We start from the raw sequence: 72,089 nt of genomic DNA on the forward strand, positions 1-72,089 counted from the left end.
CAAACTACGCACTCCCAGTCTCATCACCAAACTACACACTCCCAGTCCCATTACCAAACTGCACACTCCCAGTCCCCTCACCAAACTGCACACTCCCAGTCCCCTCACCAAACTACACACTCCCAGTCCCTTCACCAAACTACACACTCCCAGTCCCATCACCAAACTGCACACTCCCAGTCCCCTCACCAAACTACACACTGCCAGTCCCATCACCAAACCACACTCCCAGTCCCATCACCAAACTGCACACTCCCAGTCCCCTCACCAAACTGCACACTCCCAGTCCCCTCACCAAACTACACACTCCCAGTCCCCTCACCAAACTACACACTCCCTGTCCCTTCACCAAACTACACACTCCCAGTCCCATCTCCAAACTATACACTCTCAGTCCCATTACCAAACTACACACTCCCAGTCCCTTCACCAAACTACACACTCCCAGTCCCATCTCCAAACTATACACTCTCAGTCCCATTACCAAACTACACGCTCCCAGTCGCATCACCAAACTACACGCTCCCAGTCCCATCACCAAACTACACACTCCCAGTCCCTTCACCAAACTACACACTCCCTGTCCCATCACCAAACTACACACTCCCAGTCCCATCACCACACTACACACTCCCTTCACATCACCAAACTACACTTTCCCATTCCTTTATAAAATTGCGCACTCCCAGTCCTTTCACTATAATACACACTCCCAGCCCTTTCACCAAAATACACACTCCCAGTCCTTTCACCAAAATACACACTCCCAGTCCCATCACCAAACTGCATACTCCCAGTCGCATCAGAAAAAACTACACACTCCCAGTCCCATCACCAAACTACACACTCCCAGTCCCATCACCAAACTACACACTCCCAGTCCCATTACCAAACTACTCACTCCCAGTCCCATCACCAAACTGCACACTCCCAGTCCCCTCACCAAACTACACACTCCCAGTCCCTTCACCAAACTACACACTCCCAGTCCCATCTCCAAACTATACACTCTCAGTCCCATCACCAAACTACGCACTCCCAGTCCCATCACCAAACCACACTCCCAGTCCCATCACCAAACTTCCCACTCCCAGTCGCATCACCAAACTACACGCTCCCAGTCTCATTGACAAACTACACACTCCCAGTCCCATCACCAAACTGCACACTCCCAGTCCCATCACCAAACTACACACTCCCAGTCCCATCACCAAACTACACACTCCATTTGCATCACCAAACTACACTTCCCCATTCCTTTATAAAAATTGCGCACTCCCAGTCCTTTCACCATAATACACACTCCCAGCCCTTTCACCGAAATACACACTCCCAGCCCTTTCACCAAAATACACACTCCCAGTCCTTTCACCAAAATACACTCTCCCAGTCGCATCAGAAAAAACTGCACACTCCCAGTCCCATCACCAAACTACACACTCCCAGTCCCATCACCAAACTACACACTCCCAGTCCCATCACCAAACTACACACTCCCAGTCTCATCAAAAATCTACACACTCCCAGTCCCATCACCAATCTACACACTCCCAGTCCCATCACCAAACTACACACTCCCAGTCCCATCACCAAACTACACACTCCCAGTCTCAGCACAAAACTACACACTCCCAGTCCCTTCACCAAACTACACACTCCCAGTCCCATCTCCAAACTATACACTCTCAGTCCCATCACCAAACTACGCACTCCCAGTCTCATCACCAAACTACACACTCCCAGTCCCATTACCAAACTGCACACTCCCAGTCCCCTCACCAAACTGCACACTCCCAGTCCCCTCACCAAACTACACACTCCCAGTCCCTTCACCAAACTACACACTCCCAGTCCCATCACCAAACTGCACACTCCCAGTCCCCTCACCAAACTACACACTGCCAGTCCCATCACCAAACCACACTCCCAGTCCCATCACCAAACTGCACACTCCCAGTCCCCTCACCAAACTGCACACTCCCAGTCCCCTCACCAAACTACACACTCCCAGTCCCCTCACCAAACTACACACTCCCAGTCCCTTCACCAAACTACACACTCCCAGTCCCATCTCCAAACTATACACTCTCAGTCCCATTACCAAACTACACACTCCCAGTCCCTTCACCAAACTACACACTCCCAGTCCCATCTCCAAACTATACACTCTCAGTCCCATTACCAAACTACACGCTCCCAGTCGCATCACCAAACTACACGCTCCCAGTCCCATCACCAAACTACACACTCCCAGTCCCTTCACCAAACTACACACTCCCTGTCCCATCACCAAACTACACACTCCCAGTCCCATCACCACACTACACACTCCCTTCACATCACCAAACTACACTTTCCCATTCCTTTATAAAATTGCGCACTCCCAGTCCTTTCACTATAATACACACTCCCAGCCCTTTCACCGAAATACACACTCCCAGCCCTTTCACCGAAATACACACTCCCAGCCCTTTCACCAAAATACACACTCCCAGTCCTTTCACCAAACTACACACTCCCAGTCCCATCACCAAACTGCATACTCCCAGTCCCATCACCAAACTACACACTCCCAGTCCCATCACCAAACTACACACTCCCAGTCCCATCACCAAACTACACACTCCCAGTCCCATTACCAAACTACTCACTCCCAGTCCCATCACTAAACTGCACACTCCCAGTCCCCTCACCAAACTACACACTCCCAGTCCCTTCACCAAACTACACACTCCCAGTCCCATCTCCAAACTATACACTCTCAGTCCCATCACCAAACTGCACACTCCCAGTCCCCTCACCAAACTACACACTCCCAGTCCCTTCACCAAACTACACACTCCCAGTCCCATCTCCAAACTATACACTCTCAGTCCCCTCACCAAACTACACACTCCCAGTCCCTTCACCAAACTACACACTCCCAGTCCCATCTCCAAACTATACACTCTCAGTCCCACCACCAAACTACACACTCCCAGTCCCATCACCAAACCACACTCCCAGTCCCATCACCAAACTTCCCACTCCCAGTCGCATCACCAAACTACACGCTCCCAGTCTCATTGACAAACTACACACTCCCAGTCCCATCGACAAACTACACACTCCCAGTCCCATCACCAAACTACACACTCCCAGTCCCATCACCAAACTACACACTCCCTTTGCATCACCAAACTACACTTTCCCATTCCTTTATAAAAATTGCGCACTCCCAGTCCTTTCACCATAATACACACTCCCAGCCCTTTCACCGAAATACACACTCCCAGCCCTTTCACCAAAATACACACTCCCAGTCCTTTCACCAAAATACACTCTCCCAGTCGCATCAGAAAAAACTACACACTCCAAGTCCATTCACCAAACTACACACTCCCAGTCCCATCACCAAACTACATACTCCCAGTCCCATCACCAAACTACACACTCCCAGTCCCATCACCAAACTACACACTCCCAGTCCCATCACCAAACTACACACTCCCAGTCTCATCACAAATCTGCATACTCCAAGTCCCATCACCAGTCTACACACTCCCAGTCCCATCACCAAACAACACACTCCCAGTCCCACACCAAACTACTCACTCCCAGTCCCATCACCAAATTAGACACTCCCAGTCCCATCTCCAAACTACACACTCCCAGTCCCATCACCAAACTACACACTCCCAGTCCCATCACCAAACTACACACTCCCAGTCTAATCACAAAACTACACGCTCCCAGTCCCATCACCAAACTACGCTCTCCCAGTCCCATCACCAAACTACACACTCCCAGACTCATCATAAAACTGCACACTCCTATTCCCATCACCAAACAACACACTCCCAGTCCCACACCAAACTACTCACTCCCAGTCCCATCACCAAATTAGACACTCCCAGTCCCATCTCCAAACTACGCACTCCCAGTCCCATCACCAATCTACACACTCCCAGTCTCATCATCAAACTACACAATCCCAGTCCCATCACCAAACTACACACTCCCAGTCCCATCATCAAACTACACAATCCCAGTCCCATCACCAAACTACACACTCCCAGTCCCATCACCATACTACACACTCCCTGTCCTATCACCAAACTACACAAACCCAGTCCCATCACCAAACTACGCACTCCCAGTCCCAACACAAAATTAAACACTCCCAGTCCCATCACCAAACTACACACTCCCAGTCCTGTCACCAAACTACACACTCCCAGTCCCATCACCAAACTACACACTCCCAGTCCCATCACCAAACTACTCACTCCCAGTCCCATCACCAAACTGCACACTCCCAGTCCCCTCACCAAACTACACACTCCCAGTCCCTTCACCAAACTACTCACTCCCAGTCCCATCTCCAAACTATACACTCTCAGTCCCATCACCAAACTACGCACTTCCACTCCCATCACCAAACTACACACTCCCAGTCCCATCACCAAACTTCCCACTCCCAGTCGCATCACCAAACTACACACTCCCAGTCCCATCACCAAACTACTCACTCCCAGTCCCATCACCAAACTGCACACTCCCAGTCCCCTCACCAAACTACACACTCCCAGTCCCTTCACCAAACTACTCACTCCCAGTCCCATCTCCAAACTATACACTCTCAGTCCCATCACCAAACTACGCACTTCCACTCCCATCACCAAACTACACACTCCCAGTCCCATCACCAAACTTCCCACTCCCAGTCGCATCACCAAACTACACGCTCCCAGTCTCATTGACAAACTACACACTCCCAGTCCCATCGACAAACTACACACTCCCAGTCCCATCACCAAACTACACACTCCCTTCCCATCACCAAACTACACTTTCCCATTCCTTTATAAAAATTGCGCACTCCCAGTGCTTTCACCTCACTTGAAGCACCGAGTCCTTTCACCAAAATACACACTCCCAGTCCTTTCACCAAAATACACACTCCCAGCCCTTTCACCGAAATACACACTCCCAGCCCTTTCACCAAAATACACACTCTCAGTCCTTTCACCAAAATACACACTCCCAGTCCCATCACCAAACTACATACTCCCAGTCCCATCACCAAACTACACACTCCCAGTCCCATCACCAAACTACACACTCCCAGTCCCATCACCAAACTACAAACTCCCAGTCTTTTTTTCAATCAAACTACACACTCCCAGCCCCATCCCCAAAATACATGTTCACAGGGCTAGAATCTCCACTTTTTTTGACTGCTTAATGCTCACTTAACGCCCATTTTCCCGCTGAAATGACATATAATGGCACAAAATGGAAACTGTCAGGCATTTTTAGAAACTTATCGCAGATTGTTACTTTTCCCATGTGATTAACGCCGGGAAAAAATATTACCGCCCGCCCACTTTTTTTGGGCGGTATCAGCAGAATGGGCGAATTGAACCATATATCGCCCAGCGTTACTTTCCGCACGGAAATAACGCCAAGATTCAATATTAACGCCCAGTGACTGTTTTTTGTCATAAAGAGCATATTTACCCAAACTAGCGGGCATGTAGATCGCCCATCGTCAATTTCACCATCTCACACACATATCGCCCACAATATTGCTCGTTCAAAAAACCGCCTACAAGAAGTGGAACTAACGGGAACGAATCACAGCGTTATGGACCTCATGTTTTAGATCACATGTCGCTTCCTTTAAAAGGCTGCTGTGCTTCAACCTCGGCGGAGTTCGGAGGTACGCTGCAGGTCGTTGGAGTTGATGTGAATATCTCTAAAAACATCTTGACCACACTGTGACCTATTGGAATTGAAGAGGTGTGCTCGTAGGGACATTCCTTGTTTATGTGCAATCAGTGGAAAACAGATAGCTACTACAATGGGATCTGTCCTTTCTCACCCTCCCTTGGTCACCAAATACATGCAGCAGACTCGACATCACCGAAGGAACGCTGCACTGCATTATGTGTCCAATGTATGAAGTGACAGACAGATGAGGAGGACCAGACTTTACATCCCCTGCAAGTACAAGGAGAAGCATTCTTACCTCGACTTGCCCAACGCCACCTGCCTTCGGAGACTGCGTTTCCACAAAGAGGTTATCACTGAGGTATGCCAGTTGATAAGGGCAGACCTGCAACCTGCCAGCATCATCAGAACTGCACTGTCCGTCGAGGTCAAAGTCACCGCGGCACTGTCGTTCTATGCCTCGGATTCTTTTCAGGCCACAGCTTGCAACATTTGCGGACGTTCTCAGCCTGCCACACATCGCTGCATTAGACAGGTCACTGAAGCCCTGTACGCACGCAGGAGGGACTTGATCAGCTACCCTATGACAAGGTGGGCACAGAGTGAGAGGGCTCAAGGTTTCTCCAGAATTGCAAACTTCCCCAAGGTGCAGGGAGCAATAAACTGTACGCACATCACGATGCAGGCACCTTTTCAGGATGCTGAGGTTTTCAGGAACTGCAAGGGATTCCACTCCCTGAATGTCCAATTGTTTGTTGGCCACCAGCAAGTTATTACTGGCTGTGAATGTTCAATTTCCAGGCAGCACCCATGATGCGCGCATCCTGCGTGAGATCACTGTATCTGACTTAACAATGAGCCACAAGGTCAATGCTGGATGCTTAGGGACAAAGGATATGGCTTCACCACCTTGCTGATGACCCCCTCGCCCTGCGTGACAGCCACACCGAGGCTGAGAGGCGATACAAGTAGAGCCACAGAACAACTCGCAATGTCGTGGAGAAAACCATTGGAGTGCTGAAGCAGCTCTTTAGATGCCTGGACCAGTCAGGGGGTGAGCTCCAATACCACCCTGAACAGGTAGCTCAATTCGTGGTGGTCTGCTCCATGCTACACAACTTGGCTATCAGCAGGGGACAAGATTTGCCTGATGAGTCGGACAGTCCACCTCACCAGAGAGAGGAAGAGGAGGATGAGGAGGCAGATGCTGACATCGGGCCAGACAATCAGGCCGATGCTGAAGCCATGCCCCCCCCCCCCCCCCACTTTAATGTTAAGGAATCACTAGGGTGTAATGGTTCATCTATCTGAGCCAATGTCCTGCAAGGTTTTGTTAAATAAAAAACTTTTAAACCGAACATTAGTCAGAAATCATCAGTATTTCTGTACAAACCAACCCTTTCCCCCCCACCCCCCCGCATTGCTTTTGCGCCTCACCTCTACCCCTTCCCCTTACCCTCCTGACTCCAAGCTGGCTGGCCAAGGAGGTCTTCAGGCGATGCTTCATCGGGGAGGGTGGGGCGGGGTTGACAGCCGAAGCACTGCTTGGACGGATACGGGAGAGGACGATCCCGAGGTGGGACCGTGCTCCGAGCCATAAGCAAGATGTTGCCGCTGGCTCTCATGTGTGGTTGGCAATGTGGGTGCGTCACCTTGGGGTGCATGCGATGCTCCAGGACCACTGTGACCCTCTGTCACCAGTGTTCCTGGCTACCAGCTCCAGGGCCTCCTCCATCCCTTCCATTTTATCTGTTATTTGTTGGACAAAAACTCGATGCCAACTATGTTCTTGGTGCTTAGTGGGCTTTTTGCTGCTGGTGAATCTTCATCGTTCCTCCCACAACAGCCAAACAAGCACACATCACACCCACACACAACTTCAGTCCCTCTGAGCCCCCTCTCTCTCTGTCTCCTCTTTTGGGCATGTCATGATGAACCTCGACCTCCTGAATCGCAGGAATCGAGTGTTGCCATGCCGTTGCTAAGGACGGCCACACTTTACAGTCGAAGGTCAGAAACATTTAACGCTACCGCCCATTTGATATCACTCGCGGTAACGTCCATTTTCAAAAATGTAAACTAGGTGATTTGAGAAGCCGGCGATCTGAAAATCATTTTTTAACGCCCACGCCGAAAATAACACCCATTTTTGGGTGATAAGCTCAAAAGTGGAGACTTTAGCCCCCGTCTTATCACCAAAATATACACTCCCAGTCCCATTACCAAACTACACACTCCCAGTCCCATCACCAAACTACACATTCCCAGTCACATCATCAAACTACACAGTCCCAGGCCCATCACCAAACTGCACACTCCCAGTCCCATCACCAAACGACACACTCCCAGTCCCATCACCAAACGACACACTCCCAGTCCCATCACCAAACTACACACTCCCAGTCCCATCACCAAACTACACACTCCCAGTCCCATCACCAAACTACACATTCCCAGTCACATCATCAAACTACACAGTCCCAGGCCCATCACCAAACTGCACACTCCCAGTCCCATCACCAAACTACACACTCCCAGTCCCCTCACCAAACTACACACTCCCAGTCCCATCACCTAAATTACACACTCCCAGTCCCATCACCAAACTACACATTCCCAGTCACATCATCAAACTACACAATCCCAGGCCCATCACCAAATTACACACTCAAAGGGCTAGATTTTTCACTTTTTTTGCATGCATAACGCCCACTTAACATCCATTTTAGCGCTGGAATGTGGTCCAGAAAACAATGACTGTGCTTAAGCAGTGCTTTAGATGCCTGGAGCACTCAGGAGGGGAGCTACAATACAACCCTGAGCAAGTAGTTCAATTCGTGGTCGTGAGCTCCATGCTGCACATCCTGGCTATCAGGAAGTGACAAGAATTGCCACTAGGGACTGATGGTCCACCTCAGGAGAGAGAGGAAGAGGAGGACGAGAGGCTCAATGCTGACCTAGGGCCATACAATCAGGCTGGCTATGCAACCATGCCCATGACCCCCTCCAGACTGCAGGAAAGGGCCCGTGGTGGCTACATAGCTGCAAGACTCTTACATCAGGAGCTGATAACTGAATGATTTGCCTGAAAGAACATTGCTGTGAGTGACAGTGCTGACACACTGCTGTGTGTGTGCAGCTCAGACATCAATGGTGCCCATCACCTTGGTGCCAGTTAAAATTTACATTGACTGAAGTTAAATTGTATTTAAGGAATCAGCAGTGTGTAGTGGTGCAGCTATCTGAGACAATGTGCAACAAGGTCATGATCAATAAAAAAAAAATTATACATACATTGGTCTGAAATCATAGGTATCACAGCCAATAACACCCAACCCCCGCCTACACCTCACTTTTTCAACCATTGACATCAATCAAATAGTCAACATGTCCAGCAATGCAGAATACAAATGCAAAGCAGCAGGGTAGCTCCCTCCCCCATACATTACAACAAATTGCATACACCCAGATGGAGATATAACACAGCCATCACCTGCGGACATGCACCTCACTTTCCTTCCCCCCTCCCCTTCTTCTCCCCATCTCTATCCCTTCCCCTCCTCGCTCCACACTGCCTGGCTGAGGAGCTCCTCAGGCAGTGCCTCATTGGGGGGGGATGAAGGCAGAGGTGGTAGTTGCACGGGTATGGGAGCGGGGGCTACCGAGGGGGCAACATTCTCTGATGCAGAAGCAGGATCTTGGTCCTGCCTCTCATCTGTCATTTGCAGTGGTGGTGCAGAACCTATGGGAGGGGTGCCGCGCTCTGGGAATACTGGGAGGCCTGTGCCAGTAGTGTTCCTGGCTATCGCCTCTAGGGCCTCCGCTATCCGAGGAATGTACTGTCATGGTGGTCAACTGTTGAGATATGCTCCCCAATGCTTCGATGAGCTGGTCACCAATATCTATAGTCCTCCTGGACAACTGTACCATCTCTCTGCTCTCATGTGGCGCTCGTGGACCAGACCTGCCACGTCCACGAAACCTCCGCGGGGTCGGCGCCATCCTGGTGACAAATGGGGTGCCCTGTGGCGAGGTGCTTGGACCCGGTACCTCCAGAGTGGAGGCGGGAATGATCGGAGGAGCACGAGATGGTCTTGGGTTGGAATAGCTTCTGGAGCGTGGCGATGCAGGTTGCTCGAAGTCCGCACTCTCATCCGTAGACAACAGACCCAGCGGATTGACAGGCGACAATCGGAGCTCCTCAGCACCAGCTGTAGGATCGTCAGCGAGTCCGGCCCCACTCCCCCACCTTCTGGCCTCTGTGGCCTTGCCTGGGGCCGTGCTGCTGACTGAGCTGCAAAACACAAATGAGGTTATTGGAGGAGAAGGGGGTGCTAGGGTCACAAGGTGAGTCCAGCGCTACACACAGCATATGCACGACAAAAGCACCACCGCTCTCAAAATCATTGCAGACATCACATTTCATGACCATCAACACATTCTGCATTGCAATGATTTTCATTCGGCCAGCATTATTTATAGAACAATTTTAGAAATCATCTATCATCTATGATTGTTCGGATATGAGTGGATGTGGCATCTATTGATTTTACATCACGCAATGGTGTAAACTTTACTCACGTCGCATCACTTCAAGGTCTGCAGATGCTTCCATGGCTATCCGGGGGTGCTTTCCCACGAGAGTGAGCACACGCTCCTTCATCTCAGTGTTGTCGCTGGGAAATAGTGGCCCCCCACCGTTCGCCTCTGCATGGACCTCATCGTCAATAGCTTCTTCTGTAAAAGGTGACAGGACGACATGGCATGAGATCATTGCATGATATCCTTGCTAGGTACTGTCACAGAGACTGATACAGCACATAACCGACAGATGTAATCATAATTATTATGATAATTATCATTCTTTAGCTAAAGATGTGCACCGTGACCGCAGGCTTTGACTACAACATTCCCAAAAGTGAAAGACCTCACATCTGCTGATAGTCACTCATGACTGTTACAAATCAAATTATATAAATACAAAAGTACATGTAAATAAATGTAATACTTACTCTTGCGGATCCCACAAGGTTGTTCCGTCGTTTGCAGCATTGGTTGCCCTCTTGCACCTCGTTGGTCGCCGACGAGACCACCTCTGCTATCTCAGCCCATATCTTCTGGTAGGCCTTTGGGGTGGGCTTCCCACGCTCTCCCTGTGTCAAATCACCCCAGTGTGATTCGACCTTCTGCAGGAGGGAGGCATTTGCCTCTTCCGAGAACCTCCTCGCTCTTTTGCACCCTCCAATGTGCTCCTCTCCCAGTTCACTGCACTCGCCAGCATCAGTCTCCACAACGTGCTGTGATGCCTCCTCCTCTCCCTCCATTATAGGCACCAAATTCGGGCAAATATCTGGCTGGTGACAGCTAATTTTCTTTTCCCAATTTGCTTCAAACTTTACCTCCTTCCTCCCAAAGCAGCCATACCACATCCACACACGCCTTCAGTCCCTCTCAGCTCCCTCTCTATCTGTCTCCTCTTCTGCGCATGTCATGATGACCCTTGACCTCCTGAATCACGGAAATCGAACGTTACCATGCCGTTGCTAAGGACGGTGACACTTTACGGCAGGAGGTCAGAGAGATTTAACACTACCGCCCATTTCATATCCCTCGCGTTAACGCCCAATTTCAAAAATGGAGACAAGGGGCTTTGAGAATGGGCGACAAGCCGGCAATCTGAAAATCCATTTTTATCGCCCACATCAGAAATGCCGCCCATTTTTGGTAGATCTGCACAAAAGTTTAAAATCTAGCCCCAAGTCCTTTTCCCAAACTGCACAATCATATTCCCATCAGCAAATACACACTCGAAGTCCCATCAGCAAACTACACACTCCCAGTCCCATCACCAAACTACACACTCCCAGTCCCATCACCAAATTTCACACTCCCAGTCCCAATCACCAAACTACACACTCCCAGTCCCATCACCAAACTACACACTCCCAGTCCCAATCACCAAACTACACACTCCCAGTCCCAATCACCAAACTACACACTCCCAGTCCCAATCACCAAACTACACACTCCCAGTACCAATCACCAAACTACACACTCCCAGTCCCAATCACCAAACTACACTCTCCCAGTCCCATCACCAAACTACACACTCCCAGTTCCATCACCAAACTACACACCCTTTAGGACTGTGTGGGACTCGCATTACAAACCCCTTTATACTGTGTGGGACTCACATTATAAACCTCTTCACATTGTGATGTATTTATACATGCTAATTCTGACATGCAATGATAAATCCTCACTGGAATTTAGAAAAATGAGAGGGGATCTCATCGGAGCATATAAAATTCTGATGGGATTCCACAGATTTACAACCCTCAGGGAGCTGTGGAAGCTGGGGAAATTGAATAAATTTAAGACAGAGATAGACAGTTTCTTAACCGATGGGGCAATAAGAGGTTATGAGCAGCGGGCAGGGAATTGGACCTGAGTCCATGATCGGATCAGCCATGATCTTATTGAATGGCGGAGCAGGCTCGAGGGGCCGTATGGCCTACTCCTGTTCCTATTTCTTATGTTCTTAGGTTCTTATGTAAATCAACTGATTTCATTGTTTATATTCTAGCCGGCAAAGCCCACCCAGCTATCGATTATTCTATATATACAACCTCCATGATTAAATTCCACTGCGTGACCCACTCCAACATCAGCAACTTTCCGATATATTTTCTTACATTGCATTGCATTTCATGGCTGCTAGAGTGAATCCTGCAGAGCTGGATTAGAAACATAGAAACATAGAAAATAGGTGCAGGGGCAGGCCATTTGGCCCTTCGAGCCTGCACCACCATTTAATATGATCATGGCTGATCATGCAGCTTCAGTACCCCACTCCTGCCTTCTCTCCATACCCCCTGATCCCTTTAGCCGTAAGGGCCACATCTAACTCCCTTTTGAATGTATCCAACAAACTGGACTCAACAACTTTTGTGGGAGAGAATTCCATACGTTCACAATTCTCTGGGTGAAAAAGGTTCTCCTCATCTCGGTCCTATATGGTTTACCCTTAACCTTAGACTGTGACCACTGGTTCTGGACTTCCCCAACATCCGGAAAATTCTTCCTGCATCTAACCTGTCCAATCCCATCAGAATTTTATATCTCCTATGAGATCCCCTCTCATTTTTCTAAATTCCAGTGAGGATTTATCATTGCATGTCAGAATTAGCATGTGTAAATACATCACAATCTGAAGGGGTTTATAATGTGAGTCCCACACAGTATAAAGGGGTTTGTAATGCGAGTCCCACACAGTCCTAAGGGGTGTGTAGTTTGGTGATGGGACTGAGAGTGTGTAGTTTGGTGATGGGACTGAGAGTGTGTAGTTTGGTGATGGGACTGCGAGTGTGTAGTTTGGTGATGGGACTGGGAGTGCGTAGTTTGGTGATTGGGATTGGGAGTGTGTAGATTGGTGATGGGACTGGGAGTGTGTAGTTTGGTGATGGAACTGGGAGTGTGTAGTTTGGTGATGGGACTGGGAGTGTGTAGTTTGGTGATGGGACTGGGAGTGCGTAGTTTGGTGATTGGGATTGGGAGTGTGTAGATTGGTGATGGGACTGGGAGTGTGTAGTTTGGTGATGGAACTGGGAGTGTGTAGTTTGGTGATTGGGACTGGGAATGTGTAGTTTGGTGATTGGGACTGGGAGTGTGTAGTTTGGTGATGGGACTGGGAGTGTGTAGTTTGGTGATTAGGACTGGGAGTGTGGAATTTGGTGATGGGACTGGGAGTGTGTAGTTTACTGATGGGACTTCGAGTTCCACAGATTTACAACCCTCTGAGAGAAGAAATTCCTCCTCATCTCAGTTTTAAATAGTTGGCCCCTTATTCTAAGATCATGCCCTCTAGTTCTCATCTCCCCTATCATTGGAAACATCCTCTTGTCAAGCCCTCTCATAATCTTATACGTTTCGATAAGATCACCTCTCATTCTTCTGAATTCCAATGAGTAGAGGCCCAACCTACGCAACCTTTCCTCATATGTCAACCCCCTTTTCCCCCAAATCAACCAATTGAACCTTCTCTGAACTGCCTCCAAAGCAAGTATATCCTTTCTTAAATATGGAAACCAAAACTGTACACAGTATTGTAGGTGTGGCCTCACCAATATCCTAAATAACTGTAGCAAGACTTCCTTGCTTTTATACTTCATCCCCTTTGTAATAAAGGCCAAGATTCCATTGGCCTTCCTGATCACATGCTGTACCTGCTTACTAAACTTTTGTGTTTCATGCACAAGTACCCCCAGATCCCGCTATACTACAGCACTTTGCAATCTTTCTCCATTTAAATAATAACTTGCTCTTTGATTTTTTTTCTGCCAAAGTGCATAACCTTATACTTACGAACATTATATTCCATCTGCCAAATTTTTGCCCAATCAATTAGCCTGTCCCTTGCAGATTTTTTGTATCCTCCTCACACACTGCTTTTCCTCCCATCTTTGTATCGTCAGCAAACTTGGCTACATTATACTCGGTCCCTTCTTCCTGTGTCCCTGACGACTACATGTGCAGAAAGTGTATCCGGCTGCAGATCCTGACAGACTGCATTGCGGCACTGGAGCTGCGGGTGGATGAACTCTGGAGCATCCACAACGCTGAGAATGACGTGAATAGCACGTTTAGCGAGTTGGTCACACCGCAGGTAAAGGGTACACAGCCAGATAGGGAACGGGTGACCAACAGGAAGAGCAGTGCAAGGAAGATAGTGCAGGGGTCACCTGCGGTCATCCCCCTGCAAAACAGATACACCACTTTGGGAGATGACTCAACAGGGAAAGGCAGCAGCAGCCAAGTTCATGGCACCGTGGGTGGCTCTGCTGCACAGGAGGGCAGGAAAAAGAGTGGGAGAGCGATAGTGATAGGGGATTTAATTGTAAGGGGAATAGATAGGCGTTTCTGCGGCCGCAACCGAGACTCCAGGATGGTATGTTGCCTCCCTGGTGCAAGGGTCAAGGATGTCTCGGAGTGGTTGCAGGACATTCTGAAAAGGGAGGGTGAACAGCCAGTTGTGGTGGTGCATATAGGTACCAATGATATAGGTAAAAAATAGGATGAGGTCCTACAAGATGAATTTAGGGAGCTAGGAGCTAAATTAAAAAGTAGGACCTCAAAAGTAGTAATCTCAGGATTGCTATCAGTGCCACGTGCTAGTCAGAGTAGGAATCGCAGGATAGCTCAGATGAATACGTGGCTTGAGGAGCAGTGCAGAAGGGATGGATTCAAATTCCTGGCACATTGGAACCGGTTTTGGGGGAGGTGGGACCAGTACAAACCGGACGGTCTGCACCTGGGCAGGACCGGAACCAATGTTCTTGGGGGAGTGTTTGCTAGTGCAGTTGGGGAGGAGTTAAACTATTATGGCAGGGGGATGGGAACCTATGCAGGGAGACAGAGGGGAATAAAAGGGAGACAGAGGCAAAAGATAGAAAGGAGAATAGTAAAAGTGGAGGGCAAAGAAACCCAAGGCAAAAAACAAAAAGGGCCACATTACAGCAAAATTCTAAAGGGGCAAAGTGTGTTAAAAAGACAAGCCTAAAGGCTCTGTGCCTTAATGCGAGGAGTATTCGGAATAAGGTGGACGAATTAACTGCGCAGATAGCAGTTAATGGATATGATGTAATTAGCATCACAGAGACATGGCTCCAGGGTGACCAAGGCTGGAAACTCAACATCCAGGGGTATTCAACATTTAGGAAGGATAGACAGAAAGGAAAAGGAGGCGGGGTGGCGTTGTTGATTAAAGAGGAAATTAATGCAATAGTAAGGAAGGACATTGGCTTAGATGATGTGGAATCGGTATGGGTGAAGCTATGGAATACCAAAGGGCAGAAAACGCTGGTGGGAGTTGTGTACAGGCCACCAAACAGTAGTAGTGAGGTTGGGGACAGCATCAAACAAGAAATAAGGGATGTGTGCAATAAAGATACAGCAGTTATCATGGGCGACCTTAATTTACATATAGATTGGGCTAACCAAACTGGTAGCAATGCGGTGGAGGATTTCCTGGAGTGCATTAGGGATGGTTTTCTTGACCAATATGTCAGGAACCAACTAAAGAGCTGGCCATCCTAGACTGGGTGATGTGTAATGAGAAGGGACTAATTAGCAATCTTGTTGTGCAAGGCCCCTTGGGGAAGAGTGACTATAATATGGTAGAATTCTTTATTAAGATGGAGAGTGGCATAGTTAATTCAGAAACTATGGTCCTGAACTTAAGGAAAGCTAACTTCGACGGCATGAGGCGTGAATTGGCTAGAACAGACTGGCAAATGATACTTAAAGGGTTGACGGTGGATAGGCAATGGCAATCATTTATAGGTCACATGGATGAACTTCAACAGTTGTACATCCCTGTCTGGAGTAAAAATAAAACAGGGAAGGTGGCTCAACCATGGCTAACAAGAGAAATTAAGGATAGTATTAGATCCAAGGAAGAGGCATATAAATTGGCCAGAAAAAGCAGCAAACCTGAGGACTGGGAGAAATTTAGAATTCAGCAGAGGAGGTCAAAGGGTTTAATTAGGAGAGAGAAAATAGAATACGAGAGGAAGCTTGCCGGGAACATAAAAACTGACTGTGAAAGCTTCTATAGATATGTGAAGAGAGAAAGATTAGTGAAGACAAACATAGGTCCCTTGCAGTCGGACTCAGGTGAATTTATAATGGGGAACAAAGAAATGGCAAACCAATTGAACAAATACTTTGATTCTATCTTCACGAAGGAAGACATAAATAACCTTCCAGATGGACTAGGGGACCGAGGGTCTAGTGAGAAGGAGGAACTGAAGGATATCCTTATTAGGCGGGAAATTGTGTCAGGATTGAAGGCCCATAAATCCCCGGGGCCTGATTGTCTGCATCCCAGAGTACTTAAGGAAGTGGCCCTAGAAATAGTGGATGCATTGGTGATCATTTTCCAACAGTCTATCGACTCTGGATCCATTCCTGTGGACTGGAGAGTAGCTAATATAACACCACTTTTTAAAAAAGGAGGGAGAGAGAAAACGGGGAATTATAGACTGGTTAGCCTGACATCAGTAGTGGGGAAAATGTTGGAATCAATTATTAAGGATGAAATAGCAACGCATTTGGAAAGCAGTGACAGGATCAGTCCAAGTCAGCATGGATTTATGAAAGGGAAATCATGCTTGACAAATCTTCTGGAATTTTTTGAGGATGTAACTAGTAGAGTGGACAAGGGAGAACCAGTGGATGTGGTGTATTTGGACTTTCAAAAGGCCTTTGACAAGGTCCCACATAAGAGATTGGTGTGCAAAATCAAAGCACATGGTATTGGGGGTAATGTACTGGCTTGGATAGAGAATTGGTTGGCAGACAGGAAGCAGAGAGTCGGGATAAACGTGTCCTTTTCGGAAATGGAGCCAGTGACTAGTGGAATGCCGCAGGGCTCAGTGCCCCAACTCTTTACAATATACATTAATGATTTGGATGAAGGAATTGAGTGTATTATATCCAAGTTTGCAGATGACACTAAACTGGGTGGCAGTGTGAGCTGTGAGGAGGATGCTAATAGGCTGCAGGGTGACTTGGACAGGTTAGGTGAGTGGGCAAATGCATGGCAGATGCAGTATAATGTGGATAAATGTGAAGTTATCCACTTTGGTGGCAAAAACACAAAGGCAGAATATTATCTGGATGGCGGCAGATTAGGAAAAGGGGAGGTGCAACGGGACCTGGGTATTATGGTTCATCAGTCATTGAAAGTTGGCATGCAGGTACAGCATACAGTGAAGAAGGCAAATGGCATGTTGGCCTTCATAGCTAGGGGATTTGAGTATAGGAGCAGGGAGGTCTTACTGCAATTGTACAGGACCTTGGTGAGACCTGGAATATTGTGTTCAGTTTTGGTCTCCTAATCTGAGGAAGGATGTTCTTGCTATTGAGGGAGTGCAGCGAAGGATCACCAGACTGATTCCAGGGATGGCTGGACTGACATATGAGGAGAGACTGGATCAACTGGGACTTTATACACTGGAGTTTAGAAGGATGAGAGGAGATCTCATAGAAACGTATAAGATTCTGACAGGACTGGACAGATTAGATGCGGGAAGAATGTTCCTGATGTTGGGGAAGTCCAGAACCAGGGGACACAGTCTTAGGATACGGGGTAGGGCATTTAGGACTGAGATGAGGAGAAACTTCTTCACTCAGAGAGTTGTTAACCTGTCGAATTCCCTGCCACAGAGAGTTGTTGGTGCCAGTTCATTGGATATATTCAAGAGAGAGTTAGATATGGACCTTACGGCTAAAGGGATCAAGAGGTATGGAGAGAAAGCAGGAAAGGGATACTGAGGAATGATCAGCCATGATCTTATTAATGGTGGTGCAGGCTTGAAGGGTCAAATGGCCTACTCCTGCACTTATTTTCTATGTTTCTATGTTTCTTTCAAGTCATTAATATAGATTTATATATAAGTTGCTATGTCCAAACCTCCTATTCTTGGGAAAGCCATGAATCCATATTTGAAATGGTCAGAAAATCATGTGCATTGCAGCTCAAATTCTCCATATGGATTCTGAGCGAGTGTAGAGTGACCCCTGGCTCAGTCAATCCCATCTTTGAGTCAAAAGGTTACAGGTTTGAGCCCCACTCCAGACAAGTGGAGATGAGGGTTCTGCTCTCTGATTACTGGGTTGACATCCGGCCAGTTACCCATGTCCAATGGGGGAGTGGAGTGAGAACCCTCCCCTCCCCTGCCAATCACATGTAGGCAGTCCCCCAGGTCAGACCGATCCACCCAAAGAGAGGTCTTTGTTAAGGAAACAATCGGCCTATTTAAAAGCAGAGGACGAAATTTGTTCCCTCGTGTGTCGCTAAGCAAGGCAGAGGAGAAGAAAATAGTCAGCGGAAGTGTAACGTTCATAAGTTAGCTCAATAAAATAATGGCATTTTGAGAGTAAAATTGCAAGGGGGAAGCTCATGAAGGCAGTTGGGAGGTTTATGTACAGAAACCTTTGTTTGGCCTGAATATTCTCTCTGTCCATTTGCATGCGCGATTCAGCTGCCGATCCGGACCCGAGCCCACTACTTTGACCTCCCTTGTTACCCTCTTTTCCTCTCTGGCCCTTTCTTTCTTTCTCCTCCTCCTCCTGTTTCCCAGTCATGCCTCCTTCCATTTCTCCCCTCTCAGGTACTTTGTTACTCCCCCTCGTTCCCCTCCAGCCTACTCCAAATCCCTTCTCCAACCGTTCCCTTTACTCTCCCTTCATCCTCTACTGCCGCTGTCCCAGGCTTGATACCCTTCTGGATAAGCCCACGGGGTTCCTCTGTTCCTTTCTCGTCATTCTCCAAAGGCCAACTGAAGCACTCGGTGCTGCCTCCTTATGAGCAGGAAACCCAATTGCCCCATTGTACTCGCTATCCGACCTTCCCAACCAGCATGCTTGCTGGCGGCTAATCTTGCTAACTTGCTGTCTGTCCCGCACATCCCTCCCACCGTGAACTTTGCAAGGGGATCAACAATTGTCGCCCCTCGCCACATCTCCCTCGAGAATATCCATTCACTTGTGAACATAGCCTAGCCCTCCATAATCTTATTGTGGATGATTGCGCTGACCTTGCGGCAATGAGGGAAAGATGGCTGACAGGGGATGACACCTTCCCCCTCACTGAAGCCTCCCCTTCCGGCGATAACTGCACCACTTGCCCCGCCCAGACCGCAGCAATGGCAGTGCAGCCTTCTTCACCAAATCTCAGCCTGATCTGTCCCCTTCTCCTCCGCCACATTCTTCTTCTTTGAGCCTTTCACCTTGTTCCGCAACTCTCGTCTCTTCTTGAAAATTCTCGTTCTCTACTGCCTGCCCACACCCCATGCCAAGTTTGTCACTGAGATATCTTCTCTGCTTTTCTCTCTCATCCTCTGCACTGACCGACAGCTCATTGTCAGTGATTTCAACCTCCATCTCAATGCACCTTGCCCTCTCTCCTCTGAGTTCACTGCTCTCCTATCCTCTCTTAATCTCTCCTCCCAGATAAACTTTCCTACCAAAACTCACGGCCACCGCCTCGACTTGCCATCATCTCACGCAGTCTCTGCATTCCTATCTCTGATCACTTCCTTGTATTCTTTACCACTCACATCCCCTTCCCTCTTCCAACACCACTTCCACCTCCATCCGGCCTGGAATAAACTCTCCCCGAAGTCACTTAAAATGATACTTTCAAACTCCCAATCGCCCTCCATTCCCCACAAATCCTTCAGCAGCTCTCAATCAACTCAATCACACCTTCACCTCTAACTTTAACGCCTTTTCCCCCCAGTAAACACTTACTCTCTCCCACCCCGGCACTTTCCCTTGGTACCGACCCCATCTTCGCTCCCTTAAGTTCAAGGGACACAAATTTGAAAGTATATGGCCAAGGTTCCCCCTAATTTGTTTTGTGTGCACAGCCCCTTTAACGTGCTGCTGGACCATTCGCGGTTTTTAGGATTGGAAAAGCCAATCCCGGTCTGTGCAGGACCAGCAGAGAGATGCGTGGCCGTGCAGCTTGGAGGGAATGTTGTACACGATGCTCAACAAGTTTAGCCGTTCATAGCCAAGTCTGGCTGGAACATATCAAGCACTATCGGGCCCTGCTCTCTTCTGCCGAAAACTCTCACCATTCCAAGATCAGCCTGGAATGCAAAGATAGCCCCGGCTTCTTTTTTCCACAACCAACCAGTTCTTTAAACCCCTCTGACCTCTGTCACCCTCACCTCCAGCAACAAGTGCGAGGAGGTCATGGAATTCTTTGTCATTAAGATTGGGACAATCTGTTCAGCTGCCTCTGTTGCATCCCTCCCGTCCCCTTGCCCACCGGGCCAAGATCCTCCCTGCCCTAGCCTTGCACTTGCATCTTTTTCTGGTTTCTCCCAATTTGCTCTCAGTGAGGGAGGTCTGGTGACCAGTACATGAGAACTTCTTGGAACTAAAGCCATGGAAATTTAACACAGTGCTGGATTAAGAATACTTGGGGCCCTGACAAACTATTCATTCATCCAGCGACTCTTTGTGAGATCTTGCTGTGAGCAAATTGGCGGCAGTGTTTACCTACATAATGACAGTTAGAACCTACACTGCATTTTCCATACCTCGGGAACCTACTGTCAACAAGGGCAGACATCGACGACAATGTCCAACACCGCCTTCAATGTGCCAGTGCAGCTTTCGGTTGCCTGAGAAACCCAGCACCAAGCTCATGGTCTACAGAGCAGTGGTGATACCCGCCCTCCTATATAGCTCAGAGACATGGACAATGTACAGCAGGCACCTCAAAACACTGGAGAAGTACCACCATTGCTGCCTCCGCAAGATCCTGCAAATCCATTGGCAGGATAGGCGCACCAATGTCAGTGTTCTCACTCAGGCCAACATTCCCAGCATTGAAGCACTGACCACACTCGATTAGTTCCGTTGGACGGGTCACATCGTCCGCATAGCCGACACGGAACTCTACTCGGAGCTCCGACACGGCAAGTGAGCCCCAGGTGGGCAGAGGAAATGCTTCAAGGGCACCCTTAAAGCTTCCTTGAAAAAATGTAACATCCCCACCGACACCTGGGAATCCCTGGCCCAAAATCGTCCAAAGTGGAGGAAAAGCATCCGGGAAGGCGCTGAACACCTCAAGTCTCTTCGCCGAGAGCAAGCTGAAGCCAAGCGTAGACAGCAGAAGGAGCGCACAGCAACCCAGGCTCCCCACCCACCCGTTCCTTCAACCATTGTCTGCCCACCTGTGACCGAGACTGTAGGTCGCACATTGGACTGTTCAGTCACCTGAGAACTAATTTCTAGTGTGAAAGCAAATCATCCTCGCCTCCGAGTGACTGTCTATGACTTCTTCACTCAGAGAATTGTGAACATGTGGAATTCTCTACCACAGAAAGTTGTTGAGGCCAGTTCGTTAGATATATTCAAAGGGGAGTTAGATGTGGCCCTTACGGCTAAAAGGATCAAGGGATAGGGAGAGAAAGCAGGAATGGGGTACTGAAGTTGCATGATCAACCATGATCTTATTGAATGGTGGTGCAGGCTCGAAAGGCCGAATGGCCTACTCCTGCACCTATTTTGTATGTTTCTATGTTTCTATGATGACACTGCAAAGTAACTCATTTTATGAGAAGGACTTGTGTGTGTCATGTTATATAAATGCAAGCCTTTCAGTAAAATCTGGAAACATTACAATTCTTAAGTGCATTTTGGTGGGGCCTGTTCGGAGTCCCGTCCACTGACTCCCACAATCCCCTTCCTCTTGAACCATTAAATTACAAATGTGTTGACACACTGTATTGTATAGGGTTAATCACATAGGGTTAATTATGATATTTCGACATTTACAGTGTGTTTTCTGCTTCATGTCTCGTGGAATGTTGTTGATGCAGAGAGAGAGAGAGAGAGAGACAGACCTTGATGCGCACACATCTTGTTTATGGAACGATCAGCGCCTCGAGGTCTCATGCTTTGTGGAAGAACAGCTGGGGCCTTAGAGATTAGGAGTTGACCATAAGCCACATGCACCCATGTTTGTTCAATAGTATAAAGGAACGGAACTGTCCAGTAGCTCTTTAAACTTCACCTTGGACCGTGATTCGCGAGCGGTATCGGGACCCCCAAGGCTCTTGACCAGCCGTCGTTGCGGAGTTCCCGACGGGCCGAAGGCTGTGAGCTTTGTTGCATCTTATCATACGTCTCTTTTCTTCGTAAACTGTATTATGTTTATTTTCTCTCAGTAAACGGTGTTTTATCTTTACTTCATTTGCTTTTCTCTTATTTAACATTCATCCAGATCCTGAACCTGGGTCTATTATTATCGATCCAAAACATTTTGGCGTAGTCGGCAGGATCTGGTAAAATGTTTAAGAGAAAAGACAAGAAGCAGTCTCCTCCTGCGGGAGAGAAGTATAGAATACCAGGGTGGAGCACGAGGGATGAGGGTTTTGGCTCTCTTACCAATGTGCTAGCCCAGTTTGGACCCCCGCAACATGGGGATACGCAGTTATTGGAACAGAGCAAAGATAGAACCATACCCCACGCGGTACTGTCTCTCCTGGAGGAAGTGGGCTTCCCACAGGAGAACATTAGTCCCCCACAAATGGGATGGATTTTGTTGACAGCATTAAAGGCGATGTGTAAATAACTTAAGGAAAGTGAGGCAGAAAACCTACAGTTAAAAACAACTGTTAAGGTTTTGGAAAGTCAAAACTCGACTCTGACTGAAGCGGTCCACACTGCACAAGAACGGGCGGATAAAGTCAATGAACAATCAGAAACTTTAATATGCCGTCTGGTGACAGTACAAAATAAAAATAAAGCCAGACGACGGAAATTTAGATAGATCGGTCAAAGGTGCATACATTGGTAGCTGGACCCACTTGGGATCTGGCTCATTGGGACGGAGACATCTGGTACTCCTCTGACTCAGAATATGAGTGGACAGATGGAGAGGAGGGTGAACGGGAGGAAACTAAAGACCCTCCCCCATACGCTCCGAGTATGGAAGCTAGACCCCTTAAGACAGAACAGCAAGATGGGGAACAGCTGCTAACCACTAGAGGGGTGCGTGACTTCACCACTAGTGAGTTACAAGAAATAGGGTCTCGATTTTGCCAAAAACCCAGGGAATCATTGTCAGAATGGCTAATCCGGATTTGGGACCAGGGAGCATCAGGCGTAATACTTAACCCCGAAGAGCTAACAAAAATTGGGACTATGACTACGGACCACCATATCACAGTAGTGCTACGGAATGTCCAGGGCACAGGTTCGCTATGGGACATGGTTACTATAGGGGTCCGGCAAAAATATCCCTCTGCCGTTGATTGGGAAGGGGAGGTCAAACCTTGGAATACTATGGCAGAGGGTGCATTACAGTTGCACAACATGGCAACACAGGGAGGATTATATCACCAACCATATGGGGGGCCAGATCAGGAGCTCTTTAAGGCTGGAATGTGGAGCAGGCTGATGAAGAGTGGCCCTCCTATGATGAGGGGTGCGCTACTCGCATTATTGGGACCAGCCCAAGGGCAGCGGGTGGGGCACGCTTGCCTATTGTTAGGACAGTTAGAGGATGTAGAAGATAGTGTGCGAGAGTTGAGAACGGCTAAGCTAGAGGGGAATCGGGACCAGCAACAAGGTTCGACCTCTGGGAAAGGTCAGTAAAGACAAAAAAAAGAATTACGCGGAGGGACATGCTCGCGGCTTTATTGAAGGCAGGGGTCCCCAAGGAAAAAATTGATGGAATCCCAATAGGAGTGATGTATTCTATGTGGAAGCAACACTGCGTCTCAGGAACAGGGAAGGGTGAAAGGAGGGAGGTAAGGGAGACTAAGTCGGACAGCGATAAGTCTGCAGATGTGGAGAAACCACCTCCCACTAGCCTATACCCCAAAGTAGAAGAGCTGTGGAAGGCTAGTAATCCCCTCGACTTGGGGTGTGGCCGGGATCCGGGAGTACTCCTCATTAGAACCACATCAACCCAAGCTCCCGGGGATCTGAGGCCACACATTCCGATTACGATACATTGGCGGGGGGGGAACATACAAAGAGATGTGGCTTTACTAGACACGGGCAGAAGTTACTATTATCAATGGAAATCCTAGGAAACACACAGGGACTTGTATGATGATTAATGGGTTCGGAGGGGCAGAAACGCCTGCTGTCCGAACAACTATCAGAATGGCGTTGGGAAATGGGCCTCCACGCTGGGTAACGGTCTTAATATTGGCAATAAAGGAACATATTATTGGGATGGACCTTTTAAAGGGAACCACACACAACACCTCGTTGGAGCGATTCTCATTCGGGATACGGGCGATCACTGTGATTGCAGGGGAAGCAAAGTGAGAACCAGTGGTAATACCACGGCCATCGTTTTTAGTGACTATGAAACAGTACTGAATACCTGGGGGACACAAAGAAATAGGAGAAACCATACAAGGGCTCTTGGAGGCGGGTATTATTAGACATGCGGTGTCCCCCTACAATAGTCCTGTTTGGCCTGTGCAGAAACCCAACAAAAGTTGGAGGATGACTGTGGACTACCGACAACTGAACAAATTTGCCCCTCCCCTGGCAACCACTGTCCCAGATGTAGTAACTATAACAGAACGGCTGTACGGAGTGGTATGCGGTAATTGACCTGACCAATGCCTTTTTCTCCATTTCAATAGCGGAAAAATCCCAGGACCAGTTTGCATTCACTTGGGAAGGGAGGCAATACATGTTTAAACGCCTACCTCAAGGTTCCCTACATAGTCCTACCCTATGCCACGGATTGGTGGCCCGGGACCTGGACATGTGCACATTGGCTCCTAATGTCTCACTGGCACACTACACCGATGATGTACTAATAAGGGGTCCCACCAAGGCAGTGGTGTCAGAAGCCCTAGCTACTTTAATCCAACACATGCGAGACAGGGGCTGGGAGATAAATCCGAAGAAGGTGCAGGGCCCTAGCCAGACTGTCCAGTTTCTGGGGATCTAATGGTCTCGGGGTGAGCGCGTCATACCCGAGCCTGTGAAGAATAAAATTCAAGAAATGGCTACCCCCACGAATAAAACTGAGACACAACGGTTTGTGGGGCTATTGGGTTACTGGAGGAGACACATACCTTACCTCACGAGGCTATTAAAACCGCTGTATGCCATAACACGATAAAAGGCCCACTTCGAGTGGGGAAAGGAACAACAGGTGGCTTTTGATGCAGCCAAAGAAGCCGTAGCTCAAGCTTTACCCCTAGCCCCGCGAGTGCCTGGGTAGCCTTTTGAGCTACAGGTATCCGTTACCAATGATACTGCAGTATGGAGTTTGTGGCAGGTTCAACATGGCACTCGTATACCGTTAGTGTCCTGGTCTAGAAAATTGACAGATGCTGCTACTCGTTACACTCCATTTGAGAAACAATTATTAGCATGTTATTGGGCCCTAACAGAAACAGAAGGACAGACAGGGGACGACAAAGTCAGTTTAAGACCAGACCTACCCATATTATCCTGGGTTCTCTCAGAAAATGAGACACACAAGGTCGGGCGAGCGCAGCAAAGCTCCATAGTGTGCTGGAAATGTCATATCGCAGACAGAGCAAGTAAAGGAAAAGAAGGAATCACCCGACTACATGAGCATGATGCTGAATACCCACAAACAGCTGAGAGTGAACTTACGCAGTCGTCTGTCAGTTTAACCAAAAAGTCACTGATCTCCTGGGGCGTGTCTTTTGAACAGTTAACACCTGAAGAACGTAGCCATGCCTGGTTCACAGATGGTTCAGTGGTCTGGCGAAACGGCCTTTGGCAATGGCGAGCCGCTGCCTTCAACCCAAAAACCCAGACAACTGTGCATGATGAGGGTGTGGGAGGCTCCAGCCAGCTAGCAGAACTAGCAGTTGTAGTCCTTGCGTTAGAAGAGGAACAGCAACAAGTACACATATATACTGACTCATGGGCAGTAGCCAATGGCATGGCGAGCTGGATGCGAAACTGGCATGAACATAACTGGCAAATAACTGGGAAAGACTTGTGGGGAAAGCACCTATGGGAACAAATATGGTCCAAAGCCCAAAATGAAAATAACTGTATATCATGTGGACGCTCATATGAAAAACACTTCAAAGACCTCTGAACATAATAACACAGTTGATAATATAGCCCAGGTACAGGCTGTCAAAGAGGCGGAAGAGAAAGAATATGGCATAGACCTTTACCATTGCAACAACGATTCCAATATTTGCTCACTGCTGTTGATATCTATTCTGGACTTTTGATAGCTTATCCAGTGACTAAAGCTAATCAACAAAGTATGATTAAAGGACTGGAGAATTTAATCACATACTACGGTGAGCCAGCAGAAGTACAGTCCGATAATGGGTCGCACTTCACAGGTCAGACAGTGCAACAGTGGGCGGTAGACAACGGGATCTATTGGATGTTTCACATACCTTACTATCCACAAGCTGCAGGGTTAATGGAACGCATGAATGGATTACTTAAGCAACAGATTAAAATATTAACTCCCACTAACACATTGCAAGGGTGGTTAAAGGTGTTACCACAAGCAGTGCGCAATCTGAATCACCGACCATTGTGGGGAGGAATTCCCATAAGCCACATGTTAGGCAAAGTTAGTGTCCCTATCATTGAAAAAGAAAATCAGACTCAGGACATAGTTTGTGAAGGAGGAAAAGTGTGGGCGCAATACACCCAGAAATCCTTACAAGCAGGGGAAATCTTAGCGAAAGGAGAAGGAAACACTTATTGGGTGCTCCTAACTGGTCAAGTTATTCCAAGGGTAAATTGACTAAACGGGGCTGAATTAATATACTTATACTTCCTCCCACAGGAATTCTGCACAAAATGGCATTTACCAACTCGTGCTGGCAAATCTCCGTGTCTCATTATCTGTGACTGTGCTACTTCCATCCTCAAACACAGCATGAGATGGCCGTATAGGGTGGCAGTTAGCTAACACTGATCGTACGCAAGACAATTTTACCTGTCCTTCCGGGCAAGCCTGCACTATAGGACACTGGAGTGTCACTTGTGACGCATGCGGGTACTGGGAAGGCCCAGGACAGGTGCTATTAACAGTAAGCACGGGGGCCAACATCACGTTATCAATCAAGTGGCAAAAAGATATTACGTCAAGCAATGACACTATGTCAGATGAAATTAAGTTAAATGCGTCTCTATGGTATGGATGTACAAATGCCTCCGTAATCACTGGTAGAGTGATTATGGGACACTTTTGGTCAATGCGTTAGTTAAGCATTCTAAGAGCCCCATGGATCATTTGCAACGGCTACACTCTACATGTACACCTGTGCTTACATCCCCACCCATATTAAATCTCACACTACAAGTATGCGGACAAGCTGTCTGATACTTGTAATATAACAACAATTAAAGCAAATCTGAAAACATCAGTGAGACAAAGGCGTAATATATTAGCCACAATAGTAGGAGGCATAGGAACAGGAATAGGAGCATTAAACTCTACAGATATCGAGACCTTACAAAACAAAATAGAAAAGGTAGGGAGACTCACTGGAGATTCAATTTGATTACGAAATGCATGGGACAGAGGTCTCACAGGACAGATGTTTTCGAGTTGGCTGTCGGACGTAATGCGGTGGGAACACATAGATAAAACTACTCAAGAGATAGGGAGTGTCACTGGGCGACAACAAGAATTAGGAAAACACAATGCATGTTTGAAGAAGTAACCCGGCAACTATTAAGGGCCGAGTTAGAACGTATTGCCATGTCAGGGCATGCAAATAGTTGGAGCAAAATATTCCACTTCGCCATAGAAATCTAGGGGTAAAACCTGATATGCAACATACACATTGTGATGACCAGGGGTGTAACTTTACTATGAGAATAGTCAGTATCACCAAAAACCAACATTTGGTGCCAGTTTATAGTGCTTCCCCACTTGTATGGCCAAAATCTGTGGGTACCCGAGTTCAAGGGTGGATGGATTGATGCTAGCAATAGAACTCACCAAGCTCAAGATTGTCAAATATGGTCTTTCGGTATGGTGTGTCCTTTGCACACACCTGTGTTTGAATCATGCTCCCTACAGCATATAGCGGGAACATGTATTTGGACACTTGTACCATACAATGATACAATTTTACATGAAATCGGACAGAATCATGTTTGTATTACTAGTGTCTATCCCATTTATCTTGACGGCGCCCGTAAAGATCCTCCTCTAAATGCTTGCTTTAAAGATGTGTATACCATATAAGACCTTCATTCTAAAAGGTCATATGGATTGGGACGATTGAAAAATGTTGTGCGCCATCGCACCGTCCTAGGCATTACGAACCTTCCTCCCACTGTAGACCTAACTCGTTTAGCTCACTTTCTAAAAGATAATCAGAAGGTCACTGATGAATTGAGCAAATGAGGGCGTACTCTTCATACTCTGCAAGTTGCTATGAGTTACAATAAAGGCGCCTTGGTCAGAGTTGCAACAACGGTCACCGACCTTACAGTATACCATTGGTGGGACATCTTTTACGGATGGTCCCCAAAAACATCCACCGCTTTGAAGCTGTTAATACGTCCTATCGTTGTTTTACTCGTCACGTTAATACTGATATTACTACTCGTATGTATTCTTTGGTGTAGATTGCGGGCGTTGCTTGCCCATACTCAACGTGTAACTGATGCATTACGCCTTCAACTCGATTATATTACTTAGAATGTCTAAATATCAAGGGTGGATTGTATTGTATAGGGTTAATCACATAGGGTTAATTATGATATTCCGACATTTACAGTGTGTTTTCTGCTTCATGCCTCGTGGAATGTTGTTGATGCAGAGAGAGAGAGAGACAGACCTTGATGCGCACACCATCTTGTTTATGGGACGATCGGCGCCTCGAGGTCTCATGCTTTGTGGAAGAACAGCTGGGGCTTTAGAGATTAGGAGTTGACCATAAGCCACATGCACCCATGTTTGTTCAATAGTATAAAGGAACAGAACTGTCCAGTAGCTCTTTGAACTTCACCTTGGACCGTGATTCGCGAGTGGTGCCGGGACCCGCAAGGCTCCTGACCAGCCGTCGTTGCGGAGTTCCCGATGGGCCGAAGGCTGTGAGCTTTGTTGCATCTTATCATACTTCTCTTTTCTTCGTAAACTGTATTATGTTTCTTTTCTCTCAGTAAACGGTGTTTTATATTTACTTCATTTGTCTTGTCTCCTATTTAACATTCATCCAGATCCCGAACCTGGGTCGATTATTATCGATCCAAAACACACACTTATCTCGCCCCCTTCTGACAGTATTTTTAAATACTAGAATACTTTGATGCCGAGGTTGTGTGCAGTTTTCCTCATTATGGTGAGTTTTACCAAGGGCCTTATATTTGGCTGGGGCCCCTGGCCACTGGTTCCATAGGCCCATGAGTTAATCCACCCTTGATCCACCTGAAGGTAGCAACAGGCGGGAATCGGGGATAACATTTGACTGATTACCTTCCCTCCCTGGAGAAGCCCGGGCAGATTGAAGCAATACCAGCCCTGTCGGGACTGTGACCAGCTACCTCAGTGAAGTCCAGATATAAACTCTTGGATCTCCGTGTGTTTACACAGTGCATTTATTCACTGAGCAGTAGGCTACTGACACTGTCCATATATTGTCAAGTGAACAGATAAATGCTTTTACCTTCTCATAACAGGCCCATTCTATCAAAGCATTATTACAGCAGGTTTACAGGGAATTGTCTGGACTTGACTACAAGAAAACTTTATGCCCAGTTTGCACTGTAGAGTGTGTATTATTTATGTAAAAACAATACTCTGTTGAATTATTCACTGTCTAACTCGACAGGCAGTGGCATGAGCCAGCACAAATTACATACTGGTCCTGGTGTTAAATGTTTTGGCTCCTTCTTTCTGGGTATTTGTCGGCTTTTAGTCCCATTAACTACTCCAGTACAATTTTTTTACTAAAAATAATTTCTTTAACATCCTCATTCTCACTAGACCCTTGATTCACCATTATTTCCGGAGTGTCTTCTTCAGTGAAGATAGATACAAAGGCCTAGAAATTGGCCTCCTTGGCACCTCCCATTATTGCCTCTGGGGGGGCGATAACGGGGCGTAAACCAGGTACCGACTGGGCGAGGCGATAAAATCTGTCTCCCGCCATATTTGGCGGGGGTATTGCGGTGGCAGTACGGCGGTATGGGTTAGCACTAATATTTTCTACTTTTAAAAGTAGAGCGCTCCCGAATTTCTCCCCTAAAGTATTTGTTTTATGTCTCTGACATTTCTTTATTCCCCGTTATAATTTCTCCTGTCACTGCCTCTATGGGACGCACATTTACTTTCACTAATCTTTCTTTTTACATACCTGTAGCAGCTTTTATGTATCTTGCTAGTTTACTCTCATATTCTATTTTCTCTCTTTTTAACCATTTCTTGGTCAACCTTTGCTGAATTCTAAAATCCTCCCGATCCTCCGGCTTATTAGTCTTTTTGGCAACATTATAAGGCACTTCCTATAATCTAATACTAACTTTAACTTCTCTTGTTAGCCATGGTAGGATCACTTTTGCCATGGGGTTTTTATTCCTTAAGGGAATGTATCTGCATTGCGAATTATGAATTATTTCATTAAATGTTTGCCATTGCTTATCTACCATATTGGGCTAGACTTTCGCCTTCATTATTGGCAATTTTCTCGGCATTACAGCTGGTTTTCCGCCCGGCGAAAGTTTCCAGGTGAGTTTTTGAACGTTATCGGCCACATCTGAAGTCGCCCACCAGGATCAGACCGGCCACATGCAACACCGAGAACAACCACCAGGGGCATGTTTGGCCTCAACCGCCAGCGTCCAGATCGCCGAGAGAACCGCCCTGTAAACACTGCTTAAACAGGGCGGTAAGGGGGGACCCTGCAAAGAAAGTTAAGTTATAGGTTATTTAATTATTTTTTTAAAATATTAAATTGGCAATTAGATATAAAAGTGTCTTGGGAATGCTTTATACCTTTATTTTGAACTTTTTAAAAGTTTTCCCCCCTCCCTAGGCCCAACCGCAGCCTTCGACTAAATTTTATTACTTACCGTCCAGTCCAGTAACGACCGCCCATGATACTAACTTTCCACTTACCCGCTGAGAAAACCACCAGCAATGAGTGTGCAAGGCCCATGAAAATGGAAATTCTCGCCAGCATTACTCACCGAACTTTAGCGGTTCTTCTCAGCGGGCAATCGGGCGTTGAGGAGCTTTAGGGAAAGTCTAGCCCTATGTTTAAACGTAGTTTCCCAATCTACCATAGTCAACTTGCCCCTCATACCTATGCTTTGTTCAGATTTAAGCAGCTCATTTTGGATTTAACTAAATCACTCTCAAACTCAACATAAAATTCTATCATATTATGATCACTCTTCCCCAGAGGCTGCTTTACCACAAGGTTATTAATTAACCTTTTCTCATTGTACAATAGTACATCTAAAAATAGCCTGTTCCCTAGTTAGTTCCTCGACATAATAATCTAGAAAACTATCTTGAATGCATTCCATTAACTCGTCCTCCAAACTATTAGTGCAAATTTGGTTCGCCAAGGCTATATGTAGATTAAAGTCTCCCATTATTTCTGTATTACCTTTGTTATATGCACCACTAATTTTCTGATTCATACTGTGCTCAACTACAACTACTATTAGGGGGCACTAGAAATAATTGATGCATTGGTGGTCATTTTCCAACATTCTATAGACTCTGGATCAGTTCCTATGGATTGGAGAGTAGCTAATGTAACACCACTTTTTAAAAAAGGAGGGAGAGAGAAAACAGGGAATTATAGACTGGTTAGCCTGGCATCGGTAGCGGGGAAAATGTTGGAATCAATTATTAAAGATGTAATAGCGCATTTGGAAAGAAGTGACACGATCGGTCCAAGTCAGCATTGATTTATGAAAGGGAAATCATGCTTGACATCTTCTAGAATTTTTTGAGGATGTAACTAGTAGAGTGGATCAGAGAGGACCAGTGGATGTGGTGTATTTGGACTTTCAAAAGGCTTTGGACAAGGTCCCACACAAGAGATTAGTGTGCAAAATTAAAGCACATGGTATTGGAGCTAATGTATTGACTAAGAAACAACAAGGGGCAGAAAACATTGGTGGGAATAGTTTATAGAAACATAGAAACATAGAAAATAGGTGCAGGAGTAGGCCATTCGACCCACTCATCTAACCTGCCAAGTCACCCTGCAGCATAAAGAAATGGTTGGCAGACAGGAAGCAAAGAGTAGGAATAAACAGGTCCTTTTCAGAATGGCAGGCAATGATTAGTGGGGTAATGCAAGGTTCAGTGCTGGGACCCCAGCTATTTACAATATACATTATTGATTTAGACAAAGGAATTGAATGTAATATCTCCAAGTTTGCAGATGACACTAAGCTGGGTGTCAGTGTGAGTTGTGAGGAGGATGCTAAGAGGCTGCAGGGTGACTTGGACAGGTTAGATGAGTGGGCAAATGCATGGCAGATGCAGTATAATGTAGATAAATGTGAGGTTATCCACTTTGGTGGCAAAAACAGGGAGGCAGAATATTATCTGAATGGTGACAGATTAGGAAAAGGGGAGGTGCAATGAGACCTGGGTGTCATGGTACATCAGTCATTGAAAGTTGGCATGCAGGTACAGTAGGCGGTGAAGATGGCAAATGGCATGCTGGCCTTCATAGCAAGGGGATTTGAGTATAGGAGCAGGGAGGTCTTACTGCAGTTGTACAGGGCCTTGGTGAGGCTACATCTTGAATATTGTGTTTAATTTTGGTCTCCTAATCTGAGAAAGGATGTTCTTGCTATTGAGGGAGTGCAGCAAAGGTTCACCAGACTGATTCCCGGGATGGCAGGACTGACATATGAAGAAAGACTGGATCGACTAGGCTTATATTCACTGGAATTTAGAAGAATGAGAGGGGATCTCATTGAAACATATAAAATTCTGACGGGATTGGACAGGTTAAATGCAGGAAGAATGTTTCCGATGTTGGGGATGTCCAGAACCAGGGGTTACAGTTTAAGGATTGGGGGAAACCATTTAGGACCGAGATGAGGAGAAACTTCTTCACTCAGAGAATTGTGAACCTATGGAATTCCCTACCACAGAAAGTTGTTGAGGCCAGTTCGTTAGATATATTCAAAAGGGAGTTAGATGTGGCCCTTACGGCTAAAGGGATCAAGGGGTATGGAGAGAAAGCAGGAATGGGGTACTAAAGTTGCAAAATTGAACAGGTGACCAAGCGTGGTTAAAGAGGGAGGTTTTAAGGAGGAAAGAGACCTAGAGGTTTAGGGAGGGAATTCCAGAGGTTAGGGCTAGGCAGCAGAAACTCAACTGATGTATACACACACTCACGCACACACACAGACACACTCACATACTCATTCACATATATACGCACTCATGTACACACAGACACACACTCGCATATGCATAATTATTTGGTAGGGGTCAGGAGTTGAACTCCTATGGCCAGATGTAGTGCCCCAACTATTGCCCAGGCTCAGATCAACTAAACTGAGGCTGGAACCTGGGATCATCCAGACCATCTAGTTCAGTGACAAACTACATGATATATTTACTCGGTTCATCTTTTTATTATGTTTTCTCTTTTTTTCCCCCATTCCTGATCTTTATCCCGTGACAAAGATGGATAAACAAATTGCAGCTCTCTTAATTCTGTGGCACTAGCCCTAGACAGGCTGGTAATGAATCCAGTGCTTGTGGATAAAGCCTTCACAATTATTCCCTGGGAAGGACATTTCTGTCAGCACCTGTTTACTCACGATTCCTTTGTAGCTGTTTCCTGTTGGCCTCATTGTAAAAACTCTTTGCAATGTCACCCATGGAAATAAGCAGTTTTCTTAGGATTACTGGCCTTGGATTGATGATGCTGTCTGTAGTCGGGCAACTAATACTACACTGTGTCATTTTTTCTCTTTGCGCATCACAGTAAGTTTGCACCTGCATCTGTTTTACAAAGTATTCTGCGATCAGTTGAGCCAATTTTGCACTTTGTAAAATTCCCACTGAAAGATCAGACGGGCCGTTATCACATCATCTCTGCTCAATCTTTAATGAATCACAAATGTTCACCAACCCAGCAAAGCTAGTATTTCTGAATTCATGGCAAAAATAAAAGGGATTTCCTATCAATACACGGCCAGCGGGATTGTCCGCACCCTTGGGTTCCTCCTGCCTTTCTTCTGCCACATTCCCAGGGCCATGACTACCCTCTCCGCTAGGCTAGATCTCCCATGCTTCCTCCGCCTCTGCTATTCTGCTGTAACCATTTCCATTTCCTCTGGACCCAACTTTTGTTTCCATACTTGACCCATTAACACCTCCTTTTGTCTTTGTCATGTAATCACTCCTGCCCTTCTACCCCATTACAGAACCCCTTCTTTTCCCGTCCCCCTTTTCCATGGCACTGTATTTGCTTAAAAGTTGTTCATCTCTAATATCTTCCAGTTCTGCTGAGAGGTCATCGACCCGAAATGCTAACTCTGTTTCTCTCTCCACAGATGCTGCCTGACCTGTTGATTGTTTTCAGCATTTTCTGTTTTTATTTCAGATTTCCAGCAGTATTTTGCTTTTGAATATACAATATATTGGGATGTTGGTCCATCGCCATACTTGGAACATTTCTAGCTTTATGTATTGGTGAGGAGTCAATCAATTGATCATACTCTGGACAGGTCTGAAAGTCTGGCAATATTAGACTTTGAATATCAGATAGAGTCAAGACCACCACAGCAATCATGTTCTATTTGAACCCTAGGTGCTCTAGGAGACCAATCTGGATCTTGGGAATACTCTTTTAACTGATCTCTTGGTAATCTGCTCTTCCCCACAAGTGGAAACATTCTCTCTGTATCCACTCTATCAAAACCTTTTATAATTTTAAAGACCTCTATTAGGTCACCTCTCGGCCTTTTTTCAAGAGAAAAGAGTCAAAAACTTTTCTTTCCTTCCTTTTTCCCTCCCTTCCTTCCTTCTTGGTTTGCTTGGTTTGCTTTTTATGGTCTTGCTAACCTGTGTCATAACTTTTAGTGATCTGTGTATCTGTACTCCGAGATCCCTTTGTTCCACTACCCCACCCAGACTCGCACCTTCCAAGGAATAAGTCACCTGCCTACACTTCCTACCAAAATGTAATACCTCACTTTTATCTGTGTTGAACTTCATTTGTCAATGATATGCCCATTCTGTAAGTTTATTAATGTCCTCCTGTAATTTGTTGCAGTCCTCCTCAGTATTGACTATTGCCCCAATTTGATGTCATCCGCAAATTTAAAAATTGTGTTTTTGATTCCAAAGTCTAAATCGATAATTTAAATTATGAACAACAGTGTTCTCAGCACTGATCCTTGTGGAACACCACTGCCCACCTTCTGCCACTATGAATAGCTACCCTTCACCCCTACTCTCTGCTTTCTATCCTGAAGCCAGCTAGCTATCCATTCTGCTACTTGTCCCCTGACTCTGCATTCTCTGACCTGGTTTATCAGTTTATTATGCGGTACCTTATCGAAGGCCTTTTGAAAATCTAGATATATTACATCTACTGCATTACCATTGTCTACTCTCTCTGTTACCTCTTCAAAAAATTCAATGAGGTTGGTCAAGCAAAACTTTCCCTTTTGAAATCCATGCTGACTATTCATTATTATATTTTTGGTTTCTAGATGTTCTTCTATTTTCTCCTTTAGTAGGGATTCCATTATTTTTCCTTACACCGATGTAAAGCGCATTGGTCTATAATTCCTTATACATGTTCTTAAATATAGGTATTACGTCAGCTATTCACCAGTCCTCTGACATTACACCTTTTTCTAATGAATTATTAAATATGTGTGTGGGACCAGGGGTTTTATCATCTTTGAGTTTGATTGGTTTATTTTAATATATCCCCTCTTTTTATTTTAAATGCACTTAACTCATTACTAATCTCATCATCCAATGCCATATCCACCTGTTCTATCTCCCTGGTAAATACTGAAGTAAAATAATGATATCTTCTTCTTCTTAGGCAGTCCCTCGGATTCGAGGATGACTTGCTTCCACACTATAATGAGTTCTAAGGTGACTGATGAGACCAATGCGGGATCTACAGTCTCTGTTACAGGTGGGGTAGATGGTGGTTGGAGGGACGGGTGGGTGGGGGTACTTGGTTTGTTGTATGTTCCTTCTGCTATTTGTACTTGGCTTCCGCGTGCTCCCGGCGAAGAGACTCAAGGTGTTCGGTGCCTTCCCAGATGCTTCTCCTCCACTTTGAGCGGTCTTGGACTAAGATTCCCAAGTGTCAGTGGGAATGTTGCATTTTTTCAAGGAGGATTTGAGGGTGTCCTTGAAGTGTTTTCTCTGCCCTCCTGGGACTTGCCTGCCATGTCGTAGCTGGGAGTAAAGTGCTTGTTTCGGGAGTCTAGCATCAGGCATGCGGACAATGTGGCCCGCCCACTGGAGCTGGTCGAGTGTGGTCACTGCTGGGGATTTAATATTTCTGCCATCTCTCTATCGTTACCCGTGATATTATTCTGTCTCTCCAGTAATGGCCTCATTCCCATCCCAACATTCCTTTTTCTATTGATGTGCCTGTAAAATATTGTACTATTTTGTTTTATGTTCCTTGATAATTTAATTTCATAGATCCTCCTTGCCTTCCTCATCATTGTTTTTAACTTCTTTCCTAATCTTTTTATATTCTCCCTTATCATGCACTCCCCTGCTGTCTATGTACTTAATGTAAGCTTCTTTCCTTACCCTCAATTGTTCTCTTATGGCTTTATTCATCCATGGAGTCCCATTAGTGTTTAGTTTGTTCTTTCCTTTTAGCAGAATGTATTGTTCCAGCACTCAGTTGAACACCATTTTAAATGTTTCCCATTGCTGTCCTACATTATTTTTTTGCCAGAGTTGTTGGCCTATTTTATTTTTCCAAGTTCCACTCTCAGTCCCTCAAAATCAGTTTTTCTCTAATTGATTACTCTGGTTTTCGTCATACTTATGTCCTTCTCAATGATCACTTAAAGCGTATTATATTATGGTCACTATTGCCTGGATGTTCCCCTGCTTTTACTTCTCTTGTCTGCTCTGGGTCATTCCCCATTACTAGATCCAATAGTGAATCCTCCCTTGTTGGACTTTTTACATATTGCGTTAGAAAGGAGTCCTGTACACATTGTAGGAACTCCATTCCCTTATCCCCTTTACCTACCTCTTCTGTCCAATTAATAACGGGTAAGTTGAAATCCCCCATGATTATTATTCTATGTATTTTACTAATTTCCCTAATTTGCCTGCATATTTCTTCCTCCACCTCCCTTCCACTATTAGGTGGTCTGTAGACGATGCCTATTAGTGTGATTGATCCTTTATTACCTTTTATCTCTATTCATTCTATTTTTGTCTTGCTGATCGCTGCGTCAATTTTTTTCCATTGCCATTGTGTTATCCCTAATAAGTTCAGCTTCTTCACCTCTCCCTTTTCCCTCTCTATCTTTGCTAAACATATTATACTCTGCAATGTTTAATTCCTAGTCCTGATTTTTCTGCAGCCATGTCTCAGTAATCCCTACTATGTCTGGTTCCCGCAACGCATGATTGCCTGCAGCTCCCGTTTTATTAGGGACACTGTGTGCATTGCTGTACAGTTTAATTCATTTTTAATAGGATTTCCTCTCACTTTATGTTTAACCATCTTTTTAGACTCCTGTTCTATAACTCTATTTATTCCCTTGCCATCAATGTCCTCCCTTACTTTATTCTTTCCTAAGCTCTCTTTTCCTGTTTTGTTTATATTTAGGCTGGTTACGTTTCTTGTAGATCCGTCCCCCTATTTTACTCGGGCCTCCAGTAAGCGCCTCCGGGGGCAATAACGAGGTGCAAATAGGGTTGCAATTGAGCACGGCGAAACCAGCGACTCCCACTAAATGTGGTGGGAACTTTGCGGCCGGCGGCGTTACAGCGTTGTCCCCCGATCATGACTTCATTCTCGACCGCATTCCACCCCCTGCAGCATCGCTGAGTGAAAACACCGACAGCTGCAGGAGGCGTCCATCGGGAAGCCGGGCACCTCGGGGGCAATGCTTAAAGGCGAGGTGGCTGAGGTAAATAAATAAAATGTTCACATCTCTGTCTCGAATTTTTTTAGCTGGTTTCCTGCCCGCAATCGACCAGTCCGGCATTCTGCTGCAGTGCATCGGGCTGATCGGGCAGGATCGCGGCAGCCCTCAGCAAGCAGGGAAGTTTTTATTTGGCAGAGCCTGAAGCGATGGCCCTTCCTAATATGTCCTTGCTGTAAAATCCTTACTCTACAGCATGAAACCACATGAGGCACATTCTGGGGACAAGGTCACTCTGTGACCTCAACTCTTTATTCACAGCACTCCACAAGAGATGACCCTGCGTGGGATCTCCCTTTATATACCTGGGTGATCAGGTAAGGAGTGTCTCCCACAAGTTCACCCCTTGTGGTCAAGGTGTGCATCTTGGTTGAGTGTATACAGTAATACAGTGGTGTTACATTGTGGTTACATACATGACATCACCTTCCCCACCCCCGCAAAGTCTTGTTAGGATCACAGGTTTAGTCTTTCAGGTGGTCTATGCTCCCTCGTGGAGCACCGCAGTTGGGGCTCTGATTGTTGGACACTGACATGAGTGTCTGTCGCCTGTGGTGATTCCGGCCTGTCCGGGCTGACCACAGGGACTGTGCATTCTTCCGATTGATCTTGTTGCTCGTTCACTGGCGGTGGTGTGAGCTCCATCTCATGGTCTTCTTCAGGTTCCTCCGTGTCGATGCTGAACCTTTTTTTTACTTGGTCCAGATGCTTACGGCACATCTGACCATTGTTGAGTTTTACCACGAAGACCCTATTCCCCTCTTTGTCAATTACCGTACCCTCAAGCCATTTGGGCCCCATGGCGTGATTGAGGACGAATACAGGATCATTTATTTCTATACATCTCCCCCTCGAATTGCGGTTATGGTACTCATTTTGTGACTTGTGCTTGCCTTCAACTATGTTGGTCAGGACTGGGTGAATGAGGGACAACCGAGTTTTGAGTGTCCGTTTCATAAATAGCTCTGCGGGCGGGACTCCCGTGAGCGAGTGCAGTCGGGATCTATAGGCCAGCAGGTGGCACGATAGGCAGCATTGTCGGGAGGGTCCTTGAATCCTGAGCATACCTTACTTAATGATTTGGACCGCACATTCCGCCTGGCCATTGGAGGCCGGCTTGAACGGCGCAGTCCTGATGTGGTTGATGCCATTGCCCAACATAAACTCCCGGAATTCGTAGCTTGTGAAGCATGGGCCATTATCACTAACCAGGATGTCCGGCAAGCCATGGGTTGCAAAGATCGCACGTAGGCTTTCCACGGTGGTGGATGACGTGCACGAATTCAGAATGATGCACTCGATCCATTTCGAGTACGCATCTACCACAATAAGGAACATCTTTCCCATGAATGGGCCCACGTAGTCAACATGAATGGGTGACCATGGCCTGGTGGGCCACGGCCACGGGCTGAGCGGGGACTCCCTGGGGGCATTACCCAGCTGGGCACACGTTGTGCACCTGCGAACACAGTGTTCCAGGTCTGAATCAATTCCAGGCAACCAAATGTGTGACCGGGCAATGGCCTTCATCAGCACAATGCCTGGGTGCTCGCTGTGGAGTTCCCTGATGAATGCCTCCCTGCCCTTCTGGGGCATAACTACCCGGCTGTCCCATAGTAGGCAGTCGGCTTGGATGGAGAGCTCATCCATCCATCTGTGGAACGGTCTGACATCCTCAGGGCATGCTCCATGTGCGGGCGCCCAATCCCCAGTCAGGACACATTTCTTAATCAGGGATAGGAGGGGATCTCTGTTTGTCCAGATTTTGATCTGGCGGGCTGTGATGGGGGAGCCTGCGCTGTCAAAGGCATCGACCGCCATGACCATCTCAGCGCTTTGCTCAGCTGCACCCTCGGTGGTGGCCAGTGGAAGCCTGCTGAGCGCGTCAGCGCAATTTTCAGTGTTCGGCCGGTGCCGGATGGAGTAGTCATAAGCAGCCAGCGTGAGAGCCCATCGCTGTATGCGAGCTGATGCATTGGCATTGACAGCCTTGCTGTCTGACAACAGGGATGTTAATGGCTTGTCGTCTGTTTCTAATTCAAACTTCCTACCAAAGAGATACTGATGCATTTTTTTTACACCATAGACACATGCGAGCGCTTCTTTCTCGACCATCCCATAGCCCCGTTCTGCTTGGGAGAGCGACCTAGAGGCATAAGCCACAGGTTGTAGTTGACCCTCAGCATTGCCCTGCTGCAACACGCACCCAACCCAATAGGACGATGCATCACATGTCAGAACCAATTTTTTACAGGGGTCGTACAGCGTCAACAACTTGTTTGAACAAAGTAGGTTTTGCGTCCGATCAAAAGCCCGTTCCAGACAGTCCCCCCAAAACCAATCGCAACCCTTATGCAGGAGCACGTGTAGCGGCTCCAACAACGTGCTCAAGTTCAGCAGAAAGTTCCCGAAATAGTTCAACAGTCCCAGAAATGAACGCAACTCCGATGTGTTGCAGGGCCTGGGTACTCGTCGAATCGCCTCTGTTTTGGATTCGGTGGGCCGAATCCTATCTGCAGCAACCCTCCTGCCCATAAACTCAACCTCAGGAGCTAAAAACACACATTTAGACTTCTTAAGTCACAGGCCTACCCGGTCCAGTCGGCGTAGCACCTCCTCTAGGTTGTGGAGGTGTTCCTCGGTGTCTCGACCCGTGATGAGGATGTCGTCCTGGAATACGATCGTTCCAAGAATGGATTTAAGCAGGTTTTCCATGTTTCGTTGAAAAATCGCGGCTGCTGATCGAATGCCAAACGGGCACCTGTTATAAACGAACAGTCCCTTGTGCATGGTGATGGTGGTCAGTAGTTTAGATTCGTCGGCCAGTTCCTGGGTCATATAGACTGAGGTGAGGTCCAACTTGGTGAACAGCTTGCCACCTGCCAGTGTGGCGAAGAGGTCCTCCGCTGTCGGGAGCGGGTATTGATCTTGTAGGGACACCCAATTAATGGTGGCCTTGTAGTCGCCACAGATCCTGACAGAGCCATCCACTTTTAGGACGGGAACGATGGGGCTCACCCAGTCGCTGAATTCAACAGGCGAGATGATGCCCTCTTTCAACAGCCGGTCCAATTCGCTCTCAATCTTTTCCCGCATCACATAAGGCATGCTCTGGCTTTGTGGTGCACTGGCCTGGCATCCGGGGTGATGTGTATTACTACTTTGGTGCCTTTGAAAGTCCCGACGCCAGGTTGGAATTGTGAATCGAATTGTTGTAGGACTTGTGAGCACGAAGTTCGCTCCACAGCTGACATTGCGTGAACATCCCCCCATTTCCAGTTCATCTCGGCTAACCAGCTCCTCCCCAACAGTGCGGGACTATTACCCGGGACAATCCAGAGTGGCAGCTGATTCACTAACCCATTGTGTGTGACAGCCAATATTGCACTGCTTAGCACCGGAATGATTTCTTTAGTGTGAGTCTGTAATTGTGTCTCAATACGTGCTAATTTGGGTATTGTGTAATGAGAAGGGACTAATTAGCAATCTTGTTGAGCGAGGCCCCTTGGGTAAAAATGACCATAAGATGGTAGAATTTCTTATTAAGGTGGAGAGGGACAAATTTAATTCGGAAACTAGGGTCCTGAACTTAAGGAAAGGTAACTTCGACGGTATGAGGAGTGAATTGGCTGGAATAGACTGGCAAAGGATATTTAAAGGGTTGACGGTGGATAAGCAATGGCAAACATTTAAAGATCACATGGATGAACTTCAGCAAATGTACATCCCTGTCTGGAGTAAAAAACTGGGAAGGTGGCTCAACCATGGCCAATAAAGGAAATTAAGGATAGTGTTAAAGCCAAGGAAGAGGCATATAAATTGGCTAGAAAAAGCAACAAACCTGAGGACTGGGAGAAATTTAGAATTCAACAGAGGAGGACTAAGGGTTTAATTAAGAGGGGGAAAATAGAGTACGAGCGGAAGCTTGCAGGGAATATAAAAACTGACTGCAAAAGCTTCTATAAATATGTGAAGAGAAAATGATTAGTAAAGACAAACGTAGGTCCCTTGCAGTCGGATTCAGGTGAAATTATAATGGGGAACAAAGAAATGGCAGACCAATTGAACCAATACTTCGGTTCTGTCTTCACGAAGGAAGATACAAATAACCTTCCGAAGGTATTAGGGGACAGTGTGTCGAGTGAGAAGGAGGAACTGAAGGATATCCTTATTAGGCGGGAAATTGTGTTCAGGAAATTGATGGGATTGAAGGCCGATAAATCCCCGGAGCCTGATAGTCTGCATCCCAGAGTGCTCAAGGAAGTGGCCCTAGAAATAATGGATGCATTGGTGATCATTTTCCAATAGTTTATCGACTCTGGATCAGTTCTCATGGACTGGAGGGTAGCTAATGTAACACCACTTTTTAAAAAAGGAGGGAGAGAGAAAACGGGTAATTATAGACCGATTAGCTTGACATCAGTAGTGGGGAAAATGTTGGAATCGATCATGAAGGACGAAATAACAGCGCATTTGGAAAGCAGTGACAGGATCGGATCAAGTCAGCATGGATTTATGAAAGGGAAATCATGCTTGACGAATCTTCTGGAATTTTTTGAGGATGTAACTAGCAAAGTGGACAGGGGAGAACCAGTGGATGTGGTGTATTTGGACTTTCAGAAGGTTTTTGACAAGGTACTGCACAAGAGATTGTTGTGCAAAATCAAAGCACATGGTATTGGGGGTAATGTACTGACATGGATAGGGAACTGGTTGGCAGACAGGAAGCAGAGAGTCAGGATAAACGGGTCCTTTTCAGAATGGCAGGCAGTGACTAGTGGAATGCCGCAGGGCTCAGTGCTGGGACCCCAGCTCTTTACAATGTACATTAACGATTTGGATGAAGGAATAGAGTGTAATATCTCCAAGTTTGCAGATGACACTAAACTGGGTGGCAGTGTGAGCTGTGAGGAGGACGCTGAGAGGCTGCAGGGTGGCTTGAACAGGTTAGGTGAGTGGGCAAATGCATGGCAGATGCAGTATAATGTGGATAAATGTGAGGTTATCCATTTTGGGGGCAAAAACACGAAGGTAGAATATTATCTGAATGGCAGCAGACTAGGAAAAGGGGAGGTGCAACGAGACTTGGGTGTCATAGTTCATCAGTCACTGAAAGTGGTCACGCAGGTACAGCAGGCGGTGAAGAATGGTATGTTGGCCTTCATAGCTAGGGGATTTGAATATAGAAGCAGGGAGGTCTTACTGCAGTTGTACAGGGCCTTAGTGAGGCCTCACCTGGAATATTGTGTTCCGTTTTGGTCTCCTAGTCTGAGGAAGGACGTTCTTGCTATTGAGGGAGTGCAGCGAAGATTCACCAGACTGATTCCAGGGATGGCTGGCCTGTCATATGAGGAGAGACTGGATAAACTGGGCCTTTATTCACTGGAATTTAGAAGGATGAGAGGGGATCTCATAGAAACATATAAGATTCTGACGGGACTGGACAGGTTAGATGCGGGAAGAATGTTCCCGATGTTGGGGAAGTCCAGAACCAGGGGACATAGTCTTAGGATAAGGAGTAGGCCATTTAGGACTGAGATGAGGAGAAACTTCTTCACTCAGAGAGTTGTTAACCTGTGGAATTCCCTGCCGCAGAGAGTTGTTGATGCCAGTTCATTGGATATATTCAAGAGGGAGTTAGATATGGATCTTACGGTTAAGGGGATCAAGGGGTATGGAGAGAAAGCAGGAAAGGGGTACTGAAGGAATGATCAGCCATGATCTTATTGAATGGCGGTGCAGGCTCGAAGGGCCGAATGGCCTACTCCTGCACCTATTTTTCTATGTTTCTAATTTGGGTGGACTGGCTTTAAGTGGCCATAGCTTCTCAAATTGCTGAATGCCCATGAGTGACTGGCTGGCCCCAGTGTCCAGCTCCATGCGTACTGGGATACCGTTTAATAAAACCATCACCATCATTGGTGGCGTTTTGGTTTTTGAACTATTCGCCGCATGGACCCGCTGAACCTCGGCGTCCATCGATTTGCCCCAAAAGTCATTCTTCCTCAAAGGACCCTCTTCTGGTTCCTCCACCTCATATATTAGTCTGGTTGCAGGCTTCCTGCACATTCGAGCTAAATGGCCACTGAGATTGCATTTCTGCAGACAAACTTGAAATATTTAAGATCTGGCTGAGTGTTTTCTCCCCGACCTCCAGCATGAGTTAAAGCTTCCATTGTTGGGGACAAAGGGACTATGGCCAGGCATTCCGCGCTGACTGTCCCTTTGACTGCTCTTAAGTACCCTATTGGTGGGTGTCAATGGCCCCATCCTGGGCCGCATTGTCCTCTGTGATGGCGTGAATGTCCATTCAGCCTGCCATTGTCTCTGTTGGAGTCCTACTCTGGGGTCTATTGCTGCCTGGGGAATGTCGGACTGCCCCTGCCAGCCTGCGGGGCTCTGAGTCGCAATGGTGATGTTGTCTCCCTGACCCATCGCCACGTTAGAGGCAGAATTGCGCATGTAAATCATTTTCGTCTCTTCCTCCCCCGCCATGAAAGTTTGAGCTCACAACATCGCAGCTTCCAAGGTCAAATCCTTGGTCTCAATTAATTTGCAGAAAATTCCTGCATGACCGATGCCCTCGATAAAGAAGTCCCTTAGCATCTCCCCCCTGCAGGCGTCAGTGAACTTACAGAGGCTGGCCAAACGCCGGAGGTCCGCTACGGAGGTATGCTCTGTCCTTCATGACGTCGGTGGGTGTAGAATCTGTGTCGGGCCATAGTTATGCTGCTCGCCGGTTTGAGGTGTTCCCCAATCAGTTTACTAAGTTCTTCAAAGGTTTTGTCCGACTGCTTTTCGGGTGCTAGTAAATCCTTCATGAGCGCGTAAGTCTTTGCTCCGCTGCTGGTCCAAAGATGAGCCCTTCGCTTGTCGGCCGCTGCATCCCCCAGCCATTCTTTCATAACGAAGCTTTGCTGAAGCCTCTCGACAAAATCGTCCCAGTCTTCCCCAACACAGTACCGTTCCTCTGCACTACCGGTGGCCATTCTCGTGGGTCGTGAGTTCTCGTTTCTCATCGCCAATGTAAAGTCCTTACTCTATAGCATGAAACCACACGAGGCACATTCTGGGGACAAGGTCACTCTGTGACATTAACTCTTTGTTCGCATCACTCCACAAGTGATGACCCTGCGTGGGACCTCCCTTTATATACCTGGGAGATCAGGTAAGGAGTGTCTCCCACAAGTTCACCACTTGTGGTCAAGGTGTGCATTTAGGTTGAGTGTATACCGTAATACAGTGCAGTTACATTATGGTTACATACATGACACTTGCTATACAGTATAAATGCACACGAGGCCCATACTTGAGAGAAAGTCACTCTGTGACCAGTTACTTTTATTACCAAGACCTCAAGAAGCAGACGGTGGGTGGAGCTTCCCCTTTTATACCGGAAAGTCCAGGTTAGCAGTGTCTCCCACAAGTTTGCCTCCTGTGGTCAGTGTTCTCAAGGTGTACAACTTATGTCAGCTTATACATGGGTTACAATGACAGTTGAATACATGACATCACCTCCCGCCCAAAGTCTTATTGGGATCACAGGTTAAGTCTCTCTGGTGGTTTATGCTCCCTTGTAGAGCACCTGAATTGGGGCTCCAGTTGTTGGGCGCTGGCCTGAGTGTCTGCTGTTTGCGGTGCCTCAGGCCTGTCCGGATGCCCACAGTGACTGGGCACTCGTCCACTTGGTTCCCGTATTTGGTCACCTGTGGTGGAGTAAACTCTACATCATGTTCTTCCTCTGCATATTCTATGAGGTTGCTGAACCTCCTTTTAGTTTGATCCACGTGTTTGCAGCAGATTTGTCCATTGGTAAGTTTAACGACCAAAACCCTATTCCCCTCTTTGGCAATCACAGTGCCTGCAAGCCATTTGGGCCCTGCAGCGTAATTAAGGACAAAAACAGGGTAATTGACATCAATACATCGCGCCCTCGCATTCCTGTCATGGTAGTCACATTGTGACTGATGCCTGCTCTCAACAATTTCATAGTAGGGTGTATGAGAGATAACCTGGTTTTGAACGTCCTTTTCGTTAGCAGTTCTGCAGGTGGAACCCCTGTGAGCGAGTGTGGTCAGGATCTATTGGCCAACAGGAGGCGTGATAAGCGGCTTTGTAGCTGCTTGGAACCCCCTTGGATTCTGAACATCCCCTGTTTGATTATCTGCACTGCTCGTTCCTCCTGGCCGTTTGAGGCCGGCTTGAACGGTGCCGTTCTGACATGGTTGATTCCATTGCCTGCCATGAAATCCTGGAATTCAGTGCTTGTGAAGCACGGGCCATTGTCGCTGACCAAGACGTCAGGTAGACCATGGGCGTCGAACATTGCCCGTAGACCTTCTACCGTGGCAGAGGATGTGCTTGAATTTAAAATGGCACACTCAATCCATTTGGAGTAGGCATCTGCTACAGGCGTCTATTTTTCCCATGAAAGGACCTGCATAGTCCACATGGATGCGTGACCATGGCTTGGCGGGCCAGGACCAGGGGCTAAGGGGGGCTTCCCTGGGTGCGTTGCCCAGCTGAGCACATGTGTTGCACCTGCGAACACAAAGTTCCAGATCTGCATTTATCCCTGGCCACCAAATGTGTGACCTGACAATTGCCTTCATCATGACAATGCCCGGGTGCTCATTGTGAAGTTCTCTGATAAACACCTCTCTGCCCTTCTGGGGCATGACTATTCAGTTTCCCCACAGTAGCCAATCGGCCTGAATCGGGAGTTCATCCTTGCGCCCATGAAACGGTTTAAACTCCTCAGGGCATGCCCGTACGTGGCTGCCCAGTCCCCATTCAGGACACATTTCAAAACTAAAGACAGTAGCGGGTCTTTATTTGTCCAGACTTTAATCTGACAGGCTGTCACAGGTGAGCCTTCGCTTTCGAAAGCTTCAACAACCATGACCCTCTCAGCATCATGCTCAGCTGCCCCCTCAGTGGTGGCTAGTGGTAGCCTGCTGAGTGCATCGGCACAGTTTTCAGTGCCCGGTCTGTGCCAAATTGTGTAGTTATAGGCGGCTAACGTAAGTGCCCACCTCTGTATGCGGGCCGATGCATTCGCATTTATGGCCTTGTTGTCTGCTAAAAGGGACGTTAGGGGTTTGTGATCCGTCTCCAGCTCAAATTTCCTGCAAAACAGGTACTGGTGCATTTTTTTTACTGCATATACACATGCTAGCACTTCCTTTTCTACCATCCCGTAGCCCCTTTCTGCCTGGGACAGACTTCTGGAGGCATAAGCTATCGGTTGTAACTGACCATTGGCATTCACATGCTGCAACACACACCCGAACCCATAGGATGACGCATCACACGTAAAACTAGTTTCTTACATGGGTCATATAACGTTAACTGTTTGTTGGAGCATAACAAGTTGCGTGCTCTATCAAAAGCCCTTTCCTGACTGTCCCACCAGGCCCAATCGTGACCTTTGCGTAGGAGCACGTGTAGCGGCTCTAACAGCGTGCTCGATTTAGGAAGAAAGTTGCCAAAATAGTTCAGGAGCCCCAGGAACGAATGCAGCTCCGTCATGTTACGGGGTCGGAGTGCTCTCTGGATCGCTTGCGTTTTGGACGCAGTAGGTCTGATCCCGTCTGCTGCTACCCTCCTCCCCAGGAATTCTACCTCTGGAGCTAAGAAGACGCACTTCACTTTTTTCAGTCGCAGCCCTACCCGATCCAGTCTGCGTAGCACCTCCTCCAGGTTGTGGAGGTGTTCTTCAGTATCACGACCCATGATGAGGATGTTGTCTTGAAAAACCACCGTCCTTGGAATCGACTTGAGGAGGCTTTCCATATTTCGCTGAAAGATCGCGGTGGCAGAACGAATCCCGAATGGACATCTGTTGTACTCAAACAACCCCTTGTGTGTCGTGATGGTGGTCAGCTTCTTCGACTCACTCGCCAGCTCCTGGGTCATGTAAGCTAAGGTCAGGTCCAATTTTGAAAAAAGTTTGCCGCCGGATAGCGTCGCAAAGAGGTCATCCACTCTCGGTAGCAGGTACTGGTCTTGGAGTGACACCCGATTGATGGTGGCCTGGTAATCACCACATATCCTGATCATCCGCCTTGAGCACCGGCGCAATCGAGCTCGCCCAGTAACTGAATTCGACTGGCGAGATGATGCCTTCCCTCAGCAGGCGGTCCAATTCACATTCTACCTTTTCCCGCATCACGTATGGCATCGCTCTGGCCTTGTGGTGTACTGGCCTGGCGTCCGGGTTTATGTGAATCACTACCTTGGTCCCCATGAAAGTGCCGATGCCGGGTTGAAATAATGAGTCAAATTTGTCCAGGACCTGTGAGCATGATATTCGCTCCACAGAAGAAATTGCATTGACATCACCCTATTTCCAGTTCATGACAGCAAGCCAACTCCTCCCAAGTAGTGCGGGATCGTACCCCGGGACAATCCAGTGTGGCAACCTGTTCTCCGAATCTTTGTGGGTCATGACAACCGTGGCGCTGCCTAGCACCGGAATAATCTCCTTTGTATATGTCCGTAGCAGTGCATCAATCAGCAATAATTTTGGCCTCCTGGCGTTGGACACCCACAACCTTTCGAACTGTTTGATACTCATCAGGGACTGGCTGGCCCCCGTGTCCAGCTCCATTAATACTGGGATGCCATTGAGGAGCACTTTCATCATTATCGGTGGCGTCCTGGTTTATGAACTGTATATGTGCTCCGCATGAACTCGCTGAACTTCAGCTTCCAGCGATTTCCCCCAGTATTCATTTGGCCTCGTAGGGCTTACATCGGACCCGTCCTCCTCGTACATCAACCTGGCTGCAGGCTTCCTGCACAAACGTGCCAAGTGACCGCTGACGTTGCAGTTTCTGCAGGTATATTGCTGATACCTGCAAGCTCTGGCTGGGTGTTTGAATCCACACCTCCAGCATGAGCCGTTGTTGGAAAAAAAAGGTCCATTACCAGTCGATCGTCTCTGACTGTCTCTGTAACTGTCCTTAAGCGCACCATTAACAGGTGTTGATGGCCCCATTACTGGCCGCATTGTCCATTGCGATGGCATGAATCGCCGTTCAGCTAGCCGTTGTCTCTGTTGAATTCCCCCTTTGGGTTCGTGACATGCTGGGCATGTCCGATTGCCCTTGTCTGCCTGGAGAACTGTGTGCCACATTAACAATGTTGACTCCCTGGTCGTTTGCCGCATTTGAGCCAAGATTTTTGTCATACATCATTCTAGTCTCTTCCTCCCGAGATAAATGTCAGAGCCGCCGCTTCCAAGGTCAAGTCTTTGGTCTCAATCAGTTTCCTGAAAACACCAGCGTGCGCTATGCCCTCAATAAAAATGTCTCGCTGCATCTCCGCTCTGCAAGCATCTGGGAACTTACATTGGCTCGCCAGTCGCCGGAGGTCTGCCACGAAGTCTAGAACACTTTGCCCTTCTCGCCGCCGGTGCATGTAAAACTGGTGTCTCGCCATGTTTAAGGTGTTCCCCGATCAATTTACTGAGCTCTTCGAACGTCTTGTCCGCCGGCTTCTCTGGCGCTTGAAGGTCCTTCTTCAGGGAGTATGTACTGGATCCACAAACCGTCAGGAGATGAGCCCTGCGTTTGTCGGCCGAATCCTGTCCCAACCATTCCTTAGTGACAAAACTTTGCTGTAGTCTCAATCATCACCAACACAGTACCTCTCTTTTGTGCTGCTAGTGGCCATGCTCGCGTGGTTTAAATCCCAGTTTCTCGTCACCAATAAAATGTCCTTGCTGTACAGTATAAATGCACATGAGGCCCATACTTGTGAGAAAGTCACTCTGTGACCAGTTACCTTTATTACCAAGACCTCAAGAGGCAGACAGTGGGTGGAGCTTCCCCTTTTATACCGGAAAGTCCAGGTTAGGAGTGTCTCCCACAAGTTCACCCCCTGTGGTCAGTGTTCTCAAGGTGTACAACTTAGGTCAGCTTATACATGGGTTACAATGACAAGTTGAATACATGACACTTCCCTTTAAGGGAGGGAAGGAGGTTCCGACCCGACAGCGCTGCACACCGACCGCCCCGTCTGCTGCCTTTTGTGCTCCAGGAAGCAAGTGGAGCACTTGATTTAGCGTTCCACTTAAAATTTGAAAACATTTGTGCCTGCCGCTAATTTTTCACATTTTTAAAAGTTAGCGCCCCAAACGGGGCACTCCCCAATTTCTCCCCTTATGTGTTCTCTCTGTTCACATAGAGAGAAATTCCTAAAAACATGGACTTTTTGGACTGCTGTGAATGCAGTGAAGTGGTGGAGACCTTTGGGAACCATAGGTCCAAAATCACCCTTTTCCACCCAAGCACTCTAAACTTACCATGTCTCAAATTACTCAAATGTTTTATCCCAAATTGTTATTTTCCGAAAGAACTCTATCTAGTTTACATTTGAATGAATCAATACTAACTGCTTCCACCATCTCTCGAGGGAATGTGTTCTATAGATTGACCACTCACTGAAATATTCAATCCATTTGATAGAGTAGAGTGGAGGTACCTATTCTATTCATGCAATAGGGTAGAATGGAAGAACCTATCCTATTCATTCGATGGGGAAGAGTGCATGTACCTATTTTAAACCAGATAGAAATCTGATCAGGTAAATTGGAGCTCGGCAATTGGTTCCTCTAGCTTCAGTTACATTAAATGGCGTAATTTTCTCTTTGAGTTAACTGGGGCACAAGTCAAACATGTTCACTATCTCCATTATTATTTGTAATATTTAGAATCCCCAGAAATTGCCAGAGGACAGCCTATCCCACCCCATTCAAGGCTTATGATTAAGGGATAAAGAATATAAGATTAGCTTATACAGATATGAAATACTACTGCAGGTTTAGATTGCATGGTCTTATGCCCACACCTAATACTATTAATTCAATATTATTGCTGGATTTCAAGATACAAAATTATATTGGGCAAATTAGAGCCTCTTCCATTAACTGCTTCGTGAAGTTTTGGAATAAAAACTGAAAATGCTATAAATTTCAACGGGTCAGGCACCATCTGTGGAGAGAAACAGAGTTAACGTTTCGGGTCAATGACCCTTCGTCAGAACTGGCGAATGTTTAAAATGAACAGATTCTTAAGGAGCACTGAAAGGGGGAGGGCAGGAAAGAACAAAAGAGAAGGTCTGTGATAGGATGGGAGACAGGAGAGATTAGAGAGATATAAGGGATGATGGGCCAACTTGAGATGATAATAGCAGAAGTTAGAAAAAGATTAGTCCAGATTGAGTGTGAATAGCGGAATAATTATCAGCTGCCATGAGAAACAGAGAGAAAAAAATACATAAGATCGGCGGTGGGAGGGGGGGAAGGTTTAAATAAAGGAGGAAAGGGAGAAAAATATGGGCAGAGATTATGGTCTGAAATTGTTGGACTCGATGTTGAGTCCAGAAGGCTGTAAAGTGCCCAAATGAAAGATGAGGTGCTGTTTCTCGAGCTTGCGTTGAAACAGTGCAGAAGACCGAGGACGGAGAGGTCAGAGTGGGAGTGGAGCGGGGAATTAAAGCTCAGGGTCACTCTTACGGACTGAAGGGAGGTGTTCTGTAAAGTGGTGACCAAATCTGTGTTTTGTCTCCCCAGTGTAGAGGAGACCACATCGTGAGCAGTGATTACAGTATACTAAATTGAAAGTACAAGTAAATCGCTGTTTCACCTGGAAGGACAGTGGGAAGGGAGGAAGTAAAAGGGCAGGTGTTGCATCTGCTGCGCTTGCACGGGAAGGTGCTGTGGGAAGGGGAGGGGGTGCTAGGTGACTGCGGAATGGACCAGGATGTCGCGGAGGGAGTGGTCCCTTCAGAATGCAGAGAGGGGAGTGGAAGACGTGATTGGTGGTGGGATCACGCTGGAGGTGGTGGAAATGTTGGAGGATGATCTGTTCAACGTGGAGGCTGGTGGGGTGAACGGTGAGGACATGGGGAACCCTGTCATGATTCTGAAAGGGAGGTGAAGGGGTGTTAACCATGGCGGAGGGGAATCCTCGCTTGAGGAAAAAGGAAGCTATATCAGAGGAAGGTGGCGATGTCAGAGCAAATGCAATAGAGACGGAGAAACTGATAGAATGGAATGGAGTCTTTACAGGATACTGGGAGGAAGTGTAGTCCAGGTAGCTGTGGGAGTCAGTGGGCTTATAGTGAATGTTTATAAATAGTCTAGCCCCAGAAATGGAGACAGAGAAGTCGAGGAAGGGAAGGGAAGAGTCGGAGATGGACCATGTGACGGTGAGGGAAGGGTGGAAATTGGATGCAAAGTAAATGACATTTTCTAGTTCAGGGTGAGAGCAGGAAACGGCACCGATACAGTCATCAATGTACTGGAAAAAGAGGTGAGGTAGGGGACCTCCCAACCCCTACCCAACCAGTCCCCACCACCAACCTCCTCCGCCTGGCTGAACTTGTTCTCACATTGAACAACTTCTCCTTTTACTCCACTCACTTCCTCCAAATTAAAAGTGTTGCTATGTGTTCTCTTCTCGTGACATTTTGGATTTGACATCACACAGTCTCTTAAAGGGATGGTCTACCTAAGCATAATCATGATCCCAAACCGGATAGACTACTTTGGCATAACAATTAACCTAAAACAATATTGATTATTGGAGGTTAACTAACATAGAAACATAGAAACATAGAAAATAGGTGCAGGAGTAGGCCATTCAGCCCTTCAAGCCTGCACCGCCATTCAATGAGTTCATGGCTGAACATGCAACCTCAGTACCCCATTCCTGCTTTCTCGCCATACCCCTTGATCTCCCTAGTAGTAAGGACTATATCTAACTCCTTTTTGAATATATTTAGTGAATTGGCCTCAACAACTTTCTGTGGTAGAGAATTCCACAGGTTCACCACTCTCTGGGTGAAGAAGTTTCTCCTCATCTCGGTCCTAAATGGCTTACCCCTTATCCTTAGATTGTGACCCCTGGTTCTGGACTTCCCCAACATTGGGAACATTCTTCCTGCATCTAACCTGTCTAAACCCGTCAGAATTTTAAACGTTTCTATGAGATCCCCTCTCATTCTTCTGAACTCCAGTGAATACAAGCCCAGTTGATCCAGTCTTTCTTGATATGTCAGTCCCGCCATCCCGGGAATCAGTCTGGTGAACCTTCGCTGCACTCCCTCAATAGCAAGAATGTCCTTCCTCAAGTTAGGAGACCAAAACTGTACACAATACTCCAGGTGTGGCCTCACCCTGTACAACTGTAGCAATACCTCCCTGCCCCTGTACTCAAATCCCCTCGCTATGAAGGCCAACATGCCATTTGCTTTCTTAACCGCCTGCTGTACCTGCATGCCAACCTTCAATGACTGATGTACCATGACACCCAGGTCTCGTTGCACCTCCCCTTTTCCTAATCTGTCACCATTCAGATAATAATCTGTCTCTCTGTTTTTACCACCAAAGTGGATAACCTCACATTTATCCACATTATACTTCATCTGCCATGCATTTGCCCACTCACCTAACCTATCCAAGTCACTCTGCAGCCTCATAGCATCCTCCTCGCAGCTCACACTGCCACCCAACTTAATGTCATCTGTAAATTTGGAGATACTACATTTAATCCCCTCGTCTAAATCATTAATGTACAATGTAAACAGCTGGGGCCCCAGCACAGAACCTTGCGGTACTCCACTAGTCACTGCCTGCCATTCTGAAAAGTACCCATTTACTCCTACTCTTTGCTTCCTGTCTGACAACCAGTTCTCAATCCATGTCAGCACACTACCCCCAATCCAATGTGCTTTAACTTTGCACATTAATCTCTAGCACCGAGCAGCGACAAATCAGATTCATGCCCCACCGTGCCCACATTCCGAGCTGAGTCACATCAAACAGCAAGATCCAGAGTGGAGGCGATGGTGTCTTCCAACACGTGGAGGGGAAACTCGGAGTGACATTCACACTTGGCAGGTATCTCCCAGCAACCAGGTACAGAGGGCACGGCTACAATCTGAGAATAGTCATCAAATCAGGCAGGTGAAGAATAGGAGTTTTAAAAAAACAGCCGAGAATTCCATAAAATAAGTGTTACAAATGAATGATGGAAGTCAGATATTGTATTGTGGCTATAGTGGCCCAGGGTATCTAATCAAAATGCATATGAAAATAACCTAATTCGAAGCCTTGAATTATTAATGGAATGTGTCTTTAGGAATTGTAGAAAGATCAATTGTAAGGTCGACAGCTACAGACTTAGTGGAACCAGATACCGTGAGTGAATCTCTTGCTGCTAATATTAGCACATGCAACAAGGGCTGATGTCATTCCTTTCCCAGTTGGTGTTGCTTCTGTACTCTGTCTAACATTCCTTTCTAAATAGCCAGGATCGTTAGGTCAAAAAATCTGTCCTGCCAGGTGCTGTAGTCAGCTGGGCTCCTTGTCCATTTCACTGTGGTAGATAATCAACTGGCTGCTCAGGCGTAAAATTGGTGTGGAAATCAATAGAAATGAAGAGTGTGCAGTTTCTATGATCTATAATATGATTCTATAATTTATTATCTACAGCAGATCTGCAACACCAATTTTACACCTGGGTAGTTGAAAATCTACCCCAATGTCTCTCTAAATTGGAGACAAGGGCTCAAAAAAGCTGGGTGGGGGCGGGGGGAGGGATGAAACTTAGCAGAGAAAAATGTCCACTCCCCCAATCCTGGGGCTGTTAAAAGTCAACACGAGGTGTGCTCAAAGGCTGCCCAATGGCACTGCGCATTGTTAAATGTGGCAATCTCAGTAAGTTTTTTGAGACACAGGAAATTGTGGGGTAGAGAAAAAGATCGAATGTGCAAGTGAAACTGTGCCATTCTTGAGCAACATCTGAGTAACTGGTTCAAGGATTCTCATAAAAAATGAGGCACTCCCATATAACCGATCTGCTTGAGTACAGGTCATTTGTGTGCCATTCTAGTGAGAATATTGGCACTGTGGGGTGGCGTAGAGGCCACACTAGTGCAGCTCAGAGCTGCTTTGTTGGCCAAATGGTCTTTCTCTACTCCATCCAACTGCATACGAATAAAACAAGAAGATTTTTCTAAAGTGAAGACTACACAAGAAATAAACCTTTTCAGCCATAGACTGAATTTTCTTTGAATACAAGTTCTGCACAGATTAAAAGAGAAAGAACAATTACACATGCTTTAAAGGACATGAAATAAAGGACATGAAAGATAGACACTTACAGGACAGTATCATTCAACCCACTTTGCAGTATTGCATAATAAAAGGACTTTAAAGAATAGAACTGGTTATAAAATTGGATGCTCCCATGAGGAGCAGGTCAGGAAACTGGGAGCTTTAGCCCATGATTTCCCATCCATTATTTAAATTAATGTGAGCATCCGATTTCAAAGTTCGCATTCCTTTATTATATGCATCGCGATATCCGGGATGGCAAAACTTACCCAGAATCAGTGAAGTGAGAAGATAGGCGAGGCCTTTGTTCTACAAGATGGAATAGTTGGGTCATACTCAGGTCTCAACTCATTAGTTTTTTTGTCTTTGGCCATGTTTGGTGTTTCAAATGAGGGTCTTCTATTGTTACCCTCAGTTTTTTGCTTGGTTATTTGATGCACTTTTGGCAGGCTTCTGGTGCTCTACTAACTTCAGATCGTTAACTTCTTTCCACAGTTTACCAACCTACTCTATGGGTTTTGGCTGTTGGCATTTTGCAAACCTAAACCTTGGTATTTAACAAACAGAAGAACATAAGAAATACGAACAGGAGTAGGCCACACGGCCCCTCGAGCCTGCTCTGCCATTCAATAAGATCATGGCTGATCTGAACATGGACTCAGCTCCACTTCCCCTCCCGCTCCCCATAACCCCTTATCCACTTATCGTTTAAGAAACTGTCTATTTCTGTCTTAAATGTATTCAATGACCCAGCTTCCACAGCTCTCTGAGGCAGTGAATTCCACAGATTTACAACCCTCTGAGAGAAGAAATTTCTCCTCATCTCTGTTTTAAATGGGCAACCCCTTATTCTAACGAGTATTTTCAAATGGGGCATTAGAAAACTCTGGTTTCCGCTGTATCTCTGCACCAGACATAATTTTCTGTTCTTCGTGTAGCTTCAATGGCTCACTTCAAGTGGTGAAAATTGTTCAACCCACTGAAGACATTTTCTATTGCACCTGGTATTCCCGAGTGGTCTCCCATCCAAGCATAACTCTACTTCGCTTCTGAGATCAAACAGGATCAGGCGCCATCAAGATTGAATTCTGTTTAGGCCTTTTATCTTTTTGGTAGGTAGACTCACTGGAATGTTTCATGTTGGGATGATTCAGCGGAAAAATGTGGCTGGATTTCTTCCTTTCATACCTGATTGAAAATTCCAATGGGTCTTTCAGCCAGAAGACTACTCCCAAAACAAGTTGCACACGAAATACAAAAGTCGAGATGGTGAAAGATTGCAGGTTCAATGAGTTTATCTCAACCAGGGGACTTAATTGACCTCAGTGGAACCTTCATATTAGTGGATGCTGTTTCCATTCAGATTCTGGTAGACCAGAGCTGATTGCTGCAAGTTACACGGCTTAATATTGCAGCAAACTCATAGTCCCCAGGAAAACTGAGTTGCCAATGCTGCTGCTGGGATAAGGGAGCCAGGTATAGCAGAATAAATGCTGGATGCCACCTCCAGCTCATTGATGGCAGGAAGCTGGATTAAAGTGGTGCTGATATACAAGCTGCTAATATTATTGAGCTCAGGTGAGGGAAAAATGCCACAGTTCCCACTCGAGCTTGAGACAATGATGCCCCTGGAAGGTATGTGTACATTTGTGGGTGTTTGAAGAGGACACACATACACACAACAGCTGCAATACACCCTCATCTTTGGCAGTCAGCCTCCCTTCACTTGTGCCCTTTACGACACTGCTCTATGTCTCTTTATCTGGGCCTCTGATCAAGACAATGATTGGGATTAGCCCCTGGAGGATAAAGCCATCAAGCATTTCCTGGTGTATACTCGCACATGAATAATGGCCACTTAGGTGTGGAACTGGAGAGAGCTTGGTACTTTTAGAAGGTAACCAGCTGTGGGATGTTGACTGAGCTAAGATTCAGTGCCGCGCTTTCTCCGTTTTTTGCTCTCCAAGAAATGGCAAAAGGGATTCTCTTAGGAAGCAGCCTTATCACAGCAAGTGAAAGGACCCTATTAAAATAGGGTCTTATATTTGAATGGTACCCGAGTGTAATGTATGCACCTGTGAGTATGCTCATAGGTTTATAGAGCTGTTGACCCTTCACTTTGGGAAAGGGGTGCCCCAGGGATGCCCCATGGCCGGCCAGTTATATGCCATCTCTGTGGAGCCTTTCCTGCACCTCCTGCGGACGAGGTTGATGGGACTGGCTCTGCAAGGGCCGGCCGTGGAGGTCGTCCTCTCGGCTTATGCCAATGACGTGCTCCTCATGGTCGAGGATCCCGTTGACCTGCGGAGGATGCGTGAGTGCCAGGAGATTTACTCAGCTGCATCCTCCGCCAGGATCAACTGGGAGAAATGTTCCGGTCTCCTGATGGGTCAGTGGTGGGTGAACTCCCTGCCGGAGAAGCTCAGGCCTTTTGCCTGGAGCACGACCCATCTCCTCTATCTGGGAGTCTACCTTAGCCCCGACGAGGAAGCCTGGCCAGTGAACTGGCAAGAGCTGGAGGCCAAGGTCGCCGCTCGCCTAAGGCGCTGGACAGGACTGCTCCGAGTGCTGTCCTACAGGGGTCGAGCGCTAGTCATAAATCAGCTGGTGGCCGCTATGCTTTGGTACCGGCTGGTCACTTTGACCCCTCCCTCTGCGTTTGTCGACAAGATACAGAAGAAGCTGGTGGACTTCTGGAACAACAGGAAGCACTGGGTCTCTGCTGCGGTCTTGAGTCTCCCGCTTAGGGAGAGTGGTCAGTCGTTGGTGCGCGTCAGCACCCAGCTAACGACTTTCCGTCTTCAGACCCTGCAGCGATACCTCTACGTCGCGCCCCCTCCTAGGTGGTGTGCGCTGGCGACATATTTCTTCCGCCAGCAGGACAGCCTCAATTATGACATGCAGCTCCTGTTTGCGAGCCTGGGGAGCATCAGGACCGCCGTCCAGGGGCTGCCTGTCTTTTACCAGGAACTCATCAGAGTCTGAAACAGAGTCGCCACCAAGCACAGCTCTCCACCATCTGGAATGGCAGCTGTCCTTTGGGAGCCGCTGCTCAGGAATCCTCACCTCCACAACTGCGGTTTTAGGTGGCAGTCGGACGAGAGGGCTGTGACTGGTGAGGTGACCAGGGTCAGGGACCTGCTTGATGGTGGAGGAGCAGGCTGGATAGCGCCAGACATGCTGGCATGGCGCCTAAACTGGGCCGACGTCCGGCGCGCGGCCAATGCCATCGAGTCGCTAAAAACAGCTCTGGGCCCTGACTCCGTTAGGTGTGTCGAGGAGGCCCAAGCAGGTGGGGAGATCCAGTCCGAACTGACCCCTGTCTGGACGGAATTCCTCATCGGCACCAAGCCCCGAAACCTCCCTTGAGAGCCAGTGCCTCACAACTTGAACCGTCTTGGGGAAATCCCTTCCGTGTCTTTCAGTTCTGCGTGGAGGAGTTTCCTGTACGGGCTGCTCCTGCACAATCTCCACATTGCCATCCTCGTCTACCATCCGGACACGCCATGGCGTACCATCTTGCCGTCCGGAGGAGGCGGGGGTCCTGAATGAAGTGCTCTCTATGCAGGAGTTCTCCCACTATTTATTGGGGACTTGGCCTGGAGGGTGGTGCATGGAGCAGTCCTGTGCAACAAGTTTTTAAGTCGGTTCACGGGCTCCCGCCTGCAACTTCTGCGGTCTGGAGGAGTCCGTGTTCCATCTTTTTATTGAATGTGCGAGGTTGCAACCCCTATTCCATTATTTGAAGGGGCTGCTCCTCAAATTCTGGTTGCACTTCAGTCCCACGCTTCTGATCTTTGGGCACTCTGCAGTGGGCAGTGGGCTGCTCCTGGGCATGGCCAAGGGGGCCATCAGCCGGTCCAAGCAGCGGGCGGTCGAGGTGGGTCATTCAGCCCGACTGCCTGCCTCTCTTCCATGGTTACATCCAAGCCAGGGTGTCCCTGGGGATGGAGCACGCAGTGTCCACCAGTACGCTCGTTGGCCTTCCACGAGAGGTGGGCGCCGGTGGGACTGGAGTGCATCATCACCCCTGGCAACCAAATTTTGATTTGATCCTTTAATGCCTAAAGTTTAATTTGTTTAAATTTGTCCGTTTTAATGCCCCTTTAATAAGGGGGCACTTGATTTACAGCTTCCACCAAAATAGTTGTAGAGCTGTTGAGTTAGGAGTGGCTTAGCCAGTCACAAGGCTTAATAAAACCCCAGCCAGTTGGGTTCAGAGGATCCACGATGAGGCAGGTGATTGGGAGTCTGGTGGATGAACTGGTGATGTGCAGTGTGATTGTTAAACCTTTGCTAATACTGATACAACTACAGTGAGAGTGAAAGTGAACCCAGGACCCTGTGAGAGGAGGAGGAAGAAAAGCTGACTTCTAGGTACATCTGCAGGAAGACTGTGAGTGTCTGGGAGGAGGAGGAAGCCTGCTGCCTGGAGAGGAGAGAGGAGGGAGAGCTGCCAATACTCCTGTTACTGCTGCAGAGTTTGAGAGAGGGGGAAGGAACAGCTGCCATTCTACTACTCACCGGCTGTGTGGAAGGAGGGAGAGCTATTGTCAACATTAACATATGTGTTGTAGAGAGTAGAAATAATATATAGACTTAGGCATTAGGCACCTGCTGGATATTTAAAACTCACATAAGCTTAAATGGACACACACATAAAATGGCTGCCCAGGCATGATGGGAAACCAGGTAGTCAAGCTGTGAACTGTTGAACGTTCACTGACCGAGCAATAACCCTGTGAGGCCCACTGTAGGAATGCCTGGGAAGGCAGAGATAAGAAGGAAGCCATCTCCTGTGAACAAGGCCATAAACCAATTAATTCCCCAGGAAGAAAGATAAGAGGGAAACCATTTGCTGTAAACAAGGCTACAAACCAATTATTTCTCCCAGATGAAAGAACTAGGGAGAGAACATATAAAGTCATCGATCAACCCAAATTGACAATGGTTCCCTGGTTACTAGGAGAATTCTATTGGATTAAAAAACCTATATGTAATCTATAATCGTTATGATTGGCTTGTGTCCAGCCGTGATGAGCTGTGTAACTGCAGTAAGCTGTTTTTGTAACTGTTGTAAAACATATAAAGGTACATGTAACTCTTTGTTCTGTGAAGAGAAACCTGGATACGGTCCTGAGTTTTTCCTTCCCGCTGAGCGTAATAAAGCTGCTTCAGCATTGGAACCGACCCTGAGTGTTGAGTGATTCTTCAGAGAAAACACTAACGCTAACAATGGCGTAGTCGGCAGGATTTCCCGGAGTCGCTGGACGCCCTTGGAAAAAAACCCGGGTGAGTATAAAAAACAATTTTTAAGTATAAAGGGTGCGGAAGGTGGAAGCTGGTTGATCGACATGAGGAGACGGTCTAATATCTCAAACGCCTAGCCTGAGCCTGAATTAAGAGGACTTTTGTCCCACGTGACGGCCAGGAACCAAGTAGGCGTAGGGAACACACTTAGACCGTGGGATCGTGATACCGAGAGACATCTTCCGGACCCAGTAGTGTAATTTGAAATACCCCGGGATAGAACCAAGCAGTGTACAGCGGCTAACGGAATCCAAACCTGTGAACAGGGTCGGACCAACAGGCTGAGCGGTGGTAGGTAGTCGTTAAGGATATGTAGAGCACTGCGGGAATTGCTTAAACGCGTTTTTAAGAATTGTATAAGTTTGTGTAACAGCAGAACTTGTGACCTGACAGTAGCCAAGAGACAGTTTACTACAAGTCGCGCTAGAAAGAAAGCGGACCGCTGAGAGTAGATTCCTAACGATACCAGTCCTACCCAGGAATGGCCATGAAAACAAGTAAACTCGAGTGGGGACCAGAAGGGTCGCTTACCCGCCACCTGGCGGGAAAAACAAAAGAAGCTAATTGAAAAAATGATTAAAGCAGGGTGGAATCCTCAGGAATTAGTTATGTGAGGAATTATTTAGATAAAACTACGAATTCCCTGAAAGGTCATGGATCCAAAAATAGAGCCGGCCAAAACAAGAAGAGAGACTGTTGTAAATGTCTGATCGTTGAGTGAGAAGTGTCTGTGTGATTTTTGACTGCAGAATGAATTTTTGTTTTATGTTTTCATGTTCCGAAAGCCTGGTTGGAAGAGGAATGCAAGTGTCTGTTTATTTTAGAAACAGAGTGAAAGTCTTTTTTTTTTAAACCCTTTGTAATGTTGTCCTGTATGTGGGAAGTTTTAAGACATTTAAGTTAGAAACGCAGGTGTGGATTTATTCGGATGATAAGTTACGGAGCTAGGAGAATAAACAAATAAAGAATAGGTTTGTTGAGCAAAATATTTATTTGACATGCTCACTTACTTGCCGAAAGAAAACATGCAATGATTGATTGGGTTGAAAGACATAAATTTAGTCTCGGAATGAGATAAAGAATGCTTTAAAAAAAAAGAGCTTCTAAAAAAAAAAGTTTTAAATAAAGATTGAAATTACAACGTTTGAATTGGGATTTTGAGATATTCAGAGAAGGCACAGGAAATACTGAGGTGGATTTAAAAAAAAAAGAGAAAGATTAAATTAAATCTGATCAGGTCAAACTCCTGGGCAAGTGGCGAGCTATCTGCGAAGGTGTAAAAGGAACTTTTGGAAAATGTTAAAAAACAGCAAGCTTTAGTAACGGCTTTGAAACTGGAGCATTTTGAGATAACGAAAGGCAGCACTCAAACTCTCAAAGCTGGTCTCCATTCCAGTTATGGAGAAAAAGAAAAAGATAAAGACGCCACTTTGAAAGTAAACAAATTAACAACTTTATGGAGTTACGAACCCTCCGTGTAAAATACAAAACCTAATTTGAAGAAAGAAAAAAAGATGTAACGGACTAAATGGAAAAAGACATAACTTACTAAATACTAGTTGATGTTTGCTGTGAAAAAGATATTGGTTTAATTAGAAGAGAAAAAAAAATAATTGGAATAAGTAAAAAACACTCTACATGGATTCGAATTTTCAATTATGAAAAAGTTTCAATGCAGTTTGAAAAGATTTCCAAAATGTCCCGAACAGTCTAAACAAGCAGGAGGGTTTTGAAGATAACGAGGAGAAAGAGAGAAAAAAAAACAGAATTGAATTTCAGTAAACAAAATTGCTATTGTATGTGTGGTCTTGTTTTAAAACAATTTAAAAAAAAAAAATTCTTTGGCAAGTACTTGAATTAGAAGTTAAGAAAACATTGGAGTTTACTCTAATGATTTATGCTGTTTAACGGATTCCTAATTTCGAAGCCAGTTTTGAAGGCACAAAGACTTTTTTTTCAGATGATTACGTGAAGTCACGTAATGACATCAGGTCTTCTTACAAACCTGGAAAGGAGTTAACCCTTTCCATTGACAGCCGTTTTATACTGAACATTATTAATTTGGATTTCTTAATAGGGAAAAAAAAGACTCACCTAACAGAGGAAACAAAAATAAAAACAGAACTAGCTTATGTAATAATACTTGCCTGATACAATAAAGAAATAGATATTCAATAAAACAAATTGAAGAGTTAAAAGCTAAGATAAACAGGCTGGAAGAGATAACGGGACTAGACGGATAGTGCAGTGCGCAGCCATAGCACCATCACCTCTGGCAATAGAGCCAATGTACCCCACGGTGGGTAGGTGTAGTCCACAAACCCAACCTAACGGTAAAGCAGACAGCGATGTTTGGAGGAATAGCTTTGGCCTTGGTCATAGGAGTTTGGGTAATATTTAAGTGGGTAAAGACACGGGCGCACGCCCTACAGATTCAGCTCGAAATGGTTCGATTATAACCTTGTGCTTCTGATTTTGCAGGGTGACAGGGACACTCGTAGAGCAAAAAAACTTAACCCCTGGTGACGACCAGGCCGTCTGTTTAAAATTACAGATAATACTTACCGGAATGGGAATACGAAAGGCGCTACTCGTAATATGGATAGCCCTGCGACATGCACGTACCCTGGGCAACACCGACGGACAGCAGAGCACGCTGGAAATAAACAACTATATGAACTATGGAGTCTTGTTTAATTTAACGGACGGAATGTGCATCCCAGCAACCAAGGACTGGAGCAAGGACAGGACTTATTTTAATGCATGGTTACAAGTGAATCCTAATAAGAATCCTAATAAGAATAAGAGTATGTGTACAGTGCTCCACGGGTATAAGGAGCAGATGCATTAAACGGAGGGATGTCAAAGGGCCTGATGAATGTACTTTCGGCATAATTTGCGCGCCTCCGGGACAATCCCAGCAATCAGTCATCCGCAAGAAGGGAATGGGGCTGTGTGGGTATTACGAGGAGGCGGGGGCGGCTGCAATATAATTGTATGTATGTTTCTCACCCCCTCCGACACCGCGCCCCATAAGAATCACTACATTGCCCGAAGAACTGCCTTGTCCCATAACTACTAAGGGACCAGAAAATGGGATTGCAATGTACAACGAAGGGGAATTATTGTATGATAATGTTAAACATGAAATTGTGCCTGTTCTGATCAATATTTCAGGCATCCAGATGCCGGAATATTGTACCGAACAGTCAAGGAAGATGTACAATGTATTAAGTAAAGTCGTAATGCAGCAGGCTGCCAATGCCATGGGTGCCAGTAAGTTCCGGGGACAGGGGTTAGCACCCAGGGTGAAGAGGGAAATAGTAAATGATGTTGCTACCGTTTTCAATACAGGAACCTCCGTAGTGAACTCGATAGACATACAAGGGCTAAATGAGAGGGTAGAACAGCTTAAAGGGGTGATGAAGGGGTTATTGGAGAGGGTGGAGCAAAACCAGGAAGACCAGGCCAACCTAGGAAAGGAGGGGGCCGAAATCCAGTTGGATGGCATCTCAGTCCTGGAAGCTCACGCTAAAACCATCAATCACCTCATTGATAGAGAACAAGAAGATACAATAAAGCAAAGACAGGGGCAACTCTGTCATGCTTATGGTCTGTGGATGGTGGGACAGATCCGCCACAACCTCAACCAGATCCAACGCGGGGAGGTACCCGATTGGATAGACAGTTCACATTTAGCTCAGTTGGCGAACCAAAGGGGGACACTGGATAATTGTACTCTGAAGGGACTGACCCGAGTATACCCCGCAATTCCAGATTGCCAGATGGGTAGGACTACCGGGATAGGGATAGTCCTGTTGATCCCTATAGCAACGCCGGACTCAGGGCCGTTCCCCTTATACCAACTAGAGAATATCGGAGTAATACGGGAAAATGTCTCCATACGCTACTACCTAACCACCACCTCTGCCGTTCGTTGAAACAACATATTTACCGGGATTTCCCTAGCAGATTGCAAGCAAAGGGGGGGAAATCACAGTATGCCCTCACCCGGTGGGCCGAGGGGAACTAGACGAGTGAGGGTTTAACCGAACCAATGGGTGTGTACTAGAAATAGTGCCCGCACACATGCACTTCGCGAGGGCAGGCTACGGAGGGAGGGGAAGATACTGCGTCTCTACCACAGAGCGTTCATACCAGTATAATGACCTACAGTGCCCTATACCGCAGCCAAACTTTTGCTTCACACCACTACGACCTGTCGCGATCGGGCAAGCACATATCACCCAGGTTAGGCGCCGGAAGTCCGAAGTTATTGAAGTAACTGATCAGCTCCATGATCATTTGCAGGATTATGACGAGCCAGAGCAAGTCCCTATCCCACATCTAACCGAGGTATTACGGGAGTTAAGGCTCAGAGTGGGGCAATCCGTAAAACTCTATCACCAGATACAAACTAAAATCAAAGAACTGGAAGAAGATACCGAGGTAGACTTACAAAGTCAGAGTTGGTGGAGAAAAGTCTGGGACTGGGGAATAAATGTGAACATCCACCCATGGATCCGAATTATTTCACACACACTGGTCGGGATACAATTAATCTTAGCAATAACATGGGGCGTGATGGCCTGCCAGGTATGCAGGCGCCACAAACGGCGGAAACGGACCAATCACCGTTCCCTGGATATTAAACAAGCCTGTTTGATAAGGGGACGGGAGGAGCTAGCCTTTGTTAATTTGATCTAAGCAACCGGGACTCCTGAAACCGCGTGACTGGCCAGCACGTTGAGGCAAGGAGTACCGGGCAGTGCACAAATATCAGATAAAGGCAGTACGGTCGGTTAAAAGGGGACTAGGACTAGTCCCTTTACCGAAAGGGGGGAATTGTTGTAGAGAGTAGAAATAATATATAGACTTAGGCATTAGGCACCTGCTGGATATTTAAAACTCACATAAGCTTAAATGGACACACACATAAAATGGCTGCCCAGGCATGATGGGAAACCAGGTAGTCAAGCTGTGAACTGTTGAACGTTCACTGACCGAGCAATAACCCTGTGAGGCCCACTGTAGGAATGCCTGGGAAGGCAGAGATAAGAAGGAAGCCATCTCCTGTGAACAAGGCCATAAACCAATTAATTCCCCAGGAAGAAAGATAAGAGGGAAACCATTTGCTGTAAACAAGGCTACAAACCAATTATTTCTCCCAGATGAAAGAACTAGGGAGAGAACATATAAAGTCATCGATCAACCCAAATTGACAATGGTTCCCTGGTTACTAGGAGAATTCTATTGGATTAAAAAACCTATATGTAATCTATAATCGTTATGATTGGCTTGTGTCCAGCCGTGATGAGCTGTGTAACTGCAGTAAGCTGTTTTTGTAACTGTTGTAAAACATATAAAGGTACATGTAACTCTTTGTTCTGTGAAGAGAAACCTGGATACGGTCCTGAGTTTTTCCTTCCCGCTGAGCGTAATAAAGCTGCTTCAGCATTGGAACCGACCCTGAGTGTTGAGTGATTCTTCAGAGAAAACACTAACGCTAACAATATGGGTGTATTTTGGTGCACTCCCCAAAAAAGACTTTGCTTAATCGCTGGGGGGAGGAAAGAAGATTAATAAGAACATCGTGGGGGGATGTGTGCGTGCAAGTGTTTGGGGTTCTTGTGAACAACTAGGCCCCACACACCACTGGAAGCAGCCCTCCCCCATTGCCTGGCCCGGATTGGCTGGAGCTACCTGTCTTCACATCGTTTGGAAGACTCTGCCTGGGTGGTTCCAGCCATCCCGGGTGAAGACATCTTCTCCCCTCACCAGAAGATTATAGAGACTTTGTTTGTGATCCGGGGAGTGCACTCCCTGCAAGCTCCCACCCAACGCTGTGAGGAGTGCCTGATACCACAGCCTCCCTCTTTCCCACCCCCTCTCTTTCTCTCTCTCTCTCTCTCTCTGAGAGCCTCTTTTAAAATATATTTTATTAAAAAAACAACTACTGAGCAGAGGGAAAAGGGCCCCTCCCCAATTATCTAAAGTTGGGGAGAGGTTTGCCTCATTAAGCGCTCCCTCTGCTCATCAATGAGGCCAATCAAGACCTTTTCAGGCCTGTGACTTTGGAGTGAGAGTGGCCCTTAAAGGGACCCCGATATGGCGAGTCCATCTTCGCCGGTGGCAGGGCCGGCACAAACTTCTGCGCGCCTGGCAACAAAGGCCACAGTGGCTCCTGCTGCCCCGCTACATTTCAGACTCATTACTAAAAAGAATGGGGTCAAGAGCTAAAGTCACCCCAACACGACCATTGAGGAGTGCATGAGGGCAATGGCTGAGGTAGTCGGCCCCTCGGCCATTGTCGCTGCCTCTAACATGTACGGGAAGGCTGTGTTCTTCCTGGGGTCAGAGCGGGCGTTGGCCCTCATCAGTAAGGTGCTCACGGTGGGCGGGACCTTCCTGCCGGTGGATTCTCTGGAGGCCACCATGCAGAGGGTCGTCACCTAGGTGAGCTCCTCCTCCTCCACCTATGTCAACTGGGGGAGGTGAGGTCGGGGATAACGCCGATACAACTCAGCTTCAGGGAGGCCAGCCTCTGTCATATGTTCTCCTTCCGGTGCCAGCTTTTCGTTCAGCTGGGCCGGGAGGAGGTAACAGAGGGTACATTCAGTGTGGTCCACGAGGGGACTGCCTACCGTGTCTTCTGGACGTCGAACGGCGTGCGGTGCCACGCCTGTAAGGAGGTGGGGCATGTCCGAAAGAACTGCCCAGCATCCAAGGCCGCTAAAACAGCCAAAGCAGCCAAGGCTGGTGCCACCATCACTCCACCCCCTAGTACCGTCCGCATGACAGGAGCCCTAGGTGCGCGAGCATCATCGGAGGCCTTTGTCTTCACGGCCTCCGACGGTTGGGGGGGGGAGGCGGGGAAGGGAGAGTGGACGCGCGGAAGGAAACAGCCCATCAGTGGGCGACACAGCCCAATCAATGCGCTTGCCCCCCGCCCCACCACTATCGCCGGTAAGCGCAGTGCATTCTGAGCCCGGGCCCGAGCCCCTGACCGCACCCGCCTCTGCGGGGAGTTTGCCACCGTGGTCGGTCCCAGGCGCGGGCAAGATAATCGGAAGGAGGGAGCAGAGGCGGGAGCGCCAGGAGTCATGGTGAGCTCCCTGCCTCCGCGTTCCTCCGGAAAAAAAAAAGGAGGCACCACTCCAAGGAAGCGGAGGATGACCAAGGTCCCTCCGTGGAGGAGTTGGTGCCCAGTGCGTGTCCCACGTCCCCCACCAGCGCTCTCACTGCGCGCCGAAGGTGGGGGGGGGGGGGGGGGGAGTCTTTCACTCGGGAGGACGAGACGTACAAGGCTGCCCAGCCTGAGCCTCCCGGGGATGGGGAACAAGAACTGCCACTTGCAGGGGGGGTGCGGAGCCGTGAAAAGAAAATGTCGCCGCCGGGTCGAGCGTTCCGGGGACTGAGGCGGGCGAGGCCAATAAGACCGAGTCCACGCCCGCCCAGCCAATTATTGACATCCCCCGGGATCTACTCCACCTGACGGAAAAAGAACAAAATTTTAATGTACTTCATGAACATCTACCCGCTGGGCCAGGGGGTGGTTGCGGGCAAGAGTGTGGAACCCCAATCGTCGTCCCTGACGTTGGAGCCGGGGGACTTGGAGGACCTGGAGCTGTTTTTCGGCCAGGTCTCTCCATGCTCCCCGGTGCCTGGGACGGAGGGAGACCCCCGTCTGCTGCCACTTCCCGACCCGGCATCCCAGTGGGGAGCCCAGTGGGGACTCCTCTGCCGTCGATCCTGGGGGTGGGAACGGGGCAGAGCCAGGGCCGGATGGAGCGGCCGGGCCGTTTGCCGTACCTCGTGCGGTCAACGGACCGGCTGCCGGCGGCAACCTCCCGGAGGGGGACGGGGACCCAGTGGAGGACGCGGGAGAAGATCTGGAGTCCATCGCCAGTGAGGTGGTGGATCTCCTCGTGCCCGCCGCTGAGTCCCCCCTCATTCCTGCAAAGGATCTCCGGGACTTTATGGTCCAGTGCCAGGGTCACCGCAACCGAGCCCATCTGGCCCTGGAAAAATGGTCCAAGCCGGCGCTGCTCATCAGGTCCGTCCGTGCCACCTTCAAAACCATGGGCGGGGACAGGACCCTATTAAAACCAGACGCCCTTGAGCTGCGCCGGCTCAGAACGTTCCTCGCTGGGTTGCTGAGGGAGGTCAACAAACAACTCCACTCCCCCCCCACAATAGGTTAGGTAGAGGTTGCACTATGCTTTTGTCATGAAGATAACCATAGCCAGCCTCAACATCAACGGCGGCAGAGGGGCACGCCGTAGATTTAACAATTTTTCGCTCCAATGGGAGGGGAAATATGCAGTGTGCTTCCTGCAAGAAACCCACACCATTCTAGGAGACGAGGCCATGTGGCTCCTGGAATGTCAAGGAGAGGTCCACATGAGCCACCTCACTGCCACTTCTTGTGGGGTGGCCATCTTGCTGGCCCCACATTTTCAGCCGGAGATCTTGGGGGTCGAGGAGCCTTGCCACGCCATTTGCTGCTGTGACATCTTCACAGGGCACACACACACAGCTCCTAACATGGAGGCTGCTTGGTCCGGAAGCTACCGGAAGCTGCCTGTCTGTTTATTATAACTCTGCAGCTGCAGTACACAATACGTCCAAATCCACAGTATGGAGCTACAAGCATTATAAGCTTACAGCACTTATAGACATCACACTTCTCCCCTCTTAATGAAAAAACCATCATAACAAACATCATAAATAACTTCATTTTTATACATATTTACAAATGTAACTTTACCACTTGTTTTCTGTTTCGAAGAGGAAACCTTCGCTCTCGAATAGAACCTTCCAAACATGGTGTTAATTTCACACTCAATTGAGGCTCATCCTGAGGAACATTTTCCTCCATGGAATTTCCTTGATTTTCATTTGCACTCAATCGAACTTCAGGCTCTTTGTTTCCCTGACTTGGACTCAGACTTTCATTCTGATTCTCTCCTGGATCTGCTACTGGTGTATCAAAACTATCTGATGAGTCAGAAATAATTGAATCATTCCCACCTTCAACTCCTTCCATGTCTGTAGGTAAAATATGATCAGTATGAACAAACCTAACCTGTCCATTATCAAACATCTTTACCAAATATGTGCGAGGACCACATATCTTCACCGCTCTTCCTGCTAACCACTTTAACCATTTATGGTGATGGTTCTTCACTCTCATCTTCTGGTTTAATTTCACTCTTCTCTCTTTTAGTCTCCCTTTATCATGATTCTCTTTTTGTCTTAATTGTGTTTCTTCTACAGACTGTGCCAAATTTGGCTTTAACAATGAGAATCTGGTTCGTGGCTGTCGTTTGAGAAACAACTCCGCTGGCATTCTACCAGTAGTTGTTTGAGGAGTATTTCGATATGTAATCAAAAAATTAGCCAATTTATGATCCAATGACAACTGTCCTTTTCTTGGATTTGGATCTAACATTTGTTTTATGAGGACACATTTGACAATTTGTACAGTGCGCTCTGCTGTACCATTCGAAGCAGGGTGGTATGGTGGAACCTTGGTGTGTTTCACACCATTTTTGCTCGTAAATTGTACAAATACCTCTGAACAAAATTGTGGTCCATTATCCGAAACAATTTCTTCAGGGAGGCCAAATGCAGAAAATAATTTTCGTAAAATGTCCAATGTTTTACTTGTTATTTTCCACATTGGAAACATCTCAACCCACTTTGAATGGCTATCAATTACAATGAACAATTGTTGTCCATTTAACTCAGCAAAATCAATATGTAGCCTTTGCCACACTCTGGGAGGCCATTTCCATGGCTGTACTGGTACTGATGGTGGTTGCTTGCTTACCGATTGACATGTCGTACACTGACTCACAATGTACTCTATATCTTTATCAAGTCCTGGCCACCATAAATAACTGCGTGCAAAACTCTTGGTCAAGCACATTCCCAGGTGCTGGTCATGGAGGTCTCCTAATAATTTGGACCTGAATTTCTTTGGTATAACCACTCTTGCACCCCACATGATCCAATCTTTATCTACTGATAATTCATTCTTACGAATGAAGAATGGATGTGTATCTTCGTCTGTTACCTGGTTTGGCCATCCAGTTGCAATATACTCATACACCTTTGACATCACTGGGTCACGTTTGGTTGCTCAACCAATCTCTTCAGCTGTGACTGGCAGTTCATCAATGTATGAAAAATAAAACACTTCTTCCCTATCAGGTGTACCCTGTGATGGAGAAGGCAATCTAGACATTGCATCAGCATTACTGTGATCAGCTGATTATCTGTATTCAATATCATATGTATATGCTGACAAAATCAAAGCCCATCTCTGCATTCGGGCTGCAGCTAATGTTGAAACTGGGGACTTTGGATGGAGGATTGCTGTTAGGAGCTTATGGTCTGTAATGATGGTAAACTTACGACCATACAAGTATGGTCCATGTACTGGCATTTTAACAACCTGCGGCTGGAGGACGAGCGGTTCCAGGACTCGTTCCATCATTTCTGGACGTATCTCTGGTCTCTGATCCAACGGGGCATCAGCAACTGGGCTCGACACTACTACGGGGCTCTGTTCTCTCTGGATCCGTCCAGCGAGGAAGCGCTAGAGTTTTGTGGGAGGATCTGCTAAAGGTTGACCCGGAGGGCGCCGAAAATGTGGAAGCTCCGCTAAGCCTGGCAGAGCTGATCAGTGCCCTCAACCAGCTCTTGAGGGGAAAGTCCCCGGGGCTGGACGGGCTGACCGTGGAGTTCCACAGGGCGTTCTGGGACATCTTGGGGGGGGGGGCGACTATGTGCGGGTCCTGGGGTAAAGTCTGGTGACCGGGGAGATGCCCCTCTCTTGGCGCAGGGCAGTCATCGTCCTGCTGCCTAAGAAAGACAATCTCCACCTACTTAAGAACTGGCACCCGGACTCCCTCCTCAGCACAAAATCTTTGCCAGAGTGATGTCTGCAGGCCATGGCGCCGTGCTGGACCACATGATCCACCCTGACCAGTCCTACACGGTCCCGGACCGGACAATCCACGACAACATCCATCTGGTCCGGGACCTCATCCATCACTCCCAGGAGGCTGGTCTGTCGGTCGCCTTCCTTTCCCTAGACCAGAAGGCGGCTTTCGACAGAGTGGATCACGAGTATTTGTTCGGAACTCTGCGTGCTTTTGGGCTCAGGATGCATTTCGTTGCCCGGATCCGACTTTTGTATACCGCCGCGGAGTGTCTGATTAAGGTTAATGGGTCTTTGATGGCGCCCCTTCAC

Source organism: Pristiophorus japonicus, chromosome 13, assembly GCF_044704955.1.
Source record: "Pristiophorus japonicus isolate sPriJap1 chromosome 13, sPriJap1.hap1, whole genome shotgun sequence".
NCBI lineage: Eukaryota > Metazoa > Chordata > Chondrichthyes > Pristiophoridae > Pristiophorus > Pristiophorus japonicus.